The sequence below is a fragment of the Camelus ferus genome, chromosome 13 (assembly GCF_009834535.1).
Source record: "Camelus ferus isolate YT-003-E chromosome 13, BCGSAC_Cfer_1.0, whole genome shotgun sequence".
In the NCBI taxonomy this organism is placed as follows: Eukaryota; Metazoa; Chordata; class Mammalia; order Artiodactyla; family Camelidae; genus Camelus; species Camelus ferus.
This window is the reverse complement of record NC_045708.1, coordinates 51,004,608-51,076,696: the sequence shown is the minus strand read 5'-3', so window position 1 is coordinate 51,076,696 and position 72,089 is coordinate 51,004,608. Positions and strand designations below refer to the sequence as shown.

Sequence of the window (72,089 nt, the reverse complement as noted above, 5' to 3'; positions counted from 1 at the left end):
AGGAGGAAGGAAAAGTCTCTGAATGTAGAATGCAGACAGTTAGCTTTAGGCAGGTAGTAGAGGAGAAATATAATAAATTTGTACAGAGAAGCTTCATAAACTACAGGTCTTGAAAGTGTTTCCTCTAAGATCAGGAACAAGACAAGAATTCCCACTCTCGCCACTTTAATTCAACGTAGTTTTGGGAGTTCTTGCCACAGCAATCAGAGAAGAAAAAGAAATAAAAGCAATTAAATTGAAAACAAAGAAATAAACTGTTACTATTTGCATAAGAAATGATATTATATATAGAAAATCCTAAAGACCACCAAAAAATAGAATTAATAAATTCAGTAAAGTTGCAGGATACAAAATTAAGATAAAAAATCTGTTGCATTTCTATACACAAATTATATATATATATATATATATGTATATATATATATATATACACACACACGCACACACACACTCACATACACACACATACACACATATCAGAAAGAGAAATTAAGGAAACAATCCCATTTACCATCGTATCAAAAAGAATAAAATACCTAGGAATAAACCTACCAGAGATAAAGGATCTGTATTTGGAAAAATATAAGACATTGATAAAAGAAACTGAAGATGACACAAACAGATGGAAAGCTATATACCATGTTCACAGATTGAAAGAATTAATATTGTTAAAGTAACCATGCTACCCAAGACAATCTACAGATTCAATGCAATATCTATCAAAATACTAGTGGGATTTTTCACAGAACTGGAACAAATAATTTTAAAATGTGAATGGAAATACAAAAGACCCTGAACAGCCAAAACCATCTTGAGAAAGAAAAACAGAGCAGAAAGTATCATGATTCTTGAATGCAGACTGTACTACAAAGCTATAGTAATTAAAACAGCATGGTATTGGTCCAAAACCAGATATATAGATAAGTGGAAGAGAATATAGTGCACAGAAATAAACTCACATACTTAAGATCAATTACTCTATGACAAGGGAGACAAGAATATACAATGGAGAAAAGACAGTATCTTCAACACGTGGTGCTGGGAAAACTGGACAGCTACACATAAAATAATGAAATTAGGACATTCTCTAAAACCCATATACAAAAATAAACTGAAAATGGATTAAAGACCTAAATATAAGACCAGATATTCTAAAACGCCTAGAGGAAAACAGAGGCAGAAGACTCTTTGACATAAATTGCAGAAAAAAATTTTTGGATCCTTCTCCTAAAGTAAAGGAAATAAAAGCACAAGTGAACAAATGGGACCTAATTAAATTTAAAAGTTTTTGCACAGCAAAGGAAGACATCAACAAAATGAAGAGTTAACCTACTAAATGGGAGAAAATATTGGCAAATGATATGTCAGCTGAAAAAAAAAGCACAACCTAAAAGTTGAGAGGTATGTTTTATTTGACAGACTTCCTGATGATTCGAGCCCAGGACACAGCATCTCAGATCGCTCTAAGAGATTTTTTTCCAAAGTGGCAAGGTAGAAGCCAGGGTATATGAGTTTTTGCAACAAAGATCAGGTAGTCAGAACATCAAAAGATTCCTGTTAAAGAAAAGCAGATATCTCAAGTTAAGGAATTTAGCACTTTTCTATGTATGGGAAGATGCAAAATCTGGGCTCATTGAAATCATCCCTTTGATATGCATCTAGCTATCTAGGGGGCCAGAATCCTGTTCTTTCCCATTTTGAATACCCTCATGGTGCACCATTGGGGGTGGGGGCAGAGGCTTGGCTGCCTGCTTGTCTCCATCCTGAGTTCCCCCCAGCTTACCATCAGAGGTGGTGATAGTGGTTGATGACTTGATGGCTGCAGCATCCTTTGTTTACTGATATGGTAGGCAATATTTCTGATTCACAGATATGACTAAATAAGGGATTAATTTCCAACATATATAAACAGCTCATACAATTCAACATCAGGAAAAAAAAAACAGACAAACCAAACAATCCAATTTAAAAATGGGCAGAAGAAATGAATAGACATTTTTCCAAAGAGGAAAGGCAGATGGCCAACAGGTACATGAAAAGATGCTCAACATCATTAAATGTCAGGGAAATGCAAATCAAAACCACAATAAGCTATTACCTCACACCTCTCAGAATGACTATTAACAAAAAGAACACAAATAACAAATATTAGCGAGGATGTGGAGAAAAGTGAACCCTTGCATACTGTTGATAGGAATGTAAATTGGTGCAGCCACTGTGGAAAACAGCATGGAAGTTTCCAAAACAGAACTACTATATGACCCAGCAATTCCACTCCTGGGTATATATACCCCGACCCCCCCAAAAAACATTAATTTGAAAAGACACACATTCCTCAATATTCATAGCAGCATTATTTACAATTGCCAAGATATGGAAGCAACCTAAGTGTCCGTCAACAAATGAACACAGATGTGATATTTATCTACAATGGAATACTACTCAGCCGTAAAAAGAACAAAATTTTGCCATTTGCAGCAACATAGATGGACCTGGAGGGCACTATGCTAAGTGAAATAAGTCAGACAGAGAAAGACAAGTACTGTATGATAGCACCTATATGTGGAATCTAAAAAATACAACAAACTAGTGAATATAACAAAAAAGAAGCAGACTCAGATATAGAGAAAACAATGGTTACCAGTGGTGAGGGGAGACACTGCAGGGATGGGGGAGTGGGAGGTACAAACTACTGGGTATAAGATAGGCTACACGGATGTATTGTACAACATGGGGGAAACAGCCAATATTTTGTAATAAATGTAAGTGGAAAGTAACCTTTAAAAATTGTATTAAATTTTTAAAATAAAATAAATTACTTCCATTTCAAAATGAAAAAAATAAATAAATAAGTAAAGTATAGTGTCTTTCTCTTAGTCTTAAAGAGAAAATCTACCCACAGTTCCTTAAAGTGAGAACTTCAGAATATCAGGTTACCTTCACATCAAAACCAATTCCTGAAGATGTTCACTCATTCAACAAATACTTGCTGAGCACACACACTTCACACACATATACCTCAGCAGAGGGTCTAGGCTCTAGGGGGCCTTAATCTTATAAAATATGAGAGAAAAGGGGCCCCTTTAGGAAAAATAATATAAAATTATAAATACAAAACCATCTAGGGAAGTATTTATTTGGAATAATAAAATAAATCAAAACAAATTACAAATTTTATTAAGTTGTACTAAAAATTCAGAAAATTGCATATTTCTATCAATTAACTTCTTTTACTAAATTAACTTTGAGCTTCACAATTTGTCATTAATAACAAGATGTAAAATTTTAGGATTGTTGTCATATTTGAGAAAATCTCTATCAAGGAGATTGTTCTGACTAGGCTTAATGAGTATCCATTTCTCTGCCTACATTTTACTCATCTAATACTTGAAAGAATTTTCCGCAAATTAGCTTCTGGCTCTGAACATTTCTAAATTTGTTCTCTCCCCACATACTTAAATGTTGAGGCTGAAGGGCAAATTCATGTTATAAACAACTGCCTATGATGCACTGTTATATCTCAACCCTGATTAAGTCAACACAGAGGACTAAAGTAATATTCTGAGAAAAATCTCTGCATCAACATAGCTAGCAATGATTACTTCTATTTGTGTTTTTAACAAAGATATGTAGTGATTTGTTCATATCAAGTCATCAAGCAAATGTAAGTCAAGATGGCTAATGGTTTATCTCTCAGGTAAATCTACTTAGAAACCCAGTAATACTCCCAAAATTTGTAACGAATTATAAAACATGTCATTCAGTACTTTACATCAAATTTTATTAATATTTATATGACAGACTGAATCTAGATTTAAATTTTATCTTGGATACTTTGCTTGGAAATTAGGTTTCAAAAAGGAAAATTTTAAAGCTAGGAAAATAATCTGGCATTATAAAGTGAGTATAAAACTCTTACAAAATCACTTAAGTGCAAAGGGGACCATTTCAATGTGATTTGGAAAAGAATGAACAAAAATTAAAATATTTCTTGAATTGTCCTTTTAATAATTCTGAGTAGATGTGAGATCATTTCATAGTCATTATATTACAGCAGAAGTCTCTGTAGAAATACAGTAAAGTTTTAAATTTATTCCCACAGTTCTCATTAAGTAATTATTTAACTAATAAATAGAAAGTGAAACCAATGCATAAATGTATTGCAATCCACACAATAAACACAATGGTATCAAAGGGACCAATTTAGGAACTTTAGGTGTTATAAAGTATTAAGATGACATTAGCAATTTCCCTGGGTGCCTAATTCCAGGATTGTGTCCTCTCTATCTATAGTGTGCCATAGAGTTTAGGATCAGGTTTTCTATGAATTATGTTTGGCTTTTCATTCATTCAACAAATATTTATTAAATCCTATTATTTTGCAGATGCTATGTTAAACACTAGAGATAAAAAATCAGAAGAGGAGAATAATGGTCCCAGATCTCTGGTACTGACAATTTTTAGTCAAGTATAACAGTGGTCCATATGAGATTTTGTCCTGTTTTCTAGGAATTGCAGCAAAGACTCAAAATTATACACAAAACATGCAAAGTTCCTGCATTCTAAGCTCAGAGATCACTAGCAGTCAGGGTGAGACATTTATCTTCAAGGCCTAATAAGAGGCAAGAATCCAAGAATCTTCTCTTCCATACCCAATGCTCATCATCTCCAACAGTCAAAGAGCATAGAAGACTGATGATAGGAAAGTGAACTGCCTTTTCAGAAGCAATGTCCAAGATGAAAGTCTATTTTCTTCCTTTCTCAACACAGGTCTATGGGAATGTTTCTCCTTCCAAAATCCACTGGAAATGGAGAGCTTTATGAGAATCACTTACCCAATAGTAGGATTTCTACCACAAAAGGAGAAAAGCATTTTGTCCCTCAGTTGTACACTGGGTAATCAGCAGACTCACTAATCTGCCCCTGGGTCACCATGAGCTGGGGGAAGAGAAAGAAGATGAGGCTAAAAGAGAGAGATGCAGTGAAACTGCACCTACTGTTAGGGTTGAGGCAAGTGAAGATTCCAGAAGGTAGTTGAGTTTGAGCTATCTTGAAAGAAGTTCTCCCAAGGGAACCTCAGCAGTTGTGGGACAAGTCAGGGACTAGGGGTGCAGGGAGTGGAAAACACCAAGTCAGAGCTGGATCTCCCATACCTGGGAATTAGCATGAAATCTGAACAGGGACCTCCTGCATACCATGACAGAAATGACCAATGTGAGCCAGATACCTCTCATCAGTTCACAAGTAACTGCTCTTACTCCTAGTTTCTTAAGAGGAAGTTTACCTTTCTCCTCTCCTTCCTCTCCACCAGAACCTAACAGAGAAGCTAGCTTCTAGAAGGAGGCAGATGGGGAAACTGCTCCAAACTGCTGAAGACACAGATGGTCCTAAGCTATGCTTTGAGAAGAGAAAGCTTTGAATAGAGTTTAAGACAGAAGTCTTAAAATATACAAGACTGAATGCTGAATTTTGAAATAGGACTGTTCTAATAACTGAAAAGCACCTGGACTATTAAAAAGTCTATTCACAATTCCATTATGCAAAGTGAAAGGGCTTGCTCTCCCCAGCCTTTGGCCCAAGTCTTGAGCAAAGCTATCAGCAACAAAAACAGGTTTAAGCAGACGTTTTGTTGAAAGCCTGAATCCCCGACAAGATATCTGAACTGAAGGTACAGAGTTGGAACCTCTCAGCACTTTAAAACAATAGCACCAATAAATAATACTAACAAAAATATGTTATTAACAATAACAACATTTATTGCCTTCTTACTACCTGCCAGGCACCATACTGAAAATTCTACATGAGCTATATAATTTAATCCTTAGGATATCCTAATGTATCTAAGGTACATTTTCGTGCCTATTTTATACAGAAGAAAAATGAAAACTTAGGTGATTTATGGAACTTGCCCCAGTTCCCCAACTGGTAACAACAGAACAGGTATCTAAAGAAAAATAATTCTGACTCCAGTGTCCACTTGCTTAAATGAATTTATTAAACTGCCTTCTAAACATTTTTAACAGTATGAAAGTAGATGTTATCATTTAGAGACACATGACATAAGAAGGAAAGAGAACTCTGAAATCCTTTAAAAAGCTAGAAAAATGAATAAAAATAAGAGGTTAATTTAGATATTCTGTAAAATGAGGACAGTGAGATAATTACAGAAATATGGAAGTTTTTTTCCCCCTCCCAACCAGTGTTGAAAGCCAATTTTGGATAGAGAGCATGCATTTATAACAGCACTGATTTTGCTGGTGGTTGACATGTCTTCACAGGTAAAATGCTTGTTTTCTTTAAGAAATAACATTTCATCTACCAGTTCCATTATCTATTTCTTGATAGCAGCACAGAATAAAGTATATGATTAGCAACTTGTTATATATGTATACCTATATGGAAAAGCTACAATTCGTGGATGAGTATGTATACCATTTTCTTAGAAGTATATTTCATGGATCACATTCTTTTAACATAATTCATTTCATGGGTTACAGAACATCCTGTATTTCCAGTAAGATGCAAGAAACTGAACTAAGACTGTCAAGGTCCATTTCATAGGTAAACATCCAAAGCTACTGCATTCATGATCCCTCTTGTCTTATATAGTCATACCTCATTTCATTGGCATTGCTCAGGAATGTGGTACACAACATAAATCAATCTTCCAGATAGCTGAAACTTACTGTGGTACAAACTGACTCTATTTTTATGAATCTGATAGAAACCTTCTAAAATATATACTTCCAGTCCTTCTTACAGAAGGCATATTATATAAAATTTATCCTTTTCTTGACGGCGTAGAATCATCCTTATCCACATCAGTGTCTGTGCTGAACTATAATATGGCAGTGCCCTGAGGAGCTATCCAAGTAGTTTTCCTTTAGACGAAGACCACTTTGGAGTTGGCATATTTATTTTGAATAAAACAAAGCACAACAAATAACACCATGAGCCCTGGATCCAGTATGGATTAAAATCGTGGGTCTCCCATTTAAGAGCTGGGTTATTCTTTAGGTAGGTTAATAACTACTTATGAGCCTTAGATTTTGTATTAGCACAATAGAGGTAAAATAAGAGCTAATGCTGAGTTTGTACTAAGCGCTGGCCACCGTGCTATGGTCTTAACTCTATACTGAGAAGCAGTATAGTGCAGGCATTAAAAACACAGATTATAGCTCTGTGACCTTCAGCAAATTACTTAACCTCTCTATGCCTTAGTTTCCTCATTGGTAAAAATAAGACCATAAAAATACCTTCTTTATGGAGTTATTGTGAAAGTTAATGTATTCAAAATACTGAGAGGAATGCCTGGATCCTAGTAAACATTGAGTAAGTGATGGTGATGATGATGATGATGATGATGATGATGATGATGATGATGATGATGATGATGATGATGATTGAATCCTCAGAGCAATCCTAAGAGTTACTGAAGTCCTTATTTTGGAGATGAGGAAACTAAGATTTAGAGACTTTTTTAGACTTGACAAAGTCATATCACTAGTAAGGAAGTGCTGGTGCCAGGCGCAAGGGTGTAACCACTAAACAGCCACTGTGTGCACACACACCCACCCATGCTGTTCACATCACTGGTGCTGACCTAGGAGTTATGCAGGGCGCAATCTGCACAGCAATGTGAAGCAGCCTTACCACCAAGGCTAACACTCTATTTCATGCAGCATTTTTTGAAAATCAAGTATGAAGGCACCCAGCATAATTTCTTGCACATACCTTTTCAATAAATGATAAGTGCTTGTCACCTCTCCAGGCTTCAGTTTCTTTTAGCTCTTTCAGCTGCATCCAATCTAGTACACTCTGAACCTAAAGAGAAGTGAGATAACTTGTCAATTCAGTATTTAATTCTATGCCACTTGCTGGCCTGAAAAACATACTCTTACCTCCTACTAGGAAAGGTTCATGGACTTTTGGACAGATATTTTCTTCTGGGTGTTGTAAGCAGTTTCTAAAATAGTCCCCAATGATTCTCACCCCTTGCCATTTATGCCTTTGCATAATCTCTTTCCCTTGAGTATAGACTCAACCTAGACACTTGCTTCTAACACAGTAGGATTCCAATTCAAATTGATTCCAATTCAAAAGTGATGAATGTCACTTCCGAGATTAAATTATAAAAACTATGACTCCTATGTTGCTTGCACCCCCTCTCTTGTTCTCTCTTCCGCTTACTCTGATGAAGCCAGTTGGCATGCTGTGGGCTGCCCTACAGAGAGGCCCACCCAGTGAGAAACTGACGACGGCCTCCAGACAATTGCAGCAAAGAATTAAAGTCCTCAGTCTAACACTTCACAAGGAACTGAATCCTGCCAACCACCACCTGAGTGTGCCTGGAAACAGACCCACCCTGATAAGCTTCGTGACAACTTCAGCCCAATTTTTATTCCAGCCTTGTTAGGGACCCTGACTCAGAGGACCACTAAGCCAGCTCTTGACCCACAGAAACTTTCAGGTTGTTTTAAGCCATTTAGTTCTGGGATAATTTGTTATATAACAATAGAAAAGTAGTATAAATCCCTGACAAAACTTGCCACATGGTATTGTCATTATCTGACTCCTTTTTTGCCTTTGATTAAATGAACTCTTCAGTACAGATTATAACACAGAAACAAATCTGCATCTATGGCCTCCTTCAAGAAAGAACTAACTCACTTTCTTTAAGAAACTTTTTCTAATTCCAACTTCATCACCAATCTCCTTGCCACTAGAGTTTTTCTGTCCTTCTTGTGTGGTTTATTTTATAATGTGCTTATTTAGAGTTATAATAATTTTCACTCAAGTTAAAGGTATAAAAGTAGAAAAAGTTTTACGGTATGTATCAAAGTGAAGTTTCACCTTCCCATTAGTACCAAACCAAACTAAATGCATGCCCACAAGTAATTTGTTGGCCTCTCCAATAACCTGATTAAATGTTTTACAACTAGGAAATCCCACAACACCATCCCTCACAACCAGAAACAATTGGCCAACACTTTCAGAATCATATTTTTCAGGATGCACAATAGCATATTTTCTAGAAAGTTGGAATTTTCTTATGGGGAACCAAAACGTCCTGGTTTCAGGAAAAAATCCCGCAAGAGACAAAGCCTTCATGAGAATGAAGGAAGGAAGAAAGAAAAGAAAAGAAAAGAAAGAAAGAAATAAAGAAAAGAAAGAAAAAGAAAGAAAAAAGAAAAGAAAGAAAGAAAAGAAAGAAAGAAAGAAGAAATAAAGAAAAGAAAGGAGAAGAGAGAGAAAAGAGAAAGACTCCCCTCCCCCCCTTCCACTTTATTCCTTATGCCTTCCGTGGTCTTCTTTTCTTTCTCCTTCCTTTATTCCTTCCGTCCTGCCTGTCGTCCTTCCTGCCCTTCCTTCCTTCCTTCCTTCCCTCCCCCCTTCCCTTCCCTTCCGCCCTTCCCTTCCCTCCCTTCCGCTTACCCCCTGCCTGAAAGAAGAAGAGGAATGGAAAAAAATGTCCCCACTCTGGCCATAAGAAGCCCAGGTCTCTATTCAACTTTACTTAACACCTGATTAGAGCTGGGCCACGGTACAGCCTTCCAAACATACAAGTCTACCCCGCCTGGAACTCCAGGCCGCCTGTTAGTACATCATGCTGGACACTTCTGAATGTCATCCACAGATACCCAGTGAGGTAAACTTTGCCGGTGAGAGAGCCAACATCAACAAGTATTTTTCATCTGCTGCTGTGACAGGATCTCTTGTCACTACCATTTTCTCCAAAACTCTTCTCTCTGTATCTGGGGAGTTCCTCTATATCAGGCAAGGTAAAATGAATTACAAGCACTTCCCAGCTTAAGTAAAACTTAGTTGACTGTGATATGTCATCTCTACTCTTTCTTATGGTTTTAATCTCACTTCATTGTCCCAGATTCACTTTTCCCTGCTTTTTGGTGACTGGTGTAGTGGGGAGAAAGGTGAAGATGAGACGTTGATATATAGCTCAACTTCTCCACGAAGGACCCTACCTCAACAAACACTACAGAGATGCTAAATCACTAGGTTGTTGGTATTGCAGTCCTTCAACTGTAATCATAGCGCTGTATCTTTGAGTTACTTCTCTGGCATGAAGGCCTCTGCCAGTGCTTTCCAAGTCATCAACCTTCCAGTGTAGGCACTCTTATCCCAGGGTACACCAGTCATCTCTCACGATTATTGCAGCTTCTACACAGTATAATATTCAAGACTCTCAAAAACTGTGTCTTTCACAAGTCACAAAGCTATTCCTAGAGAAAACAGCTCATTCCAACTAAGTTTAAGTCTCTTTCACGTGCACCTACAGCACACCGGGCATGCCCTTATTAAAGTACCTGTCATGGCACTGTATTGAAGTTATTCCAGTTTTCCCACTTGAAGACAAGTACCAGATCTTAGCATTCTTTTTTAGGGCTATACATCTGTCTTTTGAATTGAACTAAGTGAGACCAATGTCCTGGGAAGTTGTAAATCTCTGGGTTATCCTTGCTATATTTCATATGATCAAGATAGAAAATGCTCCTAAAAGCTTTGTAATGAAAATTTTAAGCAATTTTCAAACAGAAAACATGTCCTAGGATACTAAATTTATACATGTAAAAATCATTTCTTATTCTTTAGTTTTGTCATCATTAAGATTTTCAAAAATGTGTAATTTTCTTAGTATCAGTGTATATTTAGATTCTAATTCTTTGGCTTAACTCAATGTTGCTTGCAACTACCATAACAAGATTCTCTCACCAAAATAGAAAAATCTAATATTTCCCATTTATAAAACAAGTATGATAGTAGTACAAAATTGAATTATAAAAGATTGTGAGCACTTGGATAAGCAGTGATTAGGAAGCAGAAATGTATCATTTTCTATATTAATTATGATTTAAAGAGATAATAAAGTTTTGAGACTAAGTAACTGAGTAATTGTATAACAGACTAGAAATTGCTTTAAGTGAAAAGCTAGTCATCTCGTTTTTTTTAGTCTATTAATCATAGAGTACTCTTACTTATTGCTTTATATTAATAGAAGGTATCGCAGCAATAAAAACAACATAAATTCAGCTCTGTGTAGTGATTCCCGACAGCCCCTTGATTTCAGAGTAGACAGACCTCCTCAGATTATATGGTCTAAAAACTGGCCATGCTTATAGGGACCAAGTGCTATCCAAGTGTATTTCTCCCTCCAACACTGCTGCAAACCACCCACCCAACCACAAATACACATAAAGAATCTCTAGAGGTACAACTTCTATTTTATTTCACGTAAGAGTAAACCTAGCTCTCTCTGAAGAGACAAAGCTCAGTATTGCAGCATGCCATGTTCCCTGACTCAGCCCACAACATTTACTGAATAGCCATAAAATGTCAGCCAACTCCTTCATTGAGTCTGAAGTCCAAAAAGCATATCCCAACACTCAAGCTCATCACATCCTTAAGACTGTGGCCATTCAAGCACGACCTAAGTAACATTGGTTACTCTCCTCTAAGCACTCCACTTAGTATAAGCCCATCGACTTACACATTTTATAATAACCAGGTTCTCTACTGGAGTATTTAGGTCCCCATGTGCTCTCACTCTCCCAGAGGTCTGGAGTTCACCTGCAAATGCCCTAGGAATAAATCATCTTGACCTCTCAAGACCTTCTTGTCCATGAGGACAGAAATATTCATTGCCACCATTATCTTCAAGTCATGCTCTTTTTCTCCTGAAAGCTCTAGACTCTACAATCTATTTGCCTTTCATTTTATTCAGTCATCCATCGTGTCCGGCCAAACAAGATTATTTGTTTTTCTCTTACATGCTGTAGGAAAATATTGAGAAACCAACTTGAAGGAATAAACTCAGAAATGAAACTTCCAGTGATAACAGGAGAAAAGAAAGCAAAAGATATCTGAGAACAAACTACTAGAAACATTAAATTAGCATATCCTATACTCGAAAGTCATGGTGATTTTTCTAGAAAACTGAGGATAAAGTGAATCTAACAAAAACAGAATGGACATTCCACATGGACATTTCACAATTGAAATTTCTTACCTATTATCATAAGGGATAAGAAAAAATAGAAGAGCTCCGGAAATAAAACTGGAAGACAAGCAAATAGATACATGAATCCACTGTCAGATGAGAAAACAGTAAAGAAAAGCTGCTGACAGATTCCAAAAAGAAGCATTATAATAAGTTTGGTTTATGAGGATGTATACATATAAAATTATTTATTAGTAATTGGTAATTATTCATAATAACATTTGTTTATATCAATCATTGTTTTTACTCATTCGTATCTGATCAGGATTGTACATTAATTAGGTTCATGGAATCATATGGAGTAGAGAAAAAGTATGTAAACTTTTCTGTGCACTCATTCTTTAGAAGATACAAAAGAACATTGAATTGGAATAATAAAGCATCACTATATACAGGCTGCAGGTGTCAGGAGATCTTGTGCAGAGTTACTCACAAGTCAGAGCTTCAATCATATCTTAACTTGGCTGATTTATTCTTGGGCTTGAGTGTTATCCTAGGCCTTCTTTGAGGTAGATGTTCCTCTTATGCAGCCCTATAAAGTCTTATACTTCTCCTATTACAATACCTATTAAACTTTATATTATTGGCTTGTATTTCCTGCTAGATTTTAAGTAACTCTGAGCAAAACTATGTTTTATTAACTAATATAGCAATATCTAGCAAAGTCCCAGAACACAGTAGGCAGTCAATAAATATTTACCGAAGCAATGTATGAAAGCTTTGATAGGAATGATTACTTACCAGAGAGTCAAGAATATGTAGTCTAAAAAACAATTTTGTCATTTCCTGACAGGTACTCCTGGAGAATCTTAAGAAAGGGTTAATGTTAACATTAAGGCTATGATTAAAAGTATTATGGTCCTAGGAAATGAACGCCTATTAGAAGCTTAAGCTTCTAGGAAGTAGGCATCCAACCTGATTATATTCTCACAATGGTGACAGGAGAAGGCAGATAAACTAGACACATTCCTGCCCTAGTCTGATTCTTAGAGTCCAGTAGTTCATCTTACAGTGTTCATGACACCATGTTTCCTATATTTAGAATTCCTTGTAATGACTAAAGTCCAATAAGACAAAAGTCTCTGATGTACAGTTAAGATGGAACAATATTAAATGTTCATGAGCTTTAAAGTACCAACTACAGCACAATTCCCTTACAATTGCTTGTAACTGTAAGTTATATTTTTTGTAAAGGAACAACCCAGAAATACATTAGAGTTTTGATACATATAAACACTTTATCCTCCTCCCATCCTTTATAGTTAACATGTGTTCTGAGTACTGGTTTTCTAGTTACAGATACATTCATTCGCTATAACATTAAAGAATAATCCTTACTCCTATGCTCACTTATACAAGAATTTCTTTTATTTTTCAAGTTATAAGGATGAATCTATTATTTTAAGGAAAAGGGAAGCAAGTATAGTAACAAACAAAATGTCATTTATTGTGTCTTAAATTTTTAAAGAACAGATGCTATTGAAATGGTTGGGACTATCTGATTGATAGGATATTTTGTACTATGGAGGTTGGTTTTACACAGTTTAACATTTTACTGTTTCTTCAGAAATGCTGAAGTCTTTGTTTCATTTTAAATTATTAGAACACATTAAGATCTACAAACAACAATGTGCACTTTAACAGTATTCAGACAGAAGAGACACATAAAACATAATTTTTTAAAAAATCAATAATATATTAAACCTGTAACAAATACTCTGTGGAGTAAACAATAATGTGAAGAATATTATTTCCTTCAAAATAACAAAGGTCAATTAGTTTAATATCTAGAAGACTTTTACAAGAGAGGAATTAAATTTCCCCTAATAAAAGAAAACAGATTATTTCCAAAAAATATTTCATTGAAAATTCCTAAATTGAGAAGCTATGATAACCTCTCATCCATAATTAACCAACCAATTATTTATTAATGATTCACAACTGCACCAAATGCAGCTATAAAACCTGCACAGAATAGGGCAGCTATTTGAGAATTCTAGACTTAAACTGTAGCAAGCAGATTGGGAAAGAAAAAACAGAACTGAAAGTACCACTAAACTGGCAGTGAGTTTTAATTTTTATTTTACTTTGGCATCCCCTGACCTGGACTCAATTTAGCCTGAAATTCAGAAATAGAATTTGGTCAAGAACAGAGAGTGCCAAGAGAATTCCTGCAGTTCTAGCTCACAGAGCAAGAAAGGGATCCCCTAGTACCAGAGAGGGAGCAAGAGCTTCATTTCCTTCCTTCTTCTCCATTCTTTCATGCCGCAGCCCCAAGCAATCCAATGGTGGCACAGTGACCACACAGGTGGCAATGGGAGGTATGGAAACCTAAAACTCTAAGTGAGGGGAACTTTCATCTTCTGTAGATGAGCTGTGGTCCAAAGAGGGTAAGGCAACTCCTCCCCACCCACCTCTGTCTTCCTGCTGCTTTGCACCAAATGTGGATAGAGCTGGAGAAGTAAAGACAGACACATTTCTGGCCAGATGACCAAAAAGGGGAACCCCAGGAAACAGGTAAGCACAGGAAATATTGTAGATTAGGGATTGTGCGAAAGTGACACCATAAATTTTTATGAACTCTGATGCTTAATCCCAGCTGCATATGTGTGTATTTGACCTTAAACGTCATACCAACAACTCTGAGAAATGAATTAGGATTTACACCACTGCCCAGATAGTGGTGCACACACAAAAAGGATCCTTTGCACTATAGAAGTTTTGAAAACAGCACGACATTGAAACCACAACATGCAGAAAGCTGGTTCTAATTTGGAGTCTGCATCCAACTTGGCCAATTACCAGCTAAAACAAAATACCAATATTTTTCATAAGATTTAAACAAGACTCAGAGTCTCATAACATAATATTCAAAATGTCCAGGATATAATGCAAAATTACTTGGTATATGATTAACCAGAAGACTCTCAACTCATACAGTGAAAAAAAAAACAATAAATGCCCATGCTGAAATGGCAGATTTTATAATTATCTGACAAATGCTTAAAGCAGCAATTATAAAAAATATTCCAAAAAGTAAGGTCAAATAATCTTGAAATAAATGGAATAGTAGAAAATCTGGAAATAAAACAGGATTTATAAAGAACTACCAAATGGAAATTTTAGAACTAAAACTAAAATAACAAACTTAAAAACTTACTGAATGGGCTCCATAGCAGAAAGGAAATGACAAAGGGAAGATTAGTGAATTTGAAGATAGAAAAATAGAGATTATATAATCTGAAAAACAGGCAGGAAAATAATTTAAAAAATTAAATGGATTGCTTCTCAGCCCTTTGGCTAAGATCAAGCGTTCTTATCAGTTTGAAAAATTAAATAGAAACTCTCCCAGACTTCAGACAATACTATAGAGCTACAGTCATCAAGACAGCATGGTATTGGTACAAAAACAGACATATAGACCAATGGAACAGAATAGAGAGCCCAGAAATGAACCCACAAACATTTGGTCAACTAATCTTTGACAAAGGAGGCAAGAATACACAATGGAATAAAGACAGTCTCTTCAGCAAATGGTGTTGGGAAAGCTGGACAGCAGCATGTAAAGCAATGAAGCTAGAGCACTCCCTTACACCATACACAAAAATCAACTCAAAATGGATCAAAGACTTAAACATAAGCAAGATACAATAAACCTCCTAGAAGAAAATACAGGCAAAACTATCTGACATACATCTCAGAAATGTTCTCCTAGAACAGTCTACTCAAGCAATAGAAATAAAAGCAAGAATAAACAAATGGGACCTAATGAAACTTACAAGCTTCTGCACAGCAAAGGACACCATAAGTAAAACAAAAAGACAACCTAAAGAATGGGAGAAAATTTTTGTAAATGAAACTGACAAAGGCTTGATATCCAGAATATATAAGCAGCTCATACGACTTAGTAAGAAACAACCAAACAACCCAATCCAAAAATGGGCAAAAGACCTAAATAAGCAATTCTCCAAGGAAGACATACAAATGATTAATAGGCACATGAAAAAATGCTCAATATCACTAATTATCAGAGAAATGCAAATCAAAACTACAATGAGGTATCACCTCACACCAGTCAGAATGGCCATCATTCAAAAATCCACAAATGACAAATGCTGGAGAGGTTGTGGAGAAAGGGGAACCCTCCTACACTGCTGGTGGGAGTGTAGTTTGGTGCAGCCACTGTGGAAAACAGTATGGAGATTCCTCAAAAGACTAGGAATAGACTTACCATATGACCCAGGAATCCCGCTCTGGGCATGTATCCAGAAGGAACCCTACTTCAGGATGACACCTGCACCCCAATGTTCATAGCAGCACCATTTATAATAGCCAAGACATGGAGACAGCCTAAATGTCCATCAACGGATTACTGGATAAAGAAGTGGTATATTTATACAATGGAATACTACTCAGCCATAAAAATCGACAACATAATGCCATTTGCAGCAACATGGATGTTCCTGGAGAATGTCATTCTAAGTGAAGTAAGCCAGAAAGAGAAAGAAAAATACCATATGAGATCGCTCATACGTGGAATCTAAAAAAAAAAAAAAAAAAAAAAAAAAAAAAAAAAAAACACACACACACAAAGCATAAATACAAAACAGAAATAGACTCACAGACATAGAATACAAAGTTGTGGTTGTCAAGGGTGGGGAGGGTGGGAAGGGATAGACTAGGATTTCAAAACTGTAAAATAGATAAACAAGATTATACTATATAGCACAGGAAAATATATACAAGATCTTATGGTAGCTCACGGAGAAAAAAAGGTGACAATGAATATATATATGTTCATGTATAACTGAAAAACTGTGGTCTACACTGGAATTTGATACAACATTGTAAAATGATTATAAATCAATAAAAAAAAATGTTAAAAAAAAGAAAAGAAAAGAAAAATTAAATAGAAACTCAGGAGCCTGTGATACAAATTACAAAAGGTCTAATATTTGTATCATCTGAGTCCCACACAGAGTTGAGAAAGAGTATGTAATAAAGCATATACATGTATATGTGAATATATATATTTGAAGAAATAATGATTGAAAACTACCCAAATGTGGAGAGAAATGCATAAACCTAAAGTTCAAGAAATTCAGTGAACCCAAACAGCATAAACACAAACAAATTCATACCTAGACTCATCACAATCAAACTGCTGAAAATAATAGACAAAAAAATACCATGAAAGCTACCAGAGAAATAATAATGCAATACCTATAGGGAAATATTCATTCAAATGAACAGCTGTCTCTTGGAAGCCAGAAGGAAATGGAACAAGATTTATAAAATGCTGAAAGAAAATAATTTTTAACCCAGAATTCCATATCCAGAAAAAAAAATATATTTTAGAGATGTAAGTAAAACAGAGATTTTCTCAGATAAAGGCAAATAAACCAAGAGAATTTCTTGCTAGCATATTTGTTTCAAAAGAATTGTTAAAGGAACTTCTTCAGACAGGAGAGAAATAATACCCAAAAGATGTCTGCCCTATTGAGAATGAAAAACAGGAAACAGAAATGGTAAATATCTGGGTAAATATAATAGACTCTTCTTATTCTCTACAGTTCCTTTAAAATATGTTTGATATTTGAAAGCAAGAATTACAACACTCAATGAGTTTCAAATGTATATAGATAAAACAATAAGATAATTACAATATAACGGGGAGATAATAAAAAGTATACAGTGGAAAAGTAACTGGGTACTTATGAAGAATAAACTATAGAAAGACAAAATTAAAGGTAAAGATTCCAATTGCTTGTGACTGTCTACAGGACAGTAATTTCAAAAAGCAAGATTAATCAGGAATAGATTGGGGGATGATGTAATATGAAAACCTCACACAGCATATAGCATCCTCATGATCTGGACCCATGCTGACCTCTCTAGCTTCATCTCACTCTTCATTTCCTTGCTCTATATGCCCTAGTCATATAAAAATTACTTGTAATTCCCCAAATATTGCATACTTACATACCTTTATGACTCTGTATAAGCTACTCCTTCTCATGAGACTTTCTTCTTTCCTTTCTTCAACTGACTAACACCAATTTATTTGCTAACATTAGCTCAAGTGTTTCCTTCTTACACAGGCCTTCCCAAAGATAGGTTTCATGACGTTCCTATGCATTCCACATAGTTTATTATAGTAGTCATGGTACTTAGGGAAAGTATATTATCTGATTATTAAGTTAGGCATTTAATGCCCAATACAAGAATGTCAAACAATAGGAAAAAAACCTCTTACAGATACAAAATAAAAATTTTACATGGAGTAAACATTTATATACTCCTTCACTTCTCCCAGACTGATTTATGTTCTTCTAGTTTTTTTGACATATATGCATATGTATGTATTTATAATTCCAGAGACAAACTGAGTAACACTATATGAATTGTTTCGCAACTTCCTTTTCACTAATATGCCCTGGAGACCTAGCCCTGTCAGGACACACATATCTACTCCACAGCATGAATATGGCACATTCATATAACCTATTGCCCTTCTGATAAAAATTTAATTTACTTTGAATTTTTACACTGTTTAAAGAATGCTCAAGTGAACATCTTTGTGCATAAAAAATCATGTACACTTGTGAAGCTACATTTTTAAAGTCAAATTTCTAAGTCATAATGCATGCAGTTTCAATTTTGCTTGAATTCTGCTACACTTCGTCCCAAAAATTCATGCCAGTAATTTACTCAACAAATATTTATTGAACACCTACTGTAAGCCAGGCACCTATCACAAAAGGCACTAAGAATTTAGCAGCAGACAAAAACATTTGAAATCCCTTCTCTCATGGAGTTCACATTCTAGTGGATTAAAGCATATGATATACAAATAAACACATAGTATGTTGCTGCTGATGAGATGTAAGAAAAATAAACCAGGATAAGGGGACAAAGAGGGGTAGGATTTATGATCATTCCAAAATAGCATCCTTTTACCATGCTCTGCCTCACATGCAATATTATCAATCATCTAATGTGCAAAAGCTAAAATACACTTAATTATCAATTCTCTCATTATTAGTGAATGCATATCTTTCATATGTTAACAGACAATGCAACTGAAATTTTACCTGATTATTTCACTCAAGAGATCATAAGCTCCTTGCAACCAATAACTTTATTTTTTACCCCTGGATCCTAGTCTAGAACCTGGCATAAAGTCAGCTTAATGAATGAAAATGTAAGCAGTAATTTGTATATAAACATATTTGAAATGTATATAATGTTAATCATATGTCATTAAATGCCTATATATATATGTTTATTGTCAATTATACACACATTGATCTTAATATTTGGTTTAAAATTGCTAACAAATGTTATTAAATTAGTAATATAACAAAATTACAAAGCAGTAAAAATACTTTGGAAAATAACGAGTCCTTGTAAATACATAACAAGAATAACTGGAAAATAAATGAACAAGGATATAGATCAAGATGATGGAATAGAAGGATGTGGAGCTTACTTCCTCCCACAAATACAGCAAAAATATATCTGCATGTGAAACAATTCTCACAGAATACCTACTGAATGCTGGCAGGTCTCATACAATCAAAGTTGCAAGAAAGATCAACACATGATGGGGTAGGATGAAAGAAGAGAAAAGGAATCCAGATGGGACCTGTGCCCCTAGGGGAGCTATGAAAGAGGAAAGGCTCCCTCACCCTGGGAACCCTCTTGACTGGCTGGGAGATTAGCCAGGACAGATAGGGACGTCAAAGGCTCAGAGGGCAGCAGTCAGCTTGCAGCAAGCAGAACAGAGAGAGACCAGCACAGGCGGTCCTGGCCACCTTGCTGCACTGCCAACCAAGGCAAGCATCTGCTGGTGTGGTTAGGTGGGTAGGAGGCTGGGTGCTGAAACTCAGACTTCAGCAAGACTCGGGGAGAGGATTGGGGTTGGCTGCATGGAGGCACTGTAGGTACTGGAGTGTGATCAGGGCTGCAACCTGGGTGTGCTCAGGACAGGTCCAACATAGAAGCCCCGTTGTTAGAACATGTGCAAAGGGAGGGACAGAGCCCTGCCACAGCAGCCTCATTCTCCACAGGCTCACAGCAGCCACGGTTATGCCTCTAAGAGCTCTGAGAGCTAGCAAGCTCCAGCAGGTTGACCACACGTGGAGGCAGGGCTGAAATATGAGCCAATACCCAGGGACCACACAACTTCAGAAATAGGGCTGAAATATGAGTATGTCCTGGTGGCTGTGTAACTTAAGTGGATTTACACTGCCACCAGCTTTGTAAACTCAGCACCTGAGAGACATCCAAGCAGATTACTGGTGTTACCATGGCTGGGATGAATTTTTGAAGCAGGCTCTGCAAAGTTTGCTGCTGAAAGCTTTGCAGGTGAGGCTCGGGTCTGGGTTGATTCCTCAGCTCCCATCGTAGGTCCAGGTATACAACTACTGCAGGTCCCGGTACCTGACTTCAGTGAATCTGCGGTGGTGGATTTGTGAGCACAGCACCTGAGGAACATCCAGGCTGACTGCATGCAATTCCCGTGGCTGATGCATGGCTGAGGGAAATGCCAACAATGGTGTACTCAGTGAGCACGCACATGGGTGATAGGCAAGTCCTCAGCGTGTACTTCCCCGTGGACAACTCCTGCAGAAGAATACTCAGTGGCCCCTCTCCCAGCAGGAGCACTCCAGTCCCACTTACCTTACACTACAGCTAAGAATCGGATCTGGGGACTTCTACTCAAACAACTGGGGAGCAAATCCTGCCCCAACAGGGCTGTGACAACCATAGAGCAAAAAAGGAGGCCCCACTCAAAATCCAATGCAGGCTCTGGTTACAATGCAAATCTCACCCCCTGTCAAGGGGATAACACAAACACACAAGGAGAAAAGACATGGCAGGCATTCATACTACAAACAGCCCTTGCACGAAAAATATTTCACTCATGTAGGCAACACAAGGATGCTCCCACATAAAAACAGCCCTTCAAGACCATAGTAGATAACTATTTCTTCTAAATATACAGAGTCAGAGAAATATAAGTAAAATGAAGCAGAGGAACCACTCCCAATTAAAAGAACAAGAGACATCCCCTGAACAAACGAACAATGAAACAGACCTCTCCAGTCTACCAGATCCCAAGTTTAAAAAGGAGTTAATAAAAATACTGAAGGAATTTTTTTAAAGGCTATCAACAGAAATGCAGATCACTGTAAAAAAGAATGAGAAAGTATAAAGAGGAGCCAATTAAAATTAGAAAACTCATTTGCCGAGATGAGAGGTGAACTAAAGGCAATAAATAGCAAACTAAATAATACAGAAGAACAAGAAAGTGATCTGGAAGACAGTAATCTGATTAAACAAAATTCTGATTAGGTAGTATACCTTAAATACACTTATATATTTTTTAATCTCAATTTCAATTTTATACACACAAATATGACACTTAAGATACAGGTATCACAGAGATTAGTTTAAATTCTAAAATGCAGCATTTCCATTTGAAAGCTATTAGTACTAGTTTTTAAGAAAATGTTCAATTCCTAATCTCTGAAGACTTCTAAAATCTGTTATGGTTTAGAAGAAATCAAGCCTAAATCAGTACACTTAGTGCTGCTAAACAGAAAACTCCAAGGACAGCCCACTGAAGAGCTAATATGCAATTATGTGAAAGCATTCACATAAACCTCGGGAAGAAAGGTGGAAAAGGATTCACACCACCTTTTTATTGTGTTCTCCTCTACATGAATGTGGTGTCTCAGAATCATCGTTCCTATTTTTATTATTATGGCTATTGTTAACAATTTGCAAATTCCTGCTTTTCTTTACAGTTTCCATTAATTCTCAGCTAAAAAGCCTTCCCTGTCTCCCCTGAACAGGCTTGTGTCCTTTCTCCTATGCTCTGAAGCTCTGTGAATACATCTCCATTATCACCATTCAATTCTTGTATTTTAATTGCTTATTTGCATGATCATTTCAGAAGTAGGTTTTTATCTCCTCAAGAAAGACATTCTATCATTTTGCCAAGTAACTCTCATAAAACCGCAGTTAAGATGCTGCTCAAGGCTGGGCATCCTAAGCCTTGACTAGGGCTGGAAGATCCACTCTATGGTAGCTCAGTCAGTCAGTGCTGGTTGTTAAACCTTCAAAGACTTTGGTTCCCCTCCACAGGGACCTCTCCAAATGCTTGCCTGAATGGCCCCAGGATATAGCAGCCGACTTCCCCCAGAGCAAAAGATCCAAGAGATAGCAAGACAGGAGCAGGAATTTCTTTTATGAGCTACTGTCAAGATTCACATTGTCATTTCTGCAGTATCCTATTGGTTGCACAGTCCTGCTTGGTTTGTGATGGGGTAACACAAGGACATAAATACCAGGAAGCATGAATCAGTAGGGGCTGTCTTGGAAGCTGGCTAATGCAATCTTGCATAGGAAAAGAAAATCACATAATTGAATTCTTCAAAGTCTTTTCAACTCCTAATGTTTCTTTCCTGTAAATTATTCTATCACACACAGACACGACACAGAAAAATATGGGCTACAGCAACCTAACTACAGGTCCCATCATCCTCCTCCTCCTCCCAAGCATCAGTAGATTTGGATAGTGTGCTTGAGACCGTGAGCTTTACTAGAAACTTTGGACAAATAAGTTAGGGATTTCCATCTACTGTGTACTAGGTAGGAAATTAAAGGTCTCAGGAAGTAAAACTCCCCAAGAAAGACAAAACATTACAGGTCACAGAAATAGTTGAGTTGTCAAACATGAGGAAGACCAGCACCTAATCGTGAGCAATCCTGATCATCTCCCCAGCGTAGTTATATGGCTTCTGTGCTACCTAGATAGAGCTCCGTAACATACTGGAATGATATAAAATCTTACTAAGGAGTTAAATGGCATCCTCCCTAAGAAATACAAACATCATTATACTCTTGAAAAATTCTATTTTATTGGAGATCTTTATGAGGCCTTCCCCAGACACACCTCTCCCCACCCCCAACACCCATGTCCTCTGCCTGTCTCCTGTTTATAAAATAGCTGTAGTCTCCCAGGAATTCCCTGAGTCACATAAGCCTGGCTCAAGAATTAATGATTGAAAGAATGGAATATGTAGTGACAAAAACATCAGTTGGGCCAGGGGAACTCGTATTAATTTAAATAGTAAATCAACCATATGTCAGTCACAGAATCTTTAGTTCCTCCCTGAAGGACACAGATAACAGTATCTGAAGCACATTCCTGAGTTGTTTTACAGATACTTAAACCCCAACCAAACAGAAGAAGTTAACTACTTGTTGACCACAAGTACATGGCTCCCAGGACAGCTGGAGCCTGAGGACTGATGATGTTAACCCCTCTGACACCACCCTGTTACTTCATCATCAACTAGAGAACTGAACACAAGCTGATTATGCACCCTGAACTCCCCTCCCTCACTTTGCCTTTATTTTTTAATTATTTCCAATTGTTTTAATTTATTTATTTTTGGTGGGGAAGGTCATTAGGTTTGTTTGTTTGTTTGTTTGTTTTTAATGGAGGTACTGGTGATTGAACACAGGACCTTCTACATGCTAAGCATGCACTCTACCGCTGAGCTATACTCCCCACACCACCTTACCTTTAAACATGTTTCCCTGAAACCATCAGAGGGTTTGGGATTTTTGAGCATTACCTGCCCACACTCCTTGTTTGGTGCCTACAATAAATGCTGCACTCTCCTTCACCACAATCCAGTGTCAAGTAGATTGATGTTGCTATGGGCAGGCAAGTTTGGCTTGGTGACATTTACATGGTGACAAAGACCTAAACAAACTAAAAAAAAATGTATACACACACACACACACACACACACATATAGAATCATGTGATCAAATTCTAAAGATGTAAGCTAGTCTCAGAAAGACTAAAATTGCACTCTCTAGCTCTCATTTCTGTTTATTTTTTGGCGTCAGTGCATCTTACCAGACCAGAAGTCTCCATTCAGTTGTAATTAAAGCCACCATTGGCTCCTGCCTCATATCTTCTCAGTTTAGTCACCAGAAAGAGAAGGCTCTTCCCTCTTGACTCAGTTTGAAAAAAATCTCAGAGGACTCTGCTTAACTCAGCTTGGTCATGTACCACCTCACTGAATCAGGGAAGCAGAATGCTACGACCCAGGTGGACATAGGGCTTATTCCTGAGAGCAAGGAAGATGGAAGAGTCCATTCAGAATGCATGCTATAGTGGGAGAAGTAGTGCTCCACATGACAAAGTATAATATTCCCAAAAGAAATGAGAGTCAACTACCAGACAAAACAATGAATAAATGTCAACTATACTTCCAACAATAAACTATAACATCTGTCTGCATACCTGAGGGACTGGGAAACAAATCACTGAAAGTAAAAAGTAATTTTAAAATATTTGCATGGAGTTATCCAGTCTTTATTGAACCTCATCTCAGTGACTGATGGTAAATTTTTTAGAAGTCTCTTATAAGAATATATTAATTAAGGAAAATTGATGCACACAATGAAAAAATCAGCAGTCCAAAGAAGAGGGTCATTTTGAGCACTTTATAGTGAGTTATGATAGGAGAATAAATGAAATTGGACCAGTGAATTTGAAGCTCAGTTGGAAGAATTCTCTCAGAACTTAAAAGAAAAAATAATAAAGTGAAAATTATAGAAGGAAGGACATTAGAAAAAATAAGAGCACTCCAGGAAATAAAACAATCAATAATACTAGTTTCAGAAGCAGGGAGGAAAACAGGCTGGAACAATGTAAAAGAAACAGAGAAAATTTTCTCAGACCAGACCAAATATTTGTCAAGATTCATGAAATCAGACTCATAGTAAACACAACATGGTGGAAGGGCTAAACTTCAAGAATAAATCAATCTTACAAACATGCAGAAAGATTTTATGAAAAGTTTCCCAGGAAGGAAAGATAATAGGATTTTATCACCCTTACACAAGCTTTCTTTTTAGTGACAAAGAAAAAACTCATCCTTTCACCAAATATTTATTAAATTCCTACCATGTGCTGTTTAGCAGCTGGAGATAGAGCAGTGAACAAACTAGACATAGTCTCTGACAGGGAACCTACATTCTAGTGGGAAAAAAATTAAACTGCATGGGCAGGGTGGAGAAAGCTTGCCAAGACAGATAATCTCTATCTAGGTAGGAAAAAAATTTTTCATCATATTTTACAAAAAAAAAAGTTTCATCATATTTTATGTTTCATCATGTTTAAGAGGTGTTACATTCATCTCACTTTATGATAGTCATTCTGTCAATCAGAATTAGGTTCAGCTCTAAGAGTAACTTAACAGGGGCCCTTAGTTCTTTCACATGTAAGTCCACAGGTAGACAGTCTGGGCATTCTAGCAGCTCAGCTTTATGAAATCTTTAGAGATTCAGGCTCCTCCATCCCTAAGAATGTACCCTGTACCACCCTGCCATGCCCCTGCTCCCCTCCACACACACAAATACCCTACCCCAAAACCGGGGAATTCAAGGAATCTGCATTTTAACAGGTATCCCAGGTAATCCTAATGCAGGTGGTTTATAACCCACCTGAGAAATCCTGATGTAGGAGAATGAAGAAAAAGATGATTAAGTTACTGCTAAAAACTTGATAAGGAGAAAAATAAAATTACTTCCAAGAATCAAACTATGAAATCAATGTATGGTTGCTAAGAGCAGGAATATGCAAAGTTACCTTAAAGAAAGCCAAACCACACACATTGGACAAAACCCTGACTTTTAGATATTTTCTTATCTAAAGAAATGGTCGTCGTGAAGATGGAGTCTTGAAGGTCTTCGCAAGATGTAACACCTACATCTTGTTGCAGGCCTTTTCAGAACTCCTCCAACCATTCTCTAATGAAAAGTCTAGATCTACTTGTTTTTATTACCCTTTAAAATGTTTCAAATGACGCTTTATAATTTAAATTAATTTCGTGCCATTAATAGTATCCCCTGTCAAGTTGTCTTAGAAACACAGGTAACATTAGGCTGTGACTACTCATACCAAAGGCTGTATAGGAGATAATTTTCAACAACGGAGCTGCGCAAAAATGCAAAATAAAATTTGGCTTCCACATTCTCATCTCTATTTCATTCTGAAGGGAAATAGGAACCAAAAGAGAAAAGAAAATCCTAGAACAATGTGTCATAAAACCAGATAAAAAATGGTTAACACTATTTCGTAACGTCTATCACTGTACTTCTTTTCCTTAACACAAGTGCAGCACTGAGCTGATTATTCCTGTCTACCAAGCACTTTCTAAAAATTCCTATCCACTGGTCCTGTTCAGAAAATATATGTACCTCAAACGAAATTATCCTAAATTCAATAGGTAAGGTAAACTCTGCACACCATTTTACCTCTCATCCCCAGAAAATTTTCTCTTAAATCTCTCGTTTTTACTAAGGCCTATCCTTTCAAATTACTGTTTAATCTCCAAATTAATTCTTCCACAGCTTCAAATCTCTCAGGTAACCTTTCAGTCTCTAAACTAAAGGACTCCTAAGCATCAAATTATTTCAGACTGATGATAGAGTGTTTTAATAAATAAATAACAAATAAGTAAAGTATGAAGACTGAGCTCTGCCAAAAGGATCTGAGATTTGGGGTAAGTCCTTCAGCGCTGGGAACTTAGATTTTTCTTTAATGCAGATTTCTAAAATCCCTCAAATGAACAGTTGGGATAACAAAGATTCTAGCTTAACAGGGTAGCAGATTTTCTTAAGGGAAGCAATTTGAAAACTTTTTCATCACCTGGCCCAAGCCCCTTGCTGTACTTAGTGAAATCTACTTATGCTCCATTTTACTGCCGAATCTGGGAGTGTGGGGTTTAACCCACATTTTAGCATTGGGGAGAATGGAATTATGGCCCCTGCTAAAATATACTAAGGTAAACAAGACTGCAACATATACTCAGGAAGCTTTTTAGAAGCAAAACCAGAGGTTTGCCAGGTGAAACCTCCGCCCCAGGGGCTGTTTTACATGCTAGCCACTGCTGGAGAAGAGGCTTGGGTTTGTTTGTTTTTTCTTTTCAAATTTCAAATTCTTGTAAGCCAAAGTTTGGGCTCCAAACAATCCAGTAGGACTGAACCGCCTCACCCGTTCTGTGTGTGGGAACATGACTCCGCCTCGCCAGCGACCGCAAGAGGGAGAAGCAGCTTCAGGGAAGCCAGGTGGAGCCGGGAGGCCGTCTCACTAGCCCGGGCCCCGGCGCGGAGGGGACGGTGCCAGCCACCGCGGGCCGTGCCACTGCCGGGAGCGTCTGCGCCGCGCTCGCGCCCGCCGCGGCCAGGGCCTGGCGGCCCGTCACGTGACCAGACGTCGCAGCCAATCAGCGCAGGCCTCTGCGGTATTCAAATCCGCCGCGGGGCCGACGGTTGTGTTGAGCTACGCCGCCGCGGCCTCGGACTGACTGTCGCCTTTCGCCGACATGCCCGGCACCCGGCGCTGACGGGTCTTCTGGCCGGGTGGGAGGAATGGAGAATCGGGGTGTGCCTCCCGGGCCTTATCGGGCCACCAGGCTGGTAAGACAGCGCGGAACGCCGAGACTGGGCAGCCGGGGTGATGGCCGCCACGACTTTTACGTGAGAACGTTCGCAGTTCTCCCTCGGGTGGAGGGACGGTTCCCAGAGCCGCTCGGTTCGCGGAAAAGGAGGGTGAGGGGATTTAACCCGTATCGCCGATCTTTGAGGAACTCGCCTGCCCCCCTCCTTTGAGAATCTGTCCCCCTGTTTTGCTCCGGGGGCCCGCTTCATAGGCCACTCCTGAAACTTTGTATAATATTCCGAGTTTAGGCTCTCCCTACGCCTGCCCCCATCAGGAGTCGAGAAGAATTTTGAATGAGTTCTTGGGCTTTAGGGTCAGACTGGGGGCAAGCCCGACTGTGACAGGGTCGCTTTGCCGGTCCTGTAGAATGTAATACAGGATGTTCGGACTGAATACCACCAGGTAACAGCTGACTATTTCATAACTAAACCCAGAATGTCCTAAGTACCCATCAGGAGCCACTTGGTGGTCACTGGGGTTGTACTTGTATATGGTGTCTTGTGTATTTGGATTTTCAATTTAAGAGGATACTATGCCACTGGTTATATGATATTAGGAGCATCATTCAGTGAGCCTCAGTTTACACACTAGTAAAACAGGGCTCATAAAACATGCCCAGTCTAAGAGATTTCCCAGGATATATACACTGTGAAAGTGCATAGTAGTCTGTAGAATAGGAATCAATTTATTCTCTAAATTGCAGCTCAACATAAATTTCTTGAATAAATATATCAAATGTGGAAGTGTGGGAAGAAAAGAATACAATTTTCAGCCCTTAAATTTTGCGTTGTAATATTGGGGCCACATAGGTTGGGTAAGTGGTAGCATAGCTAGTAGTAGCATGACTGGGATTACAAATCAGATTCCCTGACTTCTCATGTAGGATTTTTCCATTAAAAAGTGATATGTTTATTCTGCACCAACACCATCTTCATGTTCCACTCTTTGACCTGCCATGAAACTAAAAGTTTGGGTAATTTGAAGACAGTAAATGGAAAATGTATCTCTTAAAAATGTAGATATGTCACGGTGTCATAAAACAAACAATAGACTTAGAACTTAATTTACCCCATCTGTTCTATATTCACTAGTGATTTATTCCCTTAAGAGATACTATAGTAAACATGTAAGCTTTTATAATACTAAAGATAATTTACCAATAAAACTACGCCTGCCGTGAGTTGTTCAGCCTGCCTAGTTAACTAGTGCAGGTTCTAAAGTCAGTCCAACTTGAGTTTGAATGCCTGGATTTATCACTTAGCTGTGTGTCTTTGGTCAGATTATTAAATTTCTCTGTGCTTCATATTCCTTATCTGAAAATGGGATAGTAATGTTACCTATTCACAGAATTGTGAGGATTAAATTGAAATAATGTAAAGCATAGTGTCTGACACAAGTGCAACTAGCATATTATTAATATTGAGATTTTTTTAAAAAGCAAGAATAAATGCCTTCTTTATTGAGGACTAAAGGCAATTTCATTGCCATTCGCCAATATTCCTAGGTTTCCTAAATAAGCCAACCAGCCACTGAAGTGCTTTTAGTACAAAACTATTAGATAAAAATATTACAGCACTGGAATTTATAAAAAGAAATCAGTATGAAATATAAAATTTTCTCTAGCACAAATAAAATAAGTGATTTTTTTCATGAATTTTAATTATTTAATAAGATGTGAATGAGAGAATTTTCTTTGTCTGATTTGTTTCAAATCAGTAAGATTTCCTTTTTTTATGTATAATTTTCTTTTCTTTTGCAGTGGAATGAAGTTACCACATCTTTCAGAGCAGGAATGCCTCTAAGAAAACACAGGCAACACTTCAAAAAATATGGCAATTGTTTTACAGCAGGAGAAGCAGTGGACTGGCTTTATGACCTATTAAGAAATAATAGCAATTTTGGTCCTGAAGTTACAAGGCAACAGACTATCCAGCTACTGAGAAAATTCCTTAAGAATCATGTAATTGAAGATATCAAAGGCAAATGGGGATCAGAAAATCTTGATGACAACAGCCAGCTATTCAGGTACTAAACAAAGAAATAACTATAAAACTGAATTACTTAACGATGAAGTTTAACTTCACTTCTATTATACCTTTATTAAAACAGCAGCTTCTTCAGGAAAAATAATATTTTCTATAGGAAACTTAATTGCTCTTAGTCTAATGAAAACTATTTAGAAGTTAGTTAGAGGTAATCGCTGCACAATTCAAACTTTTTAAATGTTAAATTGTATATATAATAAAATAGGGAGTTGGGAGGAAAGAATGAGATATTATTACTTCTGCATATTGTGAAAGCTCTATAACATGTCAAAGACAAATCATTATTAATCTTTAGTGTCATAGATTTAAGAATTACAAGTTCTCAAAGTTTCTTACCTTAAGGTAACATATAATCTATATAATCTAAGAATACATGTGATGAGGTAAGTAATAGCAGACTTTATATAGTAACTAACAAAAGAAATATACCTCATGTTAAAAAGAATATTTATTAAGCATTTATCATGTGCCAGAAGCCCTGCTTTATGTTTTACATGTTTTATTTATTTAATCCCTAGAATAGCTAAGCATGGTAGATGTTAATTCCTTTTTACAGGTGAGGAAGCTGAGACCAGGCTTCAACAAATCTTGTTCCCTCAGTCTGAAATATGTTGTAACTTGAAACACTACACATTTATCAGTCTAGTAAATATAGTTTATGTCAGCTCTGTTGAAGCTGCTCTGGGGCCTTTCTGACTCCCTTAGGCCAGCAAATTGCTTTTTCGCTTATGTACCCAAAGTTCTTGGTTATATATCCCTTAAATTAGGTCTTTAGGTTCTAATACCCAAGCTTTTTTACTCTACAAAATTAATACTTTTCAAATGAAATGTCATAGAAATTGATTCCTGCCTGTATATCAAAGATGATTTATGTCATACAAGTAAACTGCAATAACAAATATGTGAATAGCTTATTTTGTGTAACACTCTACAGATCTTTCATCTCTCATCTAGTCATCAGTCACCTTTTGAGTTCCTTTGCTGCCGCTCATCCTTTAGCTCTTACTGTCTTCAAGGCCCTAGGTTTGTCTACACTTCACCTCTGTCCCTGGGCAATCTTGTATCACATCATGTCTTCACTTACTTATGACTTTCAAACCTCTAACTCAAATATCTCTTCTGAGTGTTTAGGCCCACTTTTTGCCTGTTAGACAGGCACTTCAAATATAGCATATGGAAAGTCTCTATCGTCTCTTAACCTGAATTTTGACATTTTATATCCATATCTGAATGAATGGCACTGTCTTCCCTGTAGTTGTTTTCATTTTTCCCCTTCTTTCCTTTAAATATGATATAGTTATCAAACCCATGTCTATTTACAGGCTCAGTATTCTCTGATCTATCTACTTATCTCTCCACTATGAATATTCTTTTTGTTAGACCATTACTCTCCCTTACCTGGAATTCTGTATAACTCTCCACTTCTAGTGTTTTACAGTTGTAACAAAACTATGAAGTGCTTAAAAATAAAGTTTACCAAAAATATGTAAGACGTTACTGGAGAAAATTATAAAATTGTATTGAGACTAATAAGTGGAGAAGGATATTCTGTTAATGAATGAGAAGACTTAGTGTCATAAATAAATCACTTCCCAAATTGGTGTATAAATTCAGTGCATTTTCATTCAAAACCCTAAATAATTTTTTATAGACTTTAACAGCAGATTCTGAAGTTCATTTGGAAAAGTAAAGGTCCAAGTCAATGGGCTTAATTTAATTTAAATTAAGACAATATTTATATATGGGAACTTAGTATAAGTTATATATAGATTAAATACCTAAATATAAAAATAGAACTTATGAGTGACCATAGGAAGATATTTTAAGGACAGTGGAATAAAAAGAAACTTCTGAGGACACTTGAAACTTATGCATAATTTTTTTTATTGACATATAGTTTATTTACAATATTGCGTTAGTTCTGGTATACAACAGAGTGATTTGGTTTTATTTATATACATATTAATTTAAAATTATTTTCCATTATAGGTTATTACAAGATATTGAATATAGTTCTTTGTGCTATACAGTAAATCCTTGTTGTTATGCATAAATTTAAAGTCTGTTAAAAGGACTATAGAGATATTGTTTATGTATATTTAGTAAAAGTACAAAAATATGAACAATAAGGAAATTAACTATCGGTTAATGATTTCAATTAGGAAGAGAGAAAGAAACTAGAATTAGCAAACAATTTCCTTCATTTAAAAAAAGATACTGAAATTTTGTTGATGGTTATATACGTGAATGTTTTATATTGTTTTCTGTACTTTTTTTTATCTTTGTAATATTTTATATTAAATTGAAGGGTGGAAAACCAAAAGCAGCAACAGAGACCAAGTTCTGGAAACTGAGCAATCACAAGGGCAGAAAATATATACAATTTAGCTAGCACATGAAAGAAATTTAGAAAATGAAACACTCTAGAACCAATTTGTAAGTGATACCTCTCCAACAGAATTGATCCTAATAATAACCCTAAATTATCCAGAAATAAAGTTAAAATATATACAGTACACTGAAAAAGAAGCGGGAAACTATTAAAATGTTTTTTAAAGGCTTAATAGGAAAATCAATTTATGTAGAATCTTTCATTTCTTGATTATATAAATACAGTTTTTTAGGTGATTTTTGAGATAAATGAGCAGTATAAGTTTATGATCTCATATTATTTATTGCATATTATTCTTAAACCAGATTTCCTGCAAATTCTCCACTTAAAACTCTTCCACGAAGACATCCAGAATTGAGAAAAAACAGCATAGAGAACTTTTCCAAAGATAAAGATAGTATTTTTAAATTACGAAACTTATCTCGTAGAACTCCTAAAAAGCATGGATTACATTTCTCTCAGGTAAAACATCATTTCCATTTCTACTAATCACTTGTTTAATTACCATGTTGTTAATAATAGAATCAATAAATGATTCTTAATATTTGAAGCCAATACTGGAAATCTCTTAATCTACATTATGTTCTAAAAATGTACGTGTAGATTTGTTTGGAACTCATAGAAACAATAATAAAAACGGTAGTGAGACATACTTGAAATAGCATTTGTGTAATTTAAGCATGTTTTGTTTTAAGTTAATTTGAGGGTGGTGGGGGCAGCTGAAAAACAAAACTATTACTATAAATTACATTATTTTTTCAAGTGACACATACCTTCACAAGGGACAGATACTAATTCAATTACTAAATACAGGAAGTGGTATCAGTTCAGTATTTCCTTAATTTGAGCATAGCGTATTAAACCAAAATAATTCTTTTTTCAGGAAAATACAGAGAAAACTGACTGTGAAATAATCAATGAAGATCAAGAAAATTCAGTTGATAATAGAGAAATAAGCCAGAAAGATGTTGAAGAAGTTTGGAGATATGTTATCTTGATCTAGTAAGCTAAAACTAAATTATAACCAATTTACTGAGGTTTAAAATGTTAATATTTTCATTAAGATATGTAAGTGAAAACAAACAGATTAATTCTCAAAGCTTAGAATTTAACCTGTAGATGTGTTTCTTAAATACTATTGCTATAGTTCTAGTACAACAGAAGTAGAATGTTTTCAGTATGATTTGATTTTAATTTGAATCAGAATTATAGCTATTATTTGGGGTCTATATTGGAATCCTTCTAAGGCTATTAAGATAAATATAGTTTAAAGTGAATAATAAGTATAAGCCTTAGAAATTTGATTTAAGAAAAAAACAAAATATTCTGAAAGCTTTGTTTTCCAGTTGTATTTTTTCATGTTTATATTCTATTCCACTTATTTTATGGAGGAAAAAAGTTTATATTCTTTCTTCTATTTAGCCTGCAAACCATTTTAAGTGTTCCATCCCTCGAAGAAGTCATAAATCCCCAACAAGTAATTCCTCAATATATAATGTACAACATGACCAATACAAGTAAACATGGAGTAGTTATACTGCAAGACAAATCAGGTTGGTATCAGTAAAAGAAGTTGTAATCATTTTAAACTTGCTTACAAAGGTTGCAGCTATTATGAGGATAAAGAGAGACCAAAATGTAGAAAATGAAATCCTTTAATTGAAAGATTATCAGGGAGACTTGTTTTATCAGAGGTGCTTTAGTAATCATGGTGGAATAATTTTTAAATGAATATTACTCATTATTTTAGCTCGTAAGGTGGATTCATGCATGATTTTTGTTTTGGCAGGGTTTGCATACCAAAGGGTATACAAATATAATTAAAACTATTGATTACCCACAGTTTATTGAGGGCCTACAATGTGCCAGGCGTTGTGCTAAAGATTTAGTGATGAGCAAGAGAGAAATGATCCATGCCTTCCTGGAGCTTACATGAGAAGTTATATTCAGATTTAAAGATGTCAAGACATATATACAAAATCAAAGTAACATGCAATAAAATAAGGCCAAACTCTCAAGAACAGAACTCTAAGGAGCACTGGCTATTGTGTATATGTTTATATAATGCATTGATTTCACATATAAGATAGGAAAATCAGGGAAATAATTCAAGCTAGATGTATTAGGAAGCTTATATTACAGGAAATGTATCAAAAAATTTACTCAATGTTGGCTTTTTTTTTTATACAATCAATTAATATCTATAAAATTAACTGACGTGCACTATTTGAGTTTCTTTTTGTGGGCAGGAACTTTGAGGTTTTAATCATTGGAACAAAAAAGTAAATGTCAAAACTTAAGAGCTATGTTGTTCATGTATGTAGCTTTGGACCACACCATCTTTTATTACCTAAAATAATTTAAGTATATGCTCTCACCCAAATTTTCTATTCTTTATAACCATTAACTTTTCAAATCAAATATATGTGTGGTTTTGTGTTTGTGTCGAAAACTGCTGCATTTATTTAACATATGTTCCTTAGTGGCAATTGAAGGATTTTAAGCAAGCCTCACTGTGAAAGCACCCTGGTATTCAAATACAGCTTGTTTTAAGCATAGGGCTCACTCACATCAGTATTATTCAAATAGCATACCTATAGTCACACCAGAAATGAGGATACGGAAAAGATGGTGGTAGTGAATAAATATGAGTGTTCATTTATTTTTGAATCCCCCCCTACAAATAATTAATCCTTGATTTGGTGTAGCTAATTATTTTATGTATCATGGCAAGAATCAAACTGAGTATCTTTATAACTAACTTTTTAAACTTGTATTTTAAGATACTGTTTTGGCCCTATGTCTTGTTAAACGTAATAATTTTTAATCCTGGTAGTACACATACATATATATATATATACACATGTGTGTATAATTATATCATAAGTGTGAAGTTTTAAATATACAGTCATAAAAATTTTATGATTTACCAAACAATATTAATTTTTTTGTGTAGATGACCTTCCTCACTGGGTATTATCTGCCATGAAGTGCCTAGCAAATTGTAAGTTAAATGAACTGTATATGTGTGTTTTATATTGATAGTATTTAACAAGTACCAAGGAAATTTTTTAATAATTTATAAAAAACTGATAAAATTAAATTTTATTACTTCTCTTGATGTTTAAATGAAGACCTAGTAGAACGGATTACATTTCTTTGTATGTGGAGTGTGTTACAGAGCCCTTAACTTTTTCTATATAGATAGTGATTTTATAATCCAAGCCCATCATTTATGGCTCAGTTCTCATAAATCGTAAAAATCCTAGGCTAGAGGATCTCAAAGGATTTTTAGGTATAATCAACATCAGTTGCCTCAATGAGGCCCAGAGAGATCAAATAGCACCTTGTAAGTAGAGCGCCTTGTAAGTGGAAAGTTTCAAACAGAAATGAAGTCTCTTAAAACCTACTTGAGGCCCCTTGCCATTGTACACAACTTCAACATTCAGGTGCTTCATGACGTGCTTCTACTTCATAGGATATATTAATGGGATTTTTTATGTTTATGAAAACAAATGATCTGTCACTAATCAGATAATTTTTTAGCATTTCATTCTTCAAGCTTTTTCCATAATAATCAGTAATAATTTTTGTAATTTAGGACCCCAATTCCAATACAAACCCTGATAGCTCTCAAAATCAGTTTTTTAAATGTGCAAAGGTATGTGCTTGTAAATAATCAAAAGTTAAATTGTATTTTAATAATTGTTACAAAAGTATTTTTCTAGTTCTTATAAAATTAGTATTTTATTAATGTTTAGGATAAGTATATATTCCCTTGTTGTCCACTGGGTGTCAATATGACAAAATAACAGAATAGCAATATTTACTATAATGTTAGTTATAGAAAATTTATATCAAATTGAAGTAAAAATCCTGATTAGAAGTGTACGATTTTTGAGTTTTTCTTTCTTACCTTCCCTCTACCTAACTGCTCTTCTCTCTCAAAACTTGGCTCATGATTAGCAACTCAGATAGTGTGCTTCCAGGAATTTCTCTGCTGCCCTATGTTTAGGGATTTGTTTTTTTTCTTCCCAGTCCATGTTATACATAAATGATCCTGAAGATCTAACTTACAGATTCCAATTTAGCAGATACGTCTAACCATAGGCATTGTTAAGACTTTTCTTTAACTCATATTTTATTTAATCCCCCACAGTAATCCTGATGTGTAGGACTCAGTGATCAGTATACTATTACCAATTTTTTTTCTAGAAAAGAAAACTAACTTAGACTGTTTTCTAATACGTAAGGAGCTATGTATTCAAACTGAGAGTCTCTAACTGCAAATTCTATATTAATTCCAGTAAAGTATTGTCTTAGAAAACTTTTAATGATTATCAAATGTTATTTTGTGCATATTATGAATATTTCTTATATCCTCAGAAATAAAGTCTTTTTATTTTCTTCCACATAAAACCCTTATTAGCCTTTAAGCTATCAAGTGTGTGTGTGTGTGTGTGTGTGTGTGTGTGTGTGTGTGTGTGTGTGAATTTGGAAGATCGCATAATGACTCTAATCTGAGTGCATATCACAATCACTTAGACTCACCAAAGATTCTTATTCAGTTGATTCAATATGTCAGGAATCTTTTTTTTCAGTCGTAACTCAGGAGATTCTTGTAGTAAAAATGCCCAGATCAATATTTGGTAACTACTACATTAGTGAACAAGAAGCAAACATATTTAGATCAGTAATTCCTAGCTCCACCTCCATACATTCTGGTCTATATAGAGGAGATTATATGTTTAATAGGTTAACTGAATGATTCTGATTATGTAATCCGTGGACCACACTTTAAATGCTGTTGGGCTTCAAGGTCCTGGGCCTTGCTCTTAATTCACACTGCTCTAAGTCCTAATTCTAGCTTTACCTCCAACAGCTCTTTCATCTTGAGCAAGTTACTCTGAGCTTCAGTTTCCTCATCTGTAACATGAGATCAAAACTTATTTCTGAGGAAAATACTAGTGATTTGGCATGATTATTTCAATGATGTTAAGCTAATAGAATAGCAGTGTAAAGATATTACTTAAACTTATTCATAGTATGCTTCATGTCAGGAAAAATTTAATCATGAAAATGTAAATTTACAAAGGACAATTTGGAAGAATTATTTGCACTGTCCAGATATTCTTTGCTTTATAAAATGAATTGTGGTAAAATCCCATTAAAACTTCCTGATGCTTTTAAAATGTATTTTGAATTTTACTTTATATACAACTTCTCAGGCATATAAATATTAAAGTGAAACAAAATGTTAATTGCTTGCAGTGATTTCTAGTGAAAAGATAATGAGAAGGAATGAGATGTACACAACCCTTTAAATTTTTGAATTGTGATAGAATTTGTTAAACATAGCTCCTTCATGAAAGAAATACAGGTTTTGTGAAGAAATACCTTCTAATACAGGTTTTGTGCTTTCTATAAGTATCTTTAAAAATTGTATGTAAGATAATTTTGCCTTTTATTTTTTACCTTCTACTTAGGGCCAAGAAGTAATGATATGAATAATCCAACATATGTTGGTTTTGAACGAGATGTATTCAGAACAATTGCAGATTATTTCCTGGATCTCCCTGAACCTCTGCTTACCTTTGAATATTATGAATTGTTTGTGAACATTTTGGGTATGTATAGATTTTTACTTGTTTAAATTAATTTTATTAGTTTCCAAGTCCCCCGTAATTTAAAAGATCTAAAAGTATAGTTAAATACGAAAGTGGCAGGCTATAAATTATTTTAAAATTCAGGAATACTGTGGTTGCTGTTATGTTGTTTTCCAGTAATTATGCCATTCCAAAAAATAATAATAATAATAATGCAAATATATCATCCTGACATTGGTTCTCCACTCAAATCGGGTGTCTTACAATTCAGTTCATTTCTGATGCTAACTACCCAAAATTAACCCAGACCCCACAATTTAAGGACCACGTCTTTCAACTCGTATACTAACTACCCAGTGCTAACTTAGATCCCACAGATTAAGGGCTCAGTTCCACAAGACTGCCCTCACTTCAGAAACCAGTTGCCAGTGGAGTCCTCAGGTTTACTCACATTTCTGCCTGTCTGACTTCTAAATCAGAGATTCCCACAACCCCCCTCAGGTTTAGTAATTCACTAAAGTGACTCCCAGAACTCTAGAAAGTGCCTTACTTAATGATTACCGGTTTATTATAAAGGATGCAAGTCAGAAACAGCCAAACGGAAGAGATATATAGGGCACGGAATAGGGGTAAGGGTTGTACAGAGCTTCTGTGTTCTCCCCAGGAATGTCACCCTGTCCATATATTCACCAACCGGTAAGCTCACATAGCTGTGTTGTTTCAGAGTTTTAATTGAAGCTTTATTACACAGACATGGTTGATTAACTCATTAGTCGTTGTTGATTAAGTTCATCTCCACTGCCACCACCACTAACCACCCGGTTACCCCTTCCAGAGAGGTCTTAGGTAGGGCAAAAAGTTCCAGCCTTCTAATCAAGACCTTCCCTAAATTGCTTCATTAGCATCAACTCAGACATGCTCAAGTAGGCTCATTATGAATAACAAAAGACTTCTATCACTCTGGAAATTCTAAGGGCTTGAGGAGCTCTATACCAGGTACCGGAGACAAAGAGCATATATATATTTTGTTATACTACTGTTGCCTTATAATTAAAAGCTTTCTAATATTTTTAGACTGAGGGCAGATTTTTTTTAATGTATTTGACTCAATCCATTTAATTAGATTGTTGACATAAATTTTAAAGTTATTTATATCATAACTTGAAAAACCTCTAGTCAGTCTTGCACTTTGTAACTGAATGTTGCATGTGTCCTATTTAAGTGATTTCTGAATTAAGCAGCTGCTGTTTGTACTGTACTAACAATATATACTATAGTGATGCTTTTTTTTTAACTTTACTGTTGTTTTTGTTTTATTTTTGTCCACTGTCATACAGTTGCATCTTAATTTTTGTTTCATTTTCTGGTAGTTGTTTGTGGCTACGTCACAGTTTCAGATAGACCCAGTGGGATATATAAAATCCAAGATGATCCACAGTCTTCAAAAATCCTTCACTTAAACAGTCTGAATTCCTTCAAATCAACTGAGTGTCTTCTTCTCAGTCTGCTTCATAAAGACAAAAACAAAGAAGAATCAGATACTACTGAGAGACTGCAGATAAGTGATCAAGGATTTCAAGAAAAATATGCTAAGAAAATGCAGCTAGTTAATTTAAAAAACAGAAGAGCCAGTGCTAATGACATAATGGGAGGAAGCTGTCATAATTTAATGGGCTTAAGTAGTATGCGTGTTCTATCCTCTAACATCAAACCAAGGTGCTATTCGATAGAAGGAATTGTAGATTTACCAGGGAGTTCAAGTAAAGAGGTCTCCAGTGTCTTCCATCAATCTGTTCTGAACATAGAAGGACAAAATAATAAACAATTTTTAGAGTCTAAGACCAAACAGGAATCTCTAATGAATCTTCATTCAGAGGAAAGTATTCAAAAGCCACTCTGTGTTGGTTTTAAGAGAACATCTACTTTGACCGTTCAAGACCAAGAGGAATTATATAATGGGAAATGCAAGTCAAAACAGCTTTGTAGATCTCAGAGTTTGCTTTTAAGAAGTAGTACAAGAAGGAATAGTTATATTAATATGCCAGTGGCCGAAATTATCATGAAACCAAATCTTGGACAAGGCAGCACAAGTGTACAAACAGCTATGGAAGGTGAACTCGGAGAGTCTAGTGCCACAGTCAATAAAAGACTCTGCAGAAGTACAATAGAACTTTCAGAAAATTCTTTACCTCCAACTTCTTCTGTGTTGACTGGCACACAAAGTAAGGTTGATGCTTTCAATGCATGTGATATTAACTTTTAGTGTTTACTAACCCTGTTTTGCTTACCTGGCTTTTCTTCTCTGAAATTGCTTAATTTTTTTCCTCCAAAAGGAAAGTTTCTTATTATAAAAAGCTTGTCATAGCATAACCAAGATTTATTCTACTTACCTAAAGCACTTATTTTCTTTGCCTTCAATTGCACTTATTCTGAGTCACTTTATTTAATAAGTGAAGGATTTTAATGCTCAAATGGGTTATGAAGAAAATAATGAGAATCTTACCATGTTTTTGAGGAATGTGGTAATTTCTAGGAATAGTTAAATGAAATATTAAAATATTTTGCCTTCTTTATATAATTGTATATGCTGGTAGTATGAAAGCAACTAGTGTCATTGATGATTTTTGGGGGGGTAACTTTGCCTTCTAGGTTTGCTGCAACCTCATTTAGAGAGGGTTGCCATCGATGCACTACAGTTATGTTGTTTGTTACTTCCCCCACCAAATCGTAGAAAGCTTCAACTTTTAATGCGCATGATTTCCCGAATGAGTCAAAATGTTGATATGCCCCAACTTCATGATGCAATGGGTACAAGATCACTGGTAAGTTGAGTTCTTGAGGAAAGAATAAGCCCTGGTTCATAAACCAAAAAAAAAAAGAAAGAAATCCAAACCTTCTAAGTACTACTTGAGTGATATCACGATCATGAAATGCTGGATTCTTGAGTTTAAAAATCTCTTAATACTTTTAACCTTTCCTAGTAGCAGAATTTTGGTGCATTAATCCTTTGTGCCCAGTCTATTATAGTTCATATTTTAGTCTTCATTTTGTTTGAGGACTGTGCCTCTTCACTCATCCTATATCACTTCATACTGATTGACTCAGGCCATATTATATTGCCTGAGTTATATTATATTGTTTGATAGGGGAAGGAAGAGATGGAGTCACTGTTAAAAGCTTAAGGGCACTATAATTCTGTGAAACAGGATTAATGGGAAATTCATGTATAGTAAATAAAAGTGTTTCAGCGATTGTGGGAGTGGGAAAGTTGTATTTGATGAGTTATGTGAATTAAGATAGGTTGTCATTGTGGGCAAGAACTTGGGAGAAACTACTGTGAAGCAGTCATAGGCTCTATATGAAGATGAGGGTATAAACACTGATATGCAGACATTGATTGGAAATGAACTCTTGAAACAATACTTCTAATCTCTAATATCTCCTTCCCTGTTTCTCTATCTGTGGGTCTCCCTCTTCCTGTAAAGAGCTGCCACTTTCTCAGAGCACAGCTTCAGTTTACAAGATGTTCTTATAGCAAGGAATCTGGAGCTAAGTTCCATTCTTCCACTCTTTATGAACAGTTTTATCATGGCAGACCTAATGTAAAGAGGAAGACTTATTCCTGAGTAATTGTGGCGCCATTAAAAAGCATAGGGAAGTTTGTAAGAGAAGATAGTGAGAAAGCTCCTAGCTAGAAAGCTAGGAAATATTTTGGTTTTACACTTTTTGAGTTTGAGGATATAACAGCCAAGTGAAATTTATCCAACAGAATATTGGAAACATGAACCTCGTAGAAAAAAGGGCATAAGGTGTATTTTTTGGAGAGGTGGTAGTTGAAGCTATTAGAATAAATGAGCTCTACAAAACTGAGGAAAAAAGGAGTTAAAAAAACTGAAGCCTGAACATGTTAAGAAGATAGGAAAACCTGCATGTAGGAATAAAACCAAAAATCTTTCAATTTAGTAAATATGTTCATCATCTATTATGTGCAAAATATTTAAAATAAAATTTTGATATTCTAATTATTTTAGAATGAGGTGTGTAGTTGGGTGTGTGTGCTTGTATGTGCAAGCATGCATGCGTGTATCTTATGGATATGAATGAAAGTAAATTAGTTTTGAAACAATCTGTCACAGGATTTGAAGATCTTTGTGATGGAATTGAAAAATACATATATCTAGTTGTTATTAAACTTCATTTCCAATCAATTTCTGCATATAAGTGTCCTCATTTTTAAGCTGAAGTCTGCTTATCACTTTATCTCAATACTTCAGCATGATACTACCTAGGAATGACTGATATTCTAATTTATATAAAACTTCAAATTTTTTAATTCACATCTTTAAATGTTTCTAGATGATACACACTTTTTCTCGGTGTGTGTTATGCTGTTCAGAAGAAGTAGATCTTGATGAGCTTCTTGCTTCAAGATTAGTTTCTTTCTTAATGGATCATCATCAGGAAATTCTTCAAGTACCCTCTTACTTACAGACTGCAGTGGAGAAACATCTTGACTACTTAAGGAAGGGCCATGTATGTATTGTATATCTTACTCTGCATTAATTGGTTGCAAGTGGCAAACTCATCTCAAAGTAGCCTAATCAAAAAGGGAGATTTTATCAGCTCACATAAATAACCTCTAAAAGTCAGGAATGTAGACTGAATATGGAGACTCAAATAGTAATAGGACTCTGTTTTCATCCCTCCATCTCTTATCTCCATTTGGATCCTATATTTGACAAATGGCTCCTTCACGTGATGGGGAATATGGCTGATTAAAGCTCTTGAGTCCTAGGCTTACATTTATAATGCAAAGGAGAGAAAAGCCATTCTTCCACCTCCAATTTGAAAAGTTCTTGATATGGACTCAGGTTGGCCCAATCTTAAGTTAAATGCACATCCTTTGGTTGGTTGATGGGGAGTGAGTTGAAGAGAGAGGCCATACTGAGTGGGCTACATCGATTAGAGGAGAATCTGTTCTTCAAAAAAGGTAAGGATACTGGAAGTGAATGGGAAGGAACTGTTAGAAGAAGAAGAGAAGGAATCTAAGCAGCCAAAAAACAATAGATGTCTACTATATTCAGTCTTTGACTGTTCAGCACATGTATTCATGTTTCTTCCCATACATACCATTCTCATATTGCCATGACTTACCGTAATTATAATTATCCCCACAATTTCTTTTATCAACAGACGTTATGGGCTCTGCTCTTGCTCTTACATCTCAAAAGCAAGGTGAACACTTTAACTTTTCTGTCTCAGAACATCGATGTTTTAAGATGAATTAAAATATCACTTTCATTGTTATTGTTTTATAGTTAAAAGAATAAAAGTTATGGTTAATGGTAATGATGATAACTATTTACTTTTGTATGCTAAACACTTTATATACATTATCTCATGTACATCCCCATTTTATAGTTGAAGAGACTGACCAAGACAAGTTTAAATAACTTGCTGATGGTTATAAATCTGGTAGGTTGTAGAGCTGGGATTTAGACCCTACTGACTTACTGCTACTTTGCTGCATAATACAGTTTTCTTAAAGTGTTGAATGGTTGGTGGCAAAATAATAGGTACTAAGTCCTATCAAAGAACACTTTACCAAACAGGAACATGATCAGAATTAATAGATTTGACTATTATAATTTTGTTCACTACAGATTAGAAGTCCTGGAGATGGACTGATTGCTCCTTTGCCAACATACTCATACTGTAAGCAAATTAGTACTCAGGAGTTTGATGAACAAAAAGTTTCTACCTCTCAAGCTGCAATTGCAGAACTTTTGGAGAATATTGTTAAAAACAAGAGTTTGCCTCTAAAGGATAAAAGGAGAAAACTAAAACAGGTAAGAGAATGAGCAAGTTCTCAATTGTAAATATTTTCTAATATGCTGTTGCTAATTGTTATTTAATACCATTTCAAATCTAATTTCTCATTTTAAGATTTTGGATTTTGAAAATCATATATGTAGGCTGTGTATGACTACCTGCCTGGTTTTACTCTCTTGAAATTTTAATAATAACAGATACTTTGTATGATTATAGCATGCATTAACCTGGAGAAACAGTTACAAAATTTGGATTATAATACATAACTTTTAGTGACTCATTATTACCATTTAGAATTTTTAGCTATACAGCAAAACCCTGTAGCCACATGATTCTGGCAAATCCAATTCCATGTCTGAGACAAAGAAATATGAAATATACTCGATCCTGGTGACCTTCATAGGCTTTGTCAGTGAAAATGAAGAACATCTGGGATCTAAGAAATATTACAGTGTACCTTTCATATGTGAGAAGGCAGAGGAAGAAGCAAGGATAAAGTGAAAGGATACTCCTCTCTGTGATACATCTTTGAGAAAGGCACTGAATCCTTATAAAATGTTGACCACTGGCTTCAGCTAAGAAAATAATGTTAAATACCCTCTAATTCCTCACCTCGTTTTTAAGTTTCAGAAGGAATATCCCTTGATATATCAGAAAAGATTTCCAACCTCTGAGAGTGAAGCAGCACTTTTTGGTGACAAACCTACAATCAAGCAACCAATGCTAATTTTAAGAAAACCAAAGTTTTGTAGTTTAAGATACTAATTGAATTGAAAATTATGTAATACTTGTGAAACTCTGGTAAATGAAGCCATATCTAAGAATCCAGCTACTAAAAAGGAAGTCTATTTATTAACAAGGTTTTTCTAAATAAAACACATTATTGTAAGGAGGTGCCAAAATAGTTTTTATCAATGTGAAACTGCTAAACTTGTGAATCTCAACTGAAAGCAAATAGCAATAGTTTTTAAGCAGATATCTTAACCAGAAATAAGTTTTGTTTTCTATACGACTGTCTGGAAAAGCTATCATTTTGTTTGCTAAAATTTTATTTACTTGAATTTTGAAAATTGACGTGTGCTTATCAAGATTAAGCTGCAATTCTGTTTTTAAAAGAAAATAACTTATTGGCACATGTGCTTATGGGTATTAACCTAAAGAACTAGTTGTTTAGGATTACTTTTGTTTCTAAGTTTAAGACTGTGAACAATATTTGAAAAAATTCTCACCTGCTAAATGTTGCACTCTTTTGTATATTCTTTTCCTGCTTTTGGTCTATTTATATATGTATGTGTTTTTTAAATATATATATATATATATATTATTAGGTTTTGGTTTGCCTTAAACATTTATCCCAGCTGCTTCAGTCTTTCATTCTTTTCAATGAATATGTTATGCATTCTCATGCTCATGAATCTACTAAAAGATGGAGTTATGAAAGAAATATAATGCAATCATGTATTCATTCAAAAGGTTTATTTAGCAACTACTATGTGCCTTTCATTCTTCAAGATATGGAGAAACAATGATGAATAAAACAGAAAATCTCTTCCCTAAAGTATTTATTTTTTAATCAAGGGAGATATACCTGTCAGATACCTACAATAACAGTACACACCCTGAAATCAAGTTATGAGGATTCCTTCAGATGAAGACTAGCCTTTTTTGATTATGGAACAGTTCTCTAAACTAGTGTTTTTCAAATTGTTGCATGTTAGAATCACCTGAAGAGCTTCAAAATAATACATACTCAGGCCCTACCTTATACCAATTAAATCAAAACTTTAAGGGCTGGCATATAGGCATCAGTATTTTTTTAAACTTTCTAGGTGATTCCAATATTTAGCTGACTTTAAGAAGGAGTGCCCTAAATACCGTCTGTAAATAAAATGTCAAGCTAGTGGCATAATGACTTTTTATTTCATTGGAAGAAAATGAAAATATAAATGCCTTTCATCTTAATACAAGGTTCTCCGAGCTTCTGCATGACCAACTTGGTACAAACTTGAAGCAGTTTTTCTTCCCAATTTTACTGAAAATTGTTAAATACCTGTTTCTACATGTAAAGATATACATAACACATGAGATGTAATAGATACTTATTGTTCAATGACTGTTTTGATTTCTCAGTGTAATGTCATACTATAAAATGAAAAGATTCCATTTGAAATTAATATTTTTATTAAAAAATTTGGACAGAAAATGATAACTATACCTTTTGCCCAGAAACCTTAACTATAAATATCTTGAACTGAATTAGAATTATTTCCAAGGTGTTTGTATACCTAAACTTTTCCTGTTTAAAGGTATGTAATAAAGTGAATTTTATTGCATATTGAGATAAAAATTGTTGTGGGTTTTATAACAATTTAATTTTGGTTTTGTATTTATTGATTGCAATAGATATTATATAGACATAGTAAACTTTCATCTTCGTTAATGTGCATGCAATTGAGATTACAAAATACATGGTTTACCACTTTAATAATGTGGATTCTGAAGCCAGATTTGAATCCTACTGTGCTATTTACTCTGTAACCTCAGACAGGTTATTTGACTTCACTAAGTCTTAGTTTTCTTATCTGTATGATAAAGATTTTAATATTACCTGTCTTAAGATTGTTGTGAGTTTAGCACAGTATCTAGCATAAAATGAGTACTCTAAATATTGGCAATTATTACTAGAAACACCTAAAATTACAGCATTAAAAGAGATCTTATCAAAAATATAGTCCCCTCAATTGCGTTGGGCAGAAAGGTACCAAAACAAAATTGTGAACAATTGGTGAGTCTTATTAAACTATTTTTTTAGTCATGAAACAAAAGTTTTGATTGTACCTACTGGTTGAAAATACTTGGTTTAGTATAAAAGGAAAATTTGATGAGGAAAGAAAGCATGAATATCTTCAGAGGCAGTATCCTTGAGTATGTGAAAGTATATGGGACTCATTACACAAATAGAGGGCTTAGCCTTTGCGTAGATCATGGACAGATTCCATTCTATCAGAAAAAAAGGCAGTCTTTAATTTCAAGTATTGTTGGGTTAATTTGATGTTGAGGGCTTATAAAGGCTCTTCTAATTGCTTTTACTTTCTCAGGAAATCAAAGTCAACCCTGAGAGTAAAGTGTGGTGGGGAAGATGTTGCACATTTGAAGAGAGAGGGTGTGAAATAATCTAGCAAACCAATGGAAATGCATAGGAAATTGTAATTCTGGTCTCAGAAGTTATTGCCACCAACTATCCCCAAAAGCTTCTGTTAACTATTGTCATTTAATGGTCCACTCTCCTCATATACTGTCTATTTATCTAGCACTAAGTAGTGGAAAGCACAAGGAATTTCCTATTGACTAGCTTTTTGTCCTTGGAAAACTTAATGATTTCCCTCATCTATAAAATGTGAATAACAATATCTACCTAACGGAGTGGTTATTATAATCAAGAAAAGCAGTATATTTAAATCTTTACCTTAGCAAACCCAAGTTCAGTTTCTAAGTTCTTTCTTATATTGAGTTTGACAAGATCTCTGCTGGTTAAAACTTCCCTTCCAAATGTCTCTCCTCAAATCTCACAATATATTTTCTATTCTGTGAGTGGTTATGTCTTTTTTTACCTCGTGTTTGGTGGAATTAAAGTTAGTTCCAGAATTTTATATCCTGGCAGTCTGTGTACCTCTCCAACAGATATACCACCCTTTGACTTTGAAGATAAAGAGCACGTATGTATATGTGTATGCGTATGGTGGTATTATTGAAATGAAACATTTGTAGGACAGAAATGAAGGATGGCTGGTTTTAATATTGAACTCTAAAAGTCAGTTCACTGGAATAAACTTAACAGCTCTAAATACAATAAAGTACAGCAACTAAGAATCCTTTATTAACTCAGAATTAGCTTTGTGTTAACTAAGAATCTTATTTTCTAAGAACTGGGAAAAAATATACAGAATAGCTCTTTTTATCTCTCCTGAAAATTTCTCAGAATGTATACACAATGTATAAGATATTTGAAAATAGTATTTACTTTTACTCATTATAAAAACAATTTTTGTTTCAAAGCCTAGCCTCACATACCTTAGTTGGTCTCTGAATTACCCTTCCATAAGCAACTAGAAGACCAAAGTATATGAAATGACTGTTTTTAGACATTGGACTACAGGTAATATAAGACTTATTCCTGAGAAAAGGAAGACAAAAGAGGTAAGCCTTATGATTTTCCTTGGGTTACTGCCTGCAGGCAGTTGCCAGGCCACAGTGCAGGGAGAGGGAACCAAAATAAAACTTAGTGTCTCATTGCATTAAGGAGCTAGAGATCAGAGTTCAGGATGACTGAGGGAGCTGCAAAAACAAAACAAGAGATGAAAAAAGCCTTCTGAGATCTGCAGAGTGGTCTAGAGGTTCTGTTGAGTACTAATTGGCATGGAGAGTGGTGAAGGAAGTCGGCTGAGTACTGAAAAACAAGACCAAGGAAAGAATAGACTGGAAAGCAGTATACCAAACAATCCTTACACCTCACAGATCTGGGAATAGTTAATGTTCTCATCGGCTAAAATATAGTGAGAACTAATACCCGTGGCATGGGTAGTGTCTTCTGAAGAGCTGTGCTTCAGTAGTGGGCCAAATTAGCCCCAGAAAAAATCTGCTATAGATTAACCCTAATAAATCTTAAAAACAAGCCTCAAAATGTTCACATTGCTCTTCAGGTAACGTCCTGTGTGCCAGAACAACAACAACAAAAAAAATTTCAGAATTTTGAAGAAATACAACAAAATCCAGTATTCCACAGTGTAAAAATCACAATGTCCAACATTCAAGCAAAAATAACCGGACATGCAAAGAAAGAAAAGAAAATTCATCACCGGGGGGAAAGCAATCAATAGAAATACACCCAGAAATGGCAGAGATGATGAAATTAACAGACACTTTAACAGAGTTATGTTAAACATAAATGCATTCTAGGTTATAAATAAAATGAGGAATATGGTGATAGAAATGGAAAATACAAAAAAAGATTAAAAGAGAAATTCTAGAGATTAAAAATACAATACTCAAAATGAAAAATACATGGAATGAAATTAAGAGCAAATTAGACAGCAGAAAAAAAAAAATCATGAAAACAGCAACATTAACTACCCGAAATAAAGTACAAAGGAAACAAAACTGAAAAAAAAACCAAAAAGAACAGAGTCTCAGTGAGCTGTGTGAAAGTATGAAACTGAGTAACATATGCAATATGAGCCTAGCAACGAAAGAAGAAAAAGGGAGGCATAAAAGCTATTGGCCCAAAATAATGGCTGAATGTTTCGTACATGTGACAAAGACCAGGAACTCAAACTCTAACTCCCACCAAAAGAAACATGAACTTACACCAAGGCACATACAATCAAGCTGCTGAAAACTAATTATAAAGAGGGAAATCTTAAAAGCATTCAGAGAAAACAAAATTTGTACAGAGGAAAAGTAAGAATGATAGACTTTTTAAAAACTTCCAACCAGAAGACAAGAGAGATTATTTTAGATTTTGGCAGGAACTATCAGTACTCTACCAACCACCAGTGATAGTCCTCACATTACAAGCCAGCCATTGGTGATGCAGATCCAAAATTCTATTCTAGTGAGCTTCCTAGGACTAGTCTTAGTTCTGTCTTAAGTTATGTTTGCCATAAAACTGTGACAAATGTTTGTGTGTTACTGAGTCGTACACTTGGGAACAACTTGTAAGAAAATGGAATTGAAATGAGGCAAAAGAAAAAGTTGAACTGCAATGTAATCACACACAGGCCTCAGCTGATCCAGATCAGGGCTCTGGACCTGGGATGGGGCTTCAGAATTATCCCAAATTGGAAGGGGCTGGGCCTTTGTAACCTTCAGATAAACCAGTCATTGAATATGGGTTGATTCAGGAGGAAGTGGAACCTTGAGTGAGGCAATTCCCTTCAGCAAAGCACCGTTCCTAAAGAGGAGTGCAGCCAATATGTCTGACAGCTGGGGAATGAATGACTCAGCTCTGAGTGGAGATTGTGGAGAACACCTTATACTCACTGCAAGGGAACCCTAGCATTAAAGCGGACAAACTAAAAAAGGGTTTGTGTTAATATGAGAGAGGCTATGAGAACCGATGTTTTGGGTTAATTTTTACTTTATTATTTACTGATTTATTAAAAAGTAATGTCTTTATTAGAGATGATTTGGAAATGAAAAAGTTTGTCACCTATAACCACATACATCAACCACATACAACCCTATGAAATCGTGGAGTTTTCTGTCTCCAAAACTATGTCTCTTAACAACTCAGAAGAAAATAGCTCTCTTTTTATCTTCTAAAGCTTATGTGATTGGTTAGGATGAAAGATTAGGAACAATTTTTCTTAAAAGTTCATGACGCTAAAAGTATAGTGAAAAAACCTGCATTCTTGCTCAGTATGTACAATGTCTTAGACTTTAGTTTTTGTGGATTTTCTGATTTATAACTTGGAAATTCTAAAGACAGCATCCATATTTAGATTTTAGAGGTTTTGACCTGTCTCCTTACACTTAAGTGATCTTAGGTGAGCACTTTATGTTCAAGCAAAGAGTCCAAATTTCTTTCTCTCCTTCAGCTTAATATTCACATGTCCCCTCCACTCAGATTTATATTCCACGTGTTGTTAGGCTGGAGTGCTGTTAAACATTGCACCCCTTGTTCATTAGGCAGAAAATTAAGTTTCAACATCAAATCATAAATTCGAAGGAATTCCACAAATTAAAAATCACTCAGCTGTTGGTTGAAATTTAACTTTGGGAGTAAGTAAATATAATTGCTTACATATTTTTTAAGAAACCTATTAGTAAGTTAGGTTTCAATGATTTGTGGTCAGCAGTGCCATCTGCAGGTCTCCTCTGATGCAGCTCTTTTTAGTCTGGTATTTTCTTAAAACAGACTTGACCCTTCTGAATATGGTTTATGATGTCAAGTACAAAATGGTATTAATCACAGATTTAAGAAGGGTGGAAGGGTGAACTTATAGGTACAGATCCTCATTAGGGATCTTTAAACCACTCAGGTAATACCAATTCTCATATCCATATTTCTAGTTCAAATATTAAACATAATGTGTAGGATCTAGAATACATATGGAATGTATGTAGATATTAGAATCATGCAGAACTGGATTCCAATTGTGTCTGTATTCTTATCAGTTGTGTGACATTAAAAAAATTTAACTTCTCTGAGATGCAGTTTTTGTATTTATAAAATGGGGATAATACTTCCTTCATATTATCTTTGAGAGCTCAAAACATAAAATAGATGAAGTACCTAGCATAGACTGTGCATACATTATGCCTCCAATTGATGATAGTTCCCTTTTTCTTTTCCTTAAAATTAAAACAAAAATCTCAGGACCATTTGTTGTCTTTGTGCCCAGTGCATTTAAGAGTTATAAAATATATTACCTTTTTTGGACAAAATGGAATTTGAAGAACTGTCTTCCTAGGATACTTATTATCCATTTATCCTGTATGCCTTTCCATTTGCATGTCTTTTAAAATGTAAATATATATATATGTGTGTGTGTGTGTGTGTGTGTGTGTGTAATTAATTGCATAGAATATTTCTGCAAGGTATTTATAAGAAACTGGTAAATAGTGATTGCTGAATTTGGGGGATATGGAGGAGTCTTATTTTCTTCATGTTGATATCCTTGGAACTGTTTTAATTTCTGTCATGTACAACATTACTTTTTTCAAAATGAAACACTAATAAATCTAAACATTTGGAAAAGGAAAATATATGAGATTATCCTTATATAAAAAGTGAATGATAATGTCCTCTCTTCACCTCAACCCTCAAAAATCTTTGCTTCTAGATGAAACGAGACAGAAAGGAGAAGCCTTCACTGAATAGTTTAGATTTGGGATAAATTTTCTCTGAAATCACAGTATATACTTTCAAAGGAATTTGTATATAATTTTCTTCAAAATTGCTAAGAATAGAATACATTGCCTAAGATCTATGCTCTCAGGAAGCAGAGGCTGATATTCAGCTGCTGGCTCTATGATTATGTAGTCAACTATGATTGTCATGGCCATTCATGGGCTTGCCCAGAGTGACACAATATCTGATCATGTGACATGCACGTTTCCAGCTGAGGTTGAACAAGGTGAGGCTCTGCCTTCTTTCAGCTCTCATGCTGTAAACAGTTATCCTTTTCACAGTCTATATAGTGCCATGTTTTTCTCATTTTTTTGTTTTTTGTGGGTGACTTCACTCTTTAAAATCAACCCCAAGCATAGTTTTGAAGTGCTGCCTTTTGTTCCTAAATACAACAGGGTGGTGATGGAGCAAATTCATGTGTTAGGTAAGCTTCTTTCAGGCATAAGTTATAGTGCTGTTGGCTGTGAGTTAAACGCTAATGAATCAACAATACACATTAAATAATGTGTCTTTAAACAGAAACATACATAAGACAAGGTTATAGATTGATCAGTTGATAAAAACGTGACCAAAGGCTCAAAGGAACCTAACCTTGTAATCCCCCTAGGAGCAAAGGTTCAGGATTTACTATTTCAGTGTTCATGGTTTATAGAAACATCACTGCAAATAATGAGAATCAATTGTATTGCCATATGTTTACAAAACAGTGAAGGAGGTATCATGACTGATTTTTGTTCCCTATACATTTATGCATTTTCCAAATTTATACTCATGAACATACACTAATTTTATTACAAGGAATAAAATTTTTCAAAATATAACATTATTAGAGATAGTGTGGTATGAGTAAAACACATTGATTTAGTGGTCAAAAGTAGATTTGAGTTACTACTCTGCCATTTAATAGTTGAGTAATTTTGGGAAAGTTGTTTTAATTTTTCACAGCATATTTCCCCATCTATAAAACAAATATAATATTATTAACTTGGGAAGTTACTCTAAGGATTAGAAACAATGCATCTAAATTGTCTAGCTCAACATCTGGTACACAATAGAACTCAAAAAAAGTAACTATTAATACTAACTCTCCTAGGACTAAATCACAGAAGCAAGCCTTAAAGGCTGCAAGTCTTTAGAAAATCATGATTTTCACCCTAGTTGTTATCACCATTCACAAGCACAAATTTCATAGATTCAGTGCCTCAGCTTCTCTGTACTTATTTTCAACTATTTTTTGAGTATCCACAATGTACAGGAACTCTTCTAGTGGTAGATACAACAGACAAGGTCTCTGCCTTCTGATGTGTTAAATCTTGTGATTTAGGCTTTTGTAGAAGAACTGTAGTGACTGACCCCCACTTATATATCCCATTGAATACCCATATGTCGGGGCTGGATAATTAACCCTAAAATACAGCATATTTTGGAAAGTGCTTCCTTTATGAATCAAGTCCATCAGATATTTGCTTAGGTACAGCCCCAGATTTTTACTCCTAAACTGTTGAATATGTGCAGCGTCACAGTGCTTGATTTTCCTTCTAACAATTACTCTCCAAAGCTTGTTCCCTTCTTCCCACCTGCTCCCTTCTTATGAGAGTTCATAATATATCTCCTTTCTCTCTCTACCAGTCTGGGGAGATTAAAGCAGAGCATTTACACTAGGTTAGTTGAGATGGTCAGTAGGATCTGACTATTACACAAATTTAGAAAAGTTCTAAAATGGAAGCTCTATTTTAAAAAGCAGTTTTGAGAATAACTGAATCCACATCTCAGTTAAATTTAATAAGGATGATTTAACTTGGGAATAATTCATAAAAAAAAGTTATGCTTCTAAAAATAAACTACACAAATGAGAGTTCTAATTGGCTTCCCATACACAGAGGGGTGGCAGTGTATTTCTGTGTCTCTTTTCCCCAGTCATGATCTGTTAGCTGTGTTGTCCTTTTCCTTAGTATAAGGTGCTTGAAATATCATTACCTGTGTTCCCATGTGTTGTCCAAGAAGCTGACAAAATCCCTCTGTGTGTGGCCCAGTGTCCCACTGTGTCCATTACTAGTACAGCTTAGCTGACCTCACCCATGTGCTGCTGCTCTTCTGCATTTTTCTATTTTATCTTGTCTTTGCTTTTATGTTGCATTCAGCTTTTCTCTCCTGCCTGCTGTGATGTCCTCTCTGTGCATCTTTCCTTCTGCTTCAGCTCTCAGCCATGTTGGAGAGACTGTTTACCTTTGGGAAATAATTTTATTTTGCCACCAGAAAAACCAACCCCCTCCCCAAGCGCTTCTTGTCTAACACACTCTGGACCTTGAGAACAGGAAACAGTAAGTAGTTTTTCTTCATTCCAGAACATCCTGGGACATAGCTACACAGCAGGGATCAAAGCAGGCACACATCAAAAGCACCCCAACCGAGAGGAGCAGCCCTGAAGCCGCAGTGCCTCTGCCTCTTGTTATCATCACTGCCTGTGAGTCATGTATATCTCATCTCATCTCTGCCCTGTCTGCTATTCCTTTTCTAGGCACAGCAGAGAAAGCTGCTTTTTAACAAACTTTCTTAACTCATGATAAAAACTCCTTCAATTTTTCCCTCCTTCCTTTCTCTTATAATTACTATACTTAATTTCAGTGGTGAAATTATTCATCTGACATTTCTTAAGCCCCCATTGTGTGCCACGTACCATGCTGAGTGATGAAGCTAGAGAAATGAATTATATACTCCCTACTCTCAAGGAGCTTTCAACTAATGGAGCAACATAACCAACACAAACAGTTCTAATATAGTGTGATCAAGCCCATAGTAGAGACAGGTAAAGGGTCTTTGGAGAATAAATGGAAAGGGCACCATTTCTTAGGTAAAGTGATGCCATGGATGAGTATTTTGTCAGACAGAAGGTTCAGGGTTGTAGGGACAGGGTATGGGAGGGTTAGGGTAGTGTAGACAGGAACAGATCACAAGGGTGCGAAATAGCCGATGTGTTCTTGAGGGAGGGGTAATAGAAGCAGATCAGAATTGCTGAGCTTTGTATTTGAGGCAGGGAGTTACTGGAGATACTGCTGGGAAGAACATCGTAAAAATTTATCCGACATGTATTCAAGAAGTTGGACTTTATCTTAAAAAGATTTAACTTTACTAAAATGTAACTTCCTTGTGTTAAATTGAATAACAGGCCCCCAGATAAAAGTCCTAATGCCAAAATCTGTGATTATAATACCTCATATGATAAAAAAAAATACTTTGCAAATGTGATTGAAATAATCTTGAGATAGAGAGATTATCCTGGATTATCTGTGTAGTCCCAATATAATCACAAGAACCCTTGTAAAAAAAAGATAAGAAGATCAAAAACAGAGATGTGAAGATGGAAGCAGAAGACAGAGAAGATGCTGTGCTGCTGTCTTCAAGATACAGGAAAAAGCCACAAGCCAATGAATATTAATGGCCTCTAAATGCTGGAAAAATCAAAGAAACAGATTCTCTCCTAGAAACTTAAGAGGGAAAGTGACTCTATGAAACCAGTTTAGACTTCCGACCTTCAGAAACATGAGATGATAAATGTGTGTTGTCTTAGTCACTAACTGTGATAATGAACAGCAGGAAATTAATATACTCCTTGAGAGCAAGGAGTTTGGGGTTTATTGCTGCTCTGTCTTGTATGGTACCAGAGTACACCACCAAAAAATATGCTTCTTTGGGATATGGGTTATTTTCAGCTAAAGGCCAGTAGAACTAGAACACCTAGCAAAAGCTTCAAAATTAGAGCACAAAGTTCCCTTTTGTAAAGGAAATTTACACTTATGAGGAAAATTTCCATTTATAAAGATGTCTCCTTTTCCTGTACCAGGAAGAGAACTCTTAACAACACATCAATGGAGAAGGCACCCAAAAAAAAAAAAAAGAAAAGAAAAGAAACTGGTTAACAAACCTTATTAAGCAACCCTTGTTTATCATACTTTTTCTGGCCACCTTCCCATAACTAACTACTCTCCTCAGAAGCCCTTTACCCCTTTACCTTACCTAAGATGATATAAAAACTCAAGTTCTAACCACGTTTTGGGTTGCACATCTTTGAGTGCTCTCGTGTACATGCACAGTGCACATGTTGATAAGCTTCTCTTTGTTTTTCGTTTGTTAATCTGTCTTTGGCCAGTCTAATTATCAGGGCCCCAGCTCAGGAACTTAAAATGGCTAGAGGAAGAGAGTTTTTTCCTCCCCTGGACTTGTAGCAGTGAGAATGAACTAGCTGAGATACCCTACTTGCTCTGGAGACTTAAGCTGAAATGCAGGACCTCTGACAAAACTGGCTGAGGTAAAAGTTCTTACCAAAGGCAGCCTCTCAGATTCCTGTCTGCAGGGTTCAATCATATGAGGGTGGTAAAAGTCCCTTCGTCTTATCTTTTCCAAATTTAGATTAACAGGAGAAAAACATTCGTAGACATTTGTTGTTTGGATTGTAACTCTTGCGAACTTGGTTCTGAGGACTCATTGATCATTGATCTTTTCCCTCCCAGGAACAGCGATTGCTTTCTTGTTTGTCTAATCCTGTATCCTGAGAGTTTCACTTTTCTCCCATCAGCGCATGCAGGTTGTCAGGCAACAGTCAGGGAGGTGGGGTAGGGGCCAAGAACATGTGGATGACAAGACAGAAATGTAGGTTACACCCCATTTGCAGCCAGTGTCTTGCCGAACTTTGCCAGCCTGAGAGCTGTTTATTTGTCTAAGTCTTTCTTGCTTTTGGCTACCTTTGAAAGTGAATCTGGATCATGAGAGCTGCTTCTTTTGCACCTTCTTTGGGGAAGAAGGAAAAAAAAAAAAAAAAACAGAAGCTATTGTTTTTGGTTTTGAATCACAATTGAAATAGTATATCCTTGTTTAAAAAAATAATCTCCAAGACCTAGAACAATATCTGGAACATGGAAGGTGCTCAGTAAATATTTACAGAGGGGGTGAAATAAAGAGGACTCACAATTAGGTACCCCACAGAGAGAACTGAGGCTTTGTGAATTTTCACCCTTGGCTGTATCATTAGTATATAAAATATGCTTTTTTGCTTGACCACCTTACCTTGATCTAATGTACTTTTCCAACGAGACTCAAGATCATATGCCAAGACATAACTGAAGACATGGGACAAACAGGACTCATCTTTCTGCAGAATCAGTTTGTCATGAGATTTTGGAAGAGAAAAATATATGTTTATATAAACAAGTTATACTATGTGATAGGGTACATGAATATTTTAGAAACTTCAAGGAAATCTGGTCCTCCAGGTCAGTAACCTCTGGTTATACCTAAAACCCCAACAGGGTGAGTTCGCTCTCATCCAACATTGAGACTATTTGAGTGGAGAGATTTAGGAGGTACATGTCTACTGGTAATGATGCAAAACACCCCAGTCATGCAGAGCTACTCTCCTAAGCTATCCATGGTTGCGTTCTCTTCTCTCTCATAAAAAGTTTCTGAGCACTTTCCTTTACTTTGCTTCCAAAATCCATGTGCATTTGCCCTCATTCTTTTTTATTACTCTATCACTTTGCAAATCTAGCTTCACAGTTACTTATATGACCTTTTACAAATAACTAAACTTCTTTGAGTCTCAGTTTCTTGATCTGTAAACTAAGGAGTTTCTACCAAGAAATCTTTAAAGTCTATACCAAGTTAAAAACTCTATGACAATAGGTTATATAGTATTAGCCAGCTGCTAGTAAGCTTAGAGTAGCAAATAAACAAATATTTATCACTTGATATCTGTCCCTCATCTTTAATTACAAGATATCAAGTAGCTGTTTTTGCATTAAATAACCACCTTCAAAATCTAAAAACTTCAAATGACAACCATTTATTTAGCTCACAGTTCTGTAGTTCAACAATTTTAGCAGGGCTCAGAAGGATAATTTTTCTGGTCTTTCCTGCTCTAGAATGACCTCAGCTGAGATGACTTGTCTCCATTTTATTCAGCCTCTCACCTTCCAGCAGGCTAGCCTGGGCTTTTTCCCATGGCAGAGTCGAAGTCCCAAGACACAGAGTAGAATTGCACAATGACTCTAGAGGATGAGGCCTGGAACTGATACACCTTCCCTTTACTGTGTCCTGTTGGTCTAAGGAACAGACTAGCCCAGATTCAAGGAGTTGGAAAATAGACCCCCATCTCTTGATAGGAGAAGTTGCAGAGACACATTGCAGAGGGCATAGAAAAGGGAGAACATAATTTGGGGCCACCATTGTCCTCAGTCTTCCACCTAGTTCAATGATTCTTTTCTTTCTCACCCCAGCATCATAACTGCTTCTTCTGAAGTGACAATAATAATAATAATAATTCACATTTATTAAGCACTTGTTGCCAGGCACTATTCTGAGCACTTCACATAAATAATTCATTTTCTTCTCACAAGAACTTGTTGGGGTAGTTATAATTATTATTGATATATTACAATGAAAAAACACAGGCACAAGGAGGTAGGCTAATTTACCGGATCCTTTCCACCCACCAGGAAAAAAAAAGTTCTCAGAGGATGAGCCGTGTGCTGTTGACGAGAATTAAGCTAGAACTGAACAGCTCTCCAGGTCATCTGAGGGATAAACCCCTCCCATAGCCTCCTGTCACGTCAAAAATTATTCCTTTTCCACAAGATTCAAAGGCTAAAGCACTCAAGAGAATGAAGTTGTCCCACCATTGTCAAAGAGATACTATGTACATATAGTCTCAGACAATGATTTTAAAAAGGTAAATTTTAAAATCATCTCTAATGGGAAGAATTCTTCTGTATAAGTTTTCTTCATATCCCTATGGAATCTATTTTGTTTTAATCCCAGCAATCTGTATCAAGTGTCAGTGATGCCAGACACGGGGGATTTCAAGAACCACAGGAACTTTTAATTTAACATCATCAACTAAACTCCAACTAATTAGATAAGTCTAGAAGAATCATCAACGAGGTAATTCTAGAGCATCAGACCTTGCCTCAGAGCTGCTAATGTCACTCGACCTCAACTTTTAAGCACACTCTAACCAGTAAGACCAAGGTCCAGCTAATGTTTTCCAGTTAATCCAAGTTTGGATTTGGGGGAGGGAGAAAGAGGGAACTCCATGTCACTTCCTTTCCTTTTCACCTCTTCTCTTCCAAGAACCTCTGAAAGGGTACAGTGGTTGGTTGAAGTAGTTTTCACCCATTCCAGAGTAGAGAAATTCATTTAATGCCCTTCAGAGAAGAAATGGTGCCTCTGTTTCTTCTTCTACTCTATTTCAAATGTTAGCTTTACTGATTTTTTCAAATCTATGATCTGCTAGTTACAAGTATCACAGCCATAATAATCTAAGACAGATCTTTTGAATGTAACAGTTAAAATGTCGTTTCAGTGCAGTTGGACTCTCTAAATCCAGTTGTTAAGAGAAATTCGTAATTAAATAAGACATCTCTAATTAATGAAAGCAAAAAGTAATACATTAGGCACTCAAAAATGTGTCCTTATGCAAAAAGATAAATGAAACAGGAATTTGACTCAACAGTAGATAGTTCAGAAAAAATTGAAAGTGTTCATTCAGAAGTATGAACATTATAGATCAAAGTGATTTTTAAGACCAAGATCTTCTGATTGCCTCAACTGCACATAACCTGGGCAGATATGATTAACTTAGCTAAAGAAATATTATGAGAGATTTAAGTGGAAAAAAATTACTAGCAAATCTGATTGGATGTGAATTTCTGCATTTACAATTAATGCCAGGAAAAGACACTGTAGCAATTTCATGGAATATCTCACAGCTCTAGTGCACATTTTTGTGCCATTATCAGCAGTTGCAAACTAATTGACAAAGCTTGCATGGTAAGCTACTAGAATCTACTAATCTGCTTTTTTTCCCACTCAGCCTTTTTTTTATATATATATGCAAGATAAGCAGTCTGGAAATAAATAATTCAACAAATCTGATTTGGGCATCTTCAGTGGATTCTTTTCTGATATTTCACCTTTTCATAATTATATTTGATGTCTTATCAAATGTTTGGCTGAATTTTTAATTGTAAAATATCATTAAAACCCTATAACTTACACACAATTTTATCATGTTCTCTTTGTGCATTGGCTTTTTTTCTTCTTTTCCCCGTGTTCTAATTACATGGAAGGATTTTCTGAGAAGCAAGTTAAGTTTGACAGAGGTTTTCAATCTGATATCTCATTTTACAAACTTGATTGGAATTCAGAGTATTGAAATAGGCTTGAATAGCTTGGCCTGAGCTAAAGCCTTATGTTCGACAGATATTGTGAAAACTAATCTGCTTGCCCATTTTCTACAGTGGCCATTTGCTTAGAAAATATCTGCTTTGTTGAAGCAGCTTTAGAAGAAATCCTTTGAGAAATGAAAATTCTCTTCATAAACCATAATAATAGTATCCTCATCAGATATAGATATTATCTTCAAAAGTGGGGTCATCTATTCCTTTTTTCCAGCTACGTTCCCAGAGTCATTTTGCTGTTAGTGAATTAGCCTTGAGAAGGATGAGATGTTGGTCATTCATCCTTTCATTCATTTCTAGGCATTCTTCTAGATCCTAGAGACACATACAAAAATCCTGCTGCCATGGACGTGGGCCACAACTAACTGCTGCTTTTTTTTTTTTTTTTTTTTTTTTTTGCTTTACATTGAAGATCACAGAGCTGCCTTTGTCATATTGTGAAGTAAGTAGGGAGTAGTGAGTAGTACTCAAGTGAATACATAATTAGCTTCTTATTTCTTTGAATTTGTGGAATACTGTTGCTCATTTGTTTAAATTTGAAGACAAAAAACCTTGAAGTTGTCATAGATTAGTATTAAAACTTTAGAAAACATAAACTGAGCACTTAACCTATTGTTGTTATTACAAACCAACCTCAGTTGGACTTGAGAATAAATGCATTGGCCATTTTGAGTGATAGGTGTCAGAGCAGTGGGTAGGTGGCCCATTTATCCAAAATAACTCCCTTGACAATCAACCCTAGCACAGAAAATTTGCACTATTCATTTAGTCACTCATTAATACTAATACTAATGCTATGTACTCTGCATTGTACTAGAGGATGGGGATAAAAGACTGAATAAGGCACCCCACTCCTAATATAGAAAAGCTCACAGATTGGTTAGTGAAAGAGGTTAATAAATTGCCAATTATAATGGAACAAGTGCTATAACAGAGGATGTATAAAGCTATGAGGTAACACATATCATATATTGTATATTTTGGGGATTACATTGTCTATCCTAATTAAATAAAACATCTCAATGAATGCAAAAATAATATATTAAGTACTCAAAAACTTGATCTCACACAAACTGGGATGAAGTTTGATGAAAAAAAGGACTTTGTCTTTTTATTCATGTATTTATGCATGTATATGCATAGTGTAAGACTCTATATCTTATAAGTCTTAACAGTAGTCTTTCTTAATTCTCATGCCTCCTGCATTACCCAACTTCCAATATCAACATGTTCTCCCTACTAACTTCAGGCATGAAACGCCACAATTTCATTTTCCCATTTCCAAAGATGCACAAGAAGCTCCCCTACCTTGTTTTTTATGAAGTTCAGGCAGTTCTCTGAAATTTACTTCAATAAAAAATATTTATCAGTTGATGAGTTTTAGTTTCCAACCAAAATTAATCATAAGGACCAGATTAGCCCTCTTGTCTGAATAATAATAATAATAATAATAATAATAATAATAATAATAATAAAATAATAAAATAATAATAATAAAATAAAAATAATAAAAGCAATGATCACTAGACAAGGTGAGCCATCCAGATGCACCAACTTAATGCTATGAAAGAATTCTAGGTTGTGATGCCCAGAAAGTGAATCTAGATAGAGCCTGGAAGACTCCAAGTTGAGGAGATGGAGTTGAGAATTGAAGAAAATAAGGTGACTAGAGTTCATAGGAAGGAATCCTATAGAGGGGGAAATCTACAGAGAGAATTCTGAAGCTCTGCAGAGTATCCCCCTTAAGTGTTCAGCTGAAAGACTTATTAGTGCTTCTGTGTGAGGAGATTACCCAAGGCCAAGAGAATAACCTAAATGGATTAGAGGTCATAGTGCTGGTCACCCATGCAGAGCTGAGAACAATACCTATTCCCACCACCTAGACTAGGAAATCTCATGATTCGCGGAGAATTTGGTAGATTACTCAGAAGAATCTTAACACAGTATTGGACAGAAAAACTGTATAATACAGTTTTGGGGAAAACTGGTCTTACACTGAGCACAGCTTCAATCCAACCTATATCAAATCTTAAAATACAAAACTCAGAAGATGAAACTGTTTCCAGAAACACTGAGTCCCAGAATAAAGCTCAGTAATATTTAAAGGAATACAAATAAACCTAGCAACCAATGAAGTAAAATTTAAAATGTCTGTCATTCAACCAAAAACTACCAGGCATGCAAAGATGCAGCTAAATATAACCCAAAATTATGAGAAAAATTCATCAGCACTGACCCAGAACTGAGATAATATATTAAAATTAACAGATAGATATATTAGAACATACAGAAAATTAAGCAGAGATATGGGAGATGTGAAAAGGACCCAAATAGAAATACTGGAGATGAAAATTACAATGTCTGATGTGAAAAATACACTAGATGGGATTAACAAAGTGATTTAATTCAAAAGAAGGCAGAAAAAGAAAAGGGGGAACAAAGAAGAAATGAACAAAAGACAACAAAATGATAGACTCAAATATAACCACATCGATATTTAAATTAAATGTAAATTGGCCTTTTTTTTTTTTTGTCCCTTTCCAGTGTTCAAGATGGTCAAAGTGAGGACATGGTGGGTCCTCCAGTGTGAAATTCCGGATAGCCCTTGGTCTTCCAATTGGAGCCATGATCAGCCTTGCTGGCAATACAGGTGAGACCTTCAGCTACACCCTGCCAAACTCCCCCTTTTAAAAGCACTCAATGGGCCTTTTGCTAATGACCCGCTGAGCCATCAAGAAAGGGCAGAGTGAAAACACTGCTTTGAGGTGAAGTGGCAGCATGTTTTGTTGTTTTGCTTCAATTGGTGGTGAGACAAGGTGGAAAAAAAGTGTAAATGTTCTACCAACTACTATGTGATATCACTTATATGTGGATCTAAAAAATGGTATAAATGAACCTATATACAAAACAGAAACACAGTTACAGACATAGAAAACAAATTTATGGTGACCAAAGAGGAGAGGGAGAGAAGGAGGGACAAATTAGGAGTATGTGCAATTATAGATACAAACTACTGTATGTAAAATAGATAAGCAACAAGGATTTACTGTATAGCACAGGGAATTGTACCCAATCCAACAAGCAGAAGTTCATGTTAATAAAACAATACCATTTACAATAGCATAAAATACTTAATAATCACTTAGTAAGTGCTGGACTTTACAACACAGTGACAAGTAAACAGGGACTGTTCTCAAGAAACTAAGTGGGGAAACAAACATAAAAACAAGTAACACACTAATAAGTAAAGGAATAAAGTGTGGAAATTCAGTCAATTATCACTAACAACTTTCTCTTGTTAGGAAACTTGTTCTCCCATTTTCTGAGAATGACCCATAAGCAATCTAGTAATTCCATAAACTGGATCAGCATAACCAGAATTCCTAATGCTATTAGAACAGCTCTTTTTCTTATATTCATGTGCCTGAAGTTAAGAGGATAAGTCTCCCTACTCCACATTTGAGGTTCGTTTGTCTGTTAAACCAGTACTCTGGCCCAGAGGTGGGGGAAAATGTCTATTTTAAAAGATTTCAGTTGCCCTTTTTTTTTTTTTTTTCTCACATTTGTACCAACTGGCAGAACCTGAGAACTTAAAAGCGTACTGAGGCCTTCAAAAGCTGAGGCACCATAATCCAATGCAGCTGGCCCAGAATCCTCTTTTGTGTGCCTTTTTTTCCCCCTGTGAATCAAGAGCTGATTAATTAAAATGAGTATAATCAAGATTTTAAGTAAAATATTTCAAATTCTTTAGAAGAAACAAATCCAAATCCTTAAGCACTATTTTATAAATATAATTTAAAAATTATCTTTGTGTTCAGTTCACTAAGGCAATTCTTCCAGTGGCCTCTGTTAGCTTGATTGAACAAGCAAGTCTTATTGAGCTCTTATATTGATGCCCTGAGCTAATGATGCATAAGTAGGCTGCTGCCACACTCTGACTTTTTAAGATATCAGATATCAAAATACACCACACTCAACCAGAGACCACAAACAATTTAAATTACTACTCACACAGGCATATGCAAAGCAAGGGGTATTCCCTGAGTGAGCTGCAGGACCCTCTAGCAAGAGGGCATGATGGCTGAAGGACAGAGCGAGGCAGAGTATGCATGGTCAGGAGGATATATGTATATCCCTCCTTTCCTATGACCTTTTTGAGTGACTCCAGGACAGACTAAGTTCTGGTGGGAGTGGGGAGGAAAGAGGGGCAGGGTGGGTTGCCTTGCATGTGATTTATGGGGGTGCAGCAGAAGTGAGAGCAGAGCTTTAACTAGTCTGTTGGTTCTCACCCTCGGGGAGCAGCTGGGTGGCTGCCAGTTTCCATTCTGACAGGAGTTGAATGATTTAGCCAAATACCATTGTGCCAGAGTGATTTGATTCTATCTCTACAATAAGTGAGAAGTGCACCATCTAAAGTGGAAGACAGACATGCTAACAAAGGAAACAACATAATGTGATATATACAAAAATAGACTTATATGTGAGTTTCAGAAAAATACAAGAGAGCATCCTGTCTGAGGCATCACAGGAAAGCAATGCTGTATCAGGGTTGTGATGGAAACTGGGAATTTACCAAATGGATGTTCCAAGCAAAGGCCCTAGATTGTGTGAAGTAAAGGAAGCATGAAACAATATGCAGTTGATGAGAAGCAATGAACAGTTCAGTGCTGCTCAAGCACAAATGGAAGGGGAGAGTGGCAGATACTGACACTGCAAAGCAGGCAGGGGTCAGGTGTGGAGGATCTTATAACTGTGCTAATGTGCTTGGACTTTATCCAGTAGTAATGCAGACCTCTTGAGTATAGAAGGGACATGGTCTGATTTTCCTTTAAGAGTAATTATTCTGACAGTATGATTAGGGAATGGTTGAAGACAGATTAGGGGCAAGTCAGCTGAGAAGCTTCCAGGAGCATCTTTCAACAAGGATCACTACAATACCATTAAGCATATAGTGAAATCAAGAAAATATTTACCAAAACTTCCATACGTGGATAAGTAATACTTAATGAGAACACAGACCTTGGAATCAGACTGCTTTGGTTCAAATCCTGTTTCTACTGAGAAAGTTCCTTTGGAGTGAGGGGGATCAGGGGTGCTGCAGGAGGGGAGAAGAAGGATGGACCAGTAAGCCCCATGGAGGGACATCTTACAGCACCTCAGATTTCATTGGGAATTCTTGATATACCCATTCCCACTCAGCTATTCCTCCTTTAGTCTTAAGGAGTAGTGTAATACCATTCTGTTTCTTAACCTAAAACCTAGAAATCCTGCTTGGTTCTCCCACGTGCCAGTCTGCCAAAATGGCCCCAATTCTTCATCTTTTTTAATACGTAAGACTTTTGCCATGTGACACTGTGGTTTTCACTAATGACCAAAAAGGCAGAGGTTATTTCACACACCTTGAAGTATGGACTGGACTCATGACTTGGATGGATCTAATGGAAGATGGTGGAAGTGACAGTGTGCTTGTTCTGAGCCTAGGCCTTAAGCAGAATTTCATGTTTCTACTCACTCTCTTTCATCTCTGCTATTAACAGAAGAATATGTCCATGTGACCCTACAGGAGAGGAGACAAACGTAGTAAAACTAGGTTATCCTACTCATCCCAGCTAAGACCTAGATCAGCTGACAGCCAGGCAAAGTCCAGTTATGAGATCAAGTCCAGCCAATATCAGCAGATCTACCAGGCCAACCACCCCAGACTCTTAATGTTGACACTGAAGTTTGATGTTCTATTTTTATCCTGCAATATTAGCAATAAATAAATGATATGCCCTATTACCCCATTTTTTTTATATCCCAGATGTATCAATTATATCACGTAAGTCCTGTACTTCTACCTATAATACAGATCTCAAATCCATCCACTTTTTTCCATCTGCATTGTTCCACTCTAGTTTAAGATCCATCATCACCTCATCTGAACTACTACTATATCTGCTTCCACTCCAGACACTTACAATCCATTCTTCAACTATCAGAGTGATCTTTTTCCCCAAAAACATAAATCAGATCACCATAGTCATCCCCCTGCTTAAAACCCTTTAATATCTTCTCATTGCTCTCAGAATACAATCCAGAGTCCTCACCATGACCTCCAAGCCCTGTGTGGTCTGTCTAATACCAGAATGAAAAAGTAACTTTTATTATACTCTCAAAAATCGTTTCTTCAAAGAAATATATAATCAATTCCTATTTAGAAATCTCTGCTTGAAGAAAGTTATTTTTACCCTTTCAATTCATGGAATATTGTTTTAGTAAATATATCAAAATGAAACAGTTTCTTTGGCAGACACTGAAACTGAACATGAAGATCTGATTTTACCAAATAACAGAAAACTAAGGTGGAGAATATGAAAGAAAAAGTAACAGTACATTGGAGGTCCAATGTTTCACATTGAAATGACAGAAGGATAGAATTAGACCTAAAAAAGAAATCTATGTTTGGGGTTTAGGAGCCAAGAGGTCAAAATGATGCTTTGAAAAGGATATAACCCAGCTGTTTTCTAATTTCACACTGACCAGAAAACAGGGGAAATGAATGACCCCTGAGGTAGGAGGTTATTAGCTGGAAAATTAGACATGAAATCCAACTCCCTGAGAGTGAGCATTGGTATTACTTAATATTTTCACAGAGTACTTTTAGCTAAAAAATACTTTTACCTATTTTCACTGTTTTACAGCTGAAGAACTTGTGGCCCACTGAAATTCAGTGCATAGTAATTGATTTTCATCCTGACTTTAATCACACTTGCTAATTTGACGACTCACACGATCCATGAATCTGTAAGCCTTCCCTGAATGAATTGCCATTATTTGTATTTTTAAAACAAATAGCCCTCAAGCAATTGGCTTTTAGGATTGAAATTGGCTGAAAAGTAAAGGCTGTCAAAGATGCAAAACAAAATGTGAAAAATAAAATCAATTCCTGTTTTTAATAATGTGGCTACAGTCCCAGAATACCAAAGACAGCACAGAGATACCTAAGAAAGGCATTTAGTACAGTCAGGGGAACCAGTAAGATTGGTTTTCATCTTCCAGGAAGTGATCTTCAATATAAAACACTGTTCATCAATGTTCCATTACTCAGCTAATGTAGTGTGGTAGTATAGTGTAGTGTGGTGTTCTGGCACCTGGCTGCCACAAAGCCTTCTGTTTTGACTCCTTGTAATGGGAGGTGAATGTGAAGAACGGTGGGGTCCTGGTACTCCTGGAATTTCTGTTCAGTGGACTGCCAGTGTACAACTATCACAATGTGGATCATGGCTCTACTCAAGGAGAAGAGACTCTTCTGAGAAAATGAAGTCCAGCAGAAATGGTACAGCAGACAGAAGGTCTATCTAATCTAAATGCCTCCCAAACTGCCTACTCTCATTCTGCTCCCTTCAGCAGGGAGGGAGCACTCTTCCCTTCATTCTTTATCTTTCTCCACACCCTGCCTATCCCCTGGATTCCAGCTCATTCCACTACCCTATGAAGCCTTCAAACTATTACAACCCCCTGTGATCTCTTTCTTTAATAAATAAATCAAAATCAGAATTCATTCTCTCTGTATTGCTGAAATATCACACACACACTTATACACACACATACAGTGTTCACTATCTCAATGAATTGTTCAAGCCATAAACCTACTGTCATCTTTTTTCTGCCTTTTATGTCCCCACACGTTCAATCAATCACAAAGTTTGATCAGTCCTCCTCTGAAATATCTCTTGAATCTGATCGTTTATATCCAACCCCAACCCATCCTCTTGTATCAACTATCTTCACTTGTTTGGTCTCTTTCTAATTTATCTTGCCCAAATCTCCCATTCTAACATATTATCCACGATGTAATCAAAGTGATCTTAGTAAAAGGCAAGTCAGATAGTGTCACTCATCTGGGTAAAATATTTCAGTGATTCCCTCAGTTCTCATGGGTTTTTGTTTCTTTACATAGTCCACAAGGCTCTGCAAAATCTGGTCTATTATTATCCCTAGCTTCATCTCTTGCCATTTCTCCAAATCATGCTCACTTCCTGAATTTTGTAAATTCCTCCAGGCTGTGTCTGAACACTGTTCTCCCTGCCCTTTGACTGACTAACATTTACATATTCTTTCTATCTCAGCTCAGACATATCCTCTATATACCAATGTAGATGTTCATTTTATGTGATACCACACTATCCTATATTACCATCATTTTCTAGAGATAGAGCTCTTCTTTGCAAAGAGTGAAAACAACTCTAGTTAATCAAAGCAGCGCACAAATATTCTGAATATTAAGTAGTTAACAGAATCTCTGGGATGACTTAAGAATGAGGTTTGGAGACCACCAGGCCAGTGATAATGCTCCAGGCACTACTATAGAATGGCTCCACTGGAGACACTATGATTGCTTTGGATGAATGGAGATACAACTGAGGCTGGGCACTGGATGCTACCACGATGACCTCTGCCCCTGCCTTTGGAGCCCAGGTGGAGCCCAGGTCACATACCTGCATCCTCACTGCAAGGCAGGCTGGGAAACTAGGCTGCTGTCATCTCTCTCTCGGGGAGTATTCAGATTAACAGTTATAACAGTTATATTATCAGATTAATGTTGAAGATGTTGAGAGTGAGTAGTTACAACCACTTACTAAATTTTATTTAATTTTTGATACCAATTATTTTTTAATTGAGATGTTGGTTTAAAATATTATTTAAGTTTCAGGTATACAAATAGAGATTCATTGTTTTTGAAGGTTGTACTCCATTTATAGTTATTATAAAATATTGACCATTTCTCTGTGCTGTGCAATATATGCTTATAGCTTATTTATTTTATAAATAATAGTTCATCTCCTACCCCTGTCTTGCCCCTCCTCCCTTAGTGGTTATCACTTATTAAATTTTAAATGGTTTAATGAGTTTCTCAAAAAGTGTTTAAGCTGTCAGCTGGTATAGTATGTATCTTGTCTGTGTCCAGGGATTCCTCTGGATGGTACCATGTCTGTGCTGACAAACAGCTGAAGCTTAGTAAAGGAGTATGGAAATATGAGTGAAAAAGTGTTGTTTGCTCTCTGAGTGCAAAAGCATACCAATGAACAAGGAAGGTGAGGTGGAGAGCATAGTCACAAGCAGAGATATGAATAGGGCTTCATTGCAGCAAATCAAAAAGACATTGCTGAAGTCCTCTGCCTGGTTGGAATTGGGCCCTGAATGGAGTCAATAAGGTGACCAGAGAGGGTTAGAGGTACTGCAGTTTGCTTCCGTAACACTCCATACATCTCCAGCCATAGCACTTACAAAATTCCATTGAGTAGCCTGTTTCTTGGTACTCTTGCACAGTTGCAAGAGATGTGAAATAGATTTTTTTTAAATGAGTAAGTGAATGAGGGAGAAGATGAAGACACAGAGGTGGCAGAGCGAAGTGGGCACCAGAGAATGGTGCCAGGTTCCGGTGGGGTGACCCGGATCAGCTCAGGCCTGATTCTAGCCACTCCCACACAGCTCCTTTCTTTCTAATCCACTTCTCATTCTCTTTGGGAAGGATTGAGGTCTCTGGAAAACAGCCAAAAAGCAATTAAGGGAACGGCCAGCCTGAATTAATGCTCAAGCATCAGGAGGATCTGAGCGCTGAAAGCCACTTCTGTTCCCCTCTCTCAGCTGAGGAGGGTGGGAAAGGGTTCCCAAAGCCGTAACTCCTTTTAGGGGGATTTAGAAGGCATATAAAGGCCCCTGGCTGAGGACTCGCTTCCTCATTCTGCAGTTGGTGCCAGAATTCTCAATCCTCCACTGAGAGAAAATGTCCATCCAGTAAGTATCTCTGGGAGATTTTTTTTAATGCTTTAGTGGGTTAATGGTAAGTGGGCTATTTCAAGAGCTCCTGAAGAGGATTGGTGACCTGTTTATGGTCTTGGTGGGGGGAGTTTCTTTCTATTTATATATTGAAGCAAATATCCAAAATTCAGGTCTGAATTACACTGGGATTTGGGTGGGTTAGAATGGGACTTGGAAGCAGTAGTGAGCATATGGGTGTCAATGAGGCAGACCTGGGTTCCACTCCTTGCCCATCCATTTCTTAGCTGTGTGATTTTGGGTAAATTACTTAACTTTTTGAAGTCTAGGCTTTTCCATATATAGAATGAGTAGTACTTACCCCATGGTGGTGTTGAGATATTTAAGTGAATGAATAGCATGCGAAGTTCTTTTTATGGTATGTGGCAGATAGTAAGTGCTTAATAAAAGATAACTATCATAATTAGGCAGTCTGGTCAGAGCTCTCATTCTAAGAAGTTATAAAATGGAGCCAAAATTAGGAGGCAGGAAATAAGCAAAAATATGAAAACTGAATCTCCTGGTCTGATTATTTTTAAAAAGTATTATAGCTCTTGGAAATTGGTGATGAAATGAGATGATGGGAAGAGATGATGGTACAATGTGGTTGAATAACAAAGGATGAGGTACTGACCCAAAACGCTGTGGTCTCCCAACTCATAGGAGGGAGAGGAATGAGACTGTTTTGGAGGTGAGCAAATGAACTATGCAGTAAGCTGAGAGTAGGGACAGGGCAGAATTATCTGTGGGAAGGAGACAGGAAGAGAAATGGTAACAGTGGGATTCATTGACTTGTCTTCAGAAATATGGGAAAATTGTAGAGGGCAAGTCCACTGTGACATTAAAAGGGGAGGTTATTTTCCCTGTAATCAAAGGAGGAGCACTGACCTGGGCCCCCTTGCCAACCTGATAAATTTCCACCCCCTCCCCCAAACACTGCGTGCTCCCAGCCTGGACTAGACTGGCAGTGTGTTCATGCATTAAGCAGAGAGCACCTTTTCTCCTGGAGCTCTGCCTCTGTCTCTGTGGAGTTCCCGAGATTCCACGTGGCCTTCTTCCTCATTATTCCACCATTTTAGAGTCGAGCATCCTGCTGGTGGTTATAAGAAACTGTTCGAAACTGTGGAGGAACTGTCCTCGCCGCTCACAGCTCATGTTACAGGTTGGTCTCACCTACCTTGAAGCCATCCTCTTTTTTGTTGCAATCTCTCTTCTCTGTCTCTTTATTCATTGGCATCTCTCAGCACAGCCTCCACCTGAGGGCTACAAGTAGAAGAATCTGGAGATTTGGGCTTTTTATATCAAGATCCCATTTCCTCTTTTCTTTATTTCTCAAATATAGGAAAATGCTACCTAACTGGAATTCCTGGACAGCTCGAACTATACCTTTGTCATTTTTAGACTGTCAGTCCTAGCTTAGTGCCTGGCACATAGTAAAAAATGTCCTATAAATGTCTATTCCATCAGTTTCAGCATAAATGAGGGCATGGTAACAAGCATCTGGGAATATGACAGTAAAGAGCGGTAGGTTTCATGCTTATTATATTAGAAGTTTTGGTTCTGGAGTTAGGCAGATGTAGGTGCTAATTGCAGCTCTATTATTTTAGTATCTGTTGACTCTTTCAACAAATTACTTAAACGTTCTGAGCTTCAATTTGTTTACCTACCATAAGCCAAATTATACCTCATAGGGATGTTGTGAAGATGAAATGAGATAATGTAAATAGAAAGATTTACCCAGTATTTGACACAAAGTGATGGTTGTTATAGTTGCTACCATTATCATTATCCAAAGTCACCATATAATTCATACAGCATCCTCGTTTGGACATGGTGTTATGGGAAGGACCAAAAGGCCGGGCAGGTCTCCTTCCTCCCAGTTGCCTCTTGTGCAGAATAGGAGGGGTGAGCCAAATGCTCTTTCTCAACTGTATTCTGATGCTAACAATCTAGGTTCTAGCAATCAAATTAATGGTGTGCCTTTTAGTTAAGCCATGCCTCCTTTTCAAGTTTTTATCAGAAATATAAATCCTTATCAAGTAGGCTACTGAAATGAGCTGTATGAAATAATACATTTGTTTAAAAGGATGCCAAGGATTAAGCAAACACTGCCAAACACTGCATTTTTTGAAGGATAAAAAGGTACAAACCTAACTGCTCAGACTGAAAGGCCTTAAGGCTTTCTTGTATACCCTCATTTTGCGGATGAGGACACTGAGGCCCAGAGATGGCACATGGAAAATTCTGTACCAGAATTCAGGCCTCTGATACCCAGCCCTTTGCACTCTGCTCCAGTAGGTTGACCTTCATCTGGACAATAGCCCATACTCTGAAAGGAATATAGCTTGAGATTTAAAAATAAACGAAGAAACAAACAAACAAAAACCAACAGTGTTCTTCTTGTTCCATTTAAATGGTTTGTTCTGTAGATACATATTTTTAGTATCTTGATCCCTGCTTCTAATTCATCCCTCCTACCCTTCACTCCATCAAAATATATTAAGAAATTTCAATTTTCTCTTAAAAGTTAGATGGTAAAAAGGCAGATGTATTGGTATCTGGAGAAATCTGCTAGATGGAAAATCCCATTCCCCTCGGGAGGCTTTTCCCTGTCCTCTTACAACCCTTTATCCAGACTCTGAGGTGTTGTCACATTTCCCACCATTTGGTTTCCTAATGAAAGGAGAGTCAGTCAGCAGGCATTTCCTAAGAGCTA

The 72,089-nt window shown here is 36.2% G+C and overlaps 2 protein-coding genes and 1 non-coding gene across 4 annotated transcripts in view; all 3 read left to right on the top strand.

Annotated features, from left to right (window-relative positions):
• The first annotated feature begins 27,380 nt into the window (after positions 1–27,380).
• DEPDC1 (DEP domain containing 1) lies at positions 27,381–46,872 on the top strand. Of its 2 annotated transcripts, XM_032494559.1 has the most exons (12): positions 27,381–27,532; positions 29,314–29,579; positions 32,297–32,453; positions 32,875–32,993; positions 33,414–33,544; positions 34,948–34,995; positions 37,478–37,618; positions 38,968–39,819; positions 40,247–40,419; positions 41,954–42,130; positions 43,261–43,446; positions 44,054–46,872. In XM_032494559.1, exons 1-12 carry the CDS (start codon positions 27,485–27,487, stop codon positions 44,192–44,194), a joined length of 2,439 nt encoding a protein of 812 aa, XP_032350450.1. In that variant the 5' UTR covers positions 27,381–27,484; the 3' UTR covers positions 44,195–46,872. The 2 variants fall into 2 exon arrangements, with proteins under 2 accessions (XP_032350450.1, XP_032350451.1); XM_032494560.1 differs by lacking the exon at positions 38,968–39,819.
• Positions 46,873–62,253: 15,381 nt separating this feature from the next.
• Positions 62,254–62,389, top strand: LOC116668412. The gene has a single exon (XR_004325578.1). It is a non-coding gene; the product is annotated as a small nucleolar RNA SNORA21 (small nucleolar RNA).
• Positions 62,390–69,179: 6,790 nt separating this feature from the next.
• RPE65 (retinoid isomerohydrolase RPE65) overlaps positions 69,180–72,089 on the top strand; it is a 20,170-nt gene continuing 17,260 nt past the window's right edge. The window contains exons 1-2 of the mRNA XM_006191021.3: positions 69,180–69,352; positions 70,453–70,535. Of these exons, the coding sequence (XP_006191083.1) occupies positions 69,342–69,352; positions 70,453–70,535 (94 nt within the window). The 5' untranslated portion in view covers positions 69,180–69,341. The remainder of the gene's footprint in view (positions 69,353–70,452; positions 70,536–72,089) is intronic.

Coding starts and splice junctions, on each gene's coding strand:
- DEPDC1 (XM_032494559.1), top strand. CDS start 27,485: ATGGAGAATCGGGGTGTGCCTCCCGGGCCTTATCGGGCCACCAGGCTG. Junction 32,994..33,413: donor AGATATGTTATCTTGATCTA/GTAAGCTAAAAC, acceptor TCTTCTATTTAG/CCTGCAAACCATTTTAAGTG. Junction 34,996..37,477: donor CATGAAGTGCCTAGCAAATT/GTAAGTTAAATG, acceptor CCTTCTACTTAG/GGCCAAGAAGTAATGATATG.